The sequence below is a fragment of the Acartia tonsa genome, chromosome 9, assembly GCF_053477335.1.
Source record: "Acartia tonsa isolate MP-2025a chromosome 9, ASM5347733v1, whole genome shotgun sequence".
Taxonomy (NCBI): Eukaryota; Metazoa; Arthropoda; class Copepoda; order Calanoida; family Acartiidae; genus Acartia; species Acartia tonsa.
The window spans coordinates 31,220,568-31,292,656 of NC_137268.1; the positions used below are offsets into that span (position 1 = coordinate 31,220,568).

The 72,089-nt window shown below is 34.1% G+C and overlaps 2 protein-coding genes across 2 annotated transcripts in view; both read right to left on the bottom strand.

The window, feature by feature from the left end:
• Window positions 1–6,299, bottom strand: part of LOC145327825 (uncharacterized) — a 12,912-nt gene extending 6,613 nt beyond the window's left edge. Inside the window, exons 1-2 of the mRNA XM_080171371.1 lie at window positions 6,255–6,299; window positions 3,555–3,656 (exon numbers count right to left, since the gene is read on the bottom strand). Of these exons, the coding sequence (XP_080027497.1) occupies window positions 3,555–3,656; window positions 6,255–6,286 (134 nt within the window). The 5' untranslated portion in view covers window positions 6,287–6,299. The remainder of the gene's footprint in view (window positions 1–3,554; window positions 3,657–6,254) is intronic.
• A 7,606-nt stretch (window positions 6,300–13,905) lies between these two features.
• Window positions 13,906–50,530, bottom strand: LOC145328769 (uncharacterized). The gene is made up of 16 exons (XM_080172616.1): window positions 50,445–50,530; window positions 43,213–43,284; window positions 42,108–42,180; window positions 33,841–33,946; window positions 23,334–23,396; window positions 22,855–22,888; window positions 22,428–22,498; window positions 21,983–22,045; window positions 21,405–21,482; window positions 20,813–20,897; window positions 20,383–20,426; window positions 16,505–16,555; window positions 15,704–15,805; window positions 15,049–15,109; window positions 14,549–14,600; window positions 13,906–14,155 (listed from the first exon to the last, which is right to left on the bottom strand). The coding sequence occupies exons 1-16, from the start codon at window positions 50,469–50,471 to the stop codon at window positions 14,031–14,033; spliced, it is 1,107 nt and encodes a 368-aa protein (XP_080028742.1). The 5' UTR covers window positions 50,472–50,530; the 3' UTR covers window positions 13,906–14,030.
• Window positions 50,531–72,089: the final 21,559 nt, after the last annotated feature.

Below are 72,089 nucleotides of genomic sequence, written 5' to 3' on the forward strand. Positions count from 1 at the left end.
AGCATTTCCTTAACCTCAAATCACAACGAATAGGTTCCGTAGGAACCGACACACATACCCAAGTATAGAGTAGCTTGGCATAGTTTGTTTTTTATCCATTTTATCGTTTTTACATTTTTACCCTTAGTTTATTTCTTTTACATCATTTCTTTTATATTATTTTCTTAATCCAGCAGCTAACGAATCACGCAACCTCTATCTATCCAATAAAAATAACAAAGTTTTTGTTGAATTTTGGCCGAAAATTTATTTATTTATTTATTTAAATTTTGATATCGAAATTTATTATAATGACTATCGCAGACTGGTTAAGCTCTTGTACAGAGGGCATAGCCACCTAGGAGTCGTAGTCGCTGGAGTCGTCGACGCCGTCGGGTTCCTGATGGAGCAGCTCCTCCAGGCTGTCCTGCTGGACGGTGACCAGGCGGTCCATCGCGGCGATGGCGTCCATGTTGGCTTGGAAGGACCGGGCTAACGTGGGCAGTGCTGCTATTAATCGCACGACTAACCCATAGTTCCCATACATCATGCGGAGGACCTCCTCATCGATGGCATCGTTGCGGAACCTCCTCCACATCAGCATGTCGCCCTCGTACACGACGCCATTCAACCTGCGCTTGACCATAAACCAGAGGTCTAGACAGCGCCTGTCTACCCCCGGAAATGGGAGTAGATCAGGCACTGCCGCAAGGTTCAACAGCTGCTGGACGATGGGTACAGGATCATCTACTTCGTCGCTCGTGTCGAGCATGGCGACGAGCTCCTGCACCTGAGCATGGAGGGGAACATTTTCCTCACCTCCAGCCTCCTCCGGATTTTCCGGCGCTCCTCCTGGTATAGCACCTTGGCCTTGTCCTACTTCTTCTTCTTGATTTGACATCTTGGAAACAATTAAATCTTGACCTAACCCACCCCATATTTATACCCCTTTTGTGTTTTAACACCATACATTATGTAATCTTTAATATAATTTATTAATTAGTAATACACTTTCCCCACTTCCGTTTCCCGCGTATTTTCCCCTATGCTTCACAACCAATTGTTTCCCTCCCGCCCTTTTTTCACTCTTCTGTGCTATACCAGGAAACCATTCTTCCCCCCACCCTCTTTTTTCTTTTCCCCCTTCTGCCTATACCAAACAATAAGCGCCGCTCCGTCTGTCTGGTAGGTAGCCACGGCCGTGAACAAACCACTCACCACGCCCCATTTTCTCCCCTTCGTTTCCCCCCCCCCCCTCCCCCATACCTTTTCAATTCCCTGATTTTCCCCCCATACTTAACTAGTATCTACTTCATCAATTTATACTTTTTATCTTTATTTTTTTTGATGCTAATGCAATATTATTACTAAGCTTGACCCATAGCAACATATTAACAGACATCCTATTGCTTTATATACATCTTTTAAACAATATTAATGAAAGTTCATAGCAAGATATCTAGGATTTATTAATTAAACAAAATTGATGAATTTATGGTACATTTTAAAATTAAAATTAGCACACAAATTAGCTCTTTTTTACAGTACTATTTCTCACAAAACAATTTTTCTAATAGCCATATTTGACTTGTTGATTATTTGTCGATTTTTTGTGGATGTTTTGCGGATATTTTTGCGGATATCTTGTATATGAAGTCGTAGAGAATTTGACCATAACTAGTCTTGACCGGTAATGGCCACTTTCTGGAGCTAAAGTTGGAGACAAGCCCCCTCTTGAGCAGTTATCTGCTGTGCTATTTCACCCAATTTATTTTCATGATACTCCATGTCCTTGTTGGGGTTATACAGAGTGAGTGCCAACTCGGTTTCAAGATAACCCTGCTGGTATAGTAGACGGGCTACCTCACGACGCACTTCATCGCTGACATTGTCACCATTAACTATATTGAGAAGTCGTTGATATGTTATTGTCAATCGATTGCGTAGCGGCTGCCACATTTGTTGGTATTCTTCCTCTCCGAACATTTTCGTGTCTAAACAACAGTAAGATTAAAACTCCACTAAAAGCTAAGCTATGACCAAAAATTTAGCGCGCGACAGCACGCCACAGTTTTTTTTTTTAATCTTACCATGACCCACTTTCACCCTTCTCTTTAAAAATGGTGAGATTAATGTAAACATTTTTTGAGCACAAACAACTCTCCCCTCACCTCCCCTCTCCCACCCATCCCCCTCCCCCCCTCCCTTTTTTTCTTTCCCACTATTGATGCCCCATACACAGCTATGCTGTGACAAGTTCTCAAAACATAAAAATCAGATTCCGGAGGAATCGAACATTACACATTTAGGGATACTCTCCCACTGCCTCAAAATACCAAAATCAGATTCCGTAGGAATCGCATATGAACTATATTTTATTTTATTTTGTACATTAGTGGATTATTATATCCATTCTCAAGAAATAAAAATCAGATTCCGTAGGAATCGAAACCAACCATTACACCTTGTTCACTTAGGTACCTAAATACGTTATATAGGTACGGTTTATTATCTATGGACACATCATTGGAGTATCTTATCTTATCTTATTTTATTTTTGGATTGGACCAGCGTTGTCGCGATATTTATCGTTATCCTGTAATTATTGGTGTGGAGATGTCCTTATACACGGACAAAACTCCACTCTGTAATGAGAATAATTTGTTACAAAGGAAACTGTCTATGTAGAGCTGAAAAAGGATCACAACGGGAATAGCGACTTCTTTTGAAGGTTTTGGTTCCTTAATTGTTCCGAATTTATGCTTGGAGAAGTGGCAACTGATAGTAGGAGGATGTCTGAAATACACAGCAAGATATTGTATTTTATTATCATTATTGTTAAGATTATTTATTTGCACATATAACATTGTATCGGCTTGGCAAGCGTCAAAGTACACCAGTGGCTCCACAACCCTTAAAGGGTTATGCCAACTATCTGGTACAATGTTGCATGGAATTTTTCTTGTAAAATGTCATCTTTATTCTATTCGAACTGACCTGGTAACTAGGTGGAGACGAAGTTCGGTCAATTCCATGCTAGGTACTTAATAATAGTTATTATGTAAATTGTTCTCAAACCTGCATCAAACATAACAAACCAGAACAATCAAACCAACCAAAGCATAGTAACCTAATGTATGATATATATCTAATAAAATATGTTGTACCTTTGAGGAAAATAAATCTTATCTTATCTTATCTTACTATTACGTGAAATACAACACGTAAGCCAAACACGGTGAAATCTATCCCCATTTTGCTAGGGCACTATAGACATCAACTGATTGCAGTTCAAACAAAAATATAAAAATATTCCTCAAAATATAAATGTGTAAGGTCATCGTCCATTTGAACTGAACTTGTTGCTCTATCTCCCATGTATATTAGGTAAAGTAGCACGCAAAAGGCAACAAAACCATTAATCGCACGATCTTTTTCAGGAAGTTTTAACAATATATGGTAAAAACTTCCAACCAAGGCATCAGTACCACACAACAATATGACTCTTAGTGGTTCAGCATCGAACTCGAGACCTCCCATGTATGCTTATGCCGCGGGCTTAAATAATTTATTACCTTAATCTAGTTTTTACTTTTTTCATTTTCTCTTCGCCCTTCCGTTTATACTCTGCTGTCAAATCAGCTTTCAATTGTTTTCCTTTTTCTTCAAACTCTTTTCTAAAAAAAATAAAAGTAGTTCTTCGATAAAATAGCATTAAACCCTGTCATAACGGTTGACATTATATCGTCGAATTGCAATCTGTCTACTATATGGTTTTTTAAAGATATTTTTAGACAATATTTAGGAAGACTAAATAAATGGGATCTACTGCAGTTCCCGGTAAAATATTGCTGGTAAGCAATATTTCCAAAAATCTATGAATTTTAAAGGCTGCTAGCTGCCAAACGGCTGAACATACAGATCATGCCCGAATACTCTTTTAAGCGGCATAAAAAGGCAGGGAGTAAGGGAGGGGACAATGGATCGAATATTCAATTTTTAGGAGTCTCAGACTTTGGGGACTGGCTTAAAGGGAATGTGCAAGAATTTAGCAGTTTCTTACTGAGTTTGGGGACTTGCGCATAGAATGCCGCTACTCGTTATGTATGTTTTGAATATTGCAGACGGGGAGAAGGGATAAGGGAAGTGGGGGGAAGGGAAATAAACACTCGTTGTGTTAGTTTGGAATGTAGCAGACGGGGAGAAGGGAGGTGGGGGCAAGGGGGCAAGGGGCAAGGGAAATAAACAGAATAAAAAGGGGCAGTCATATTCTTGCTAGCAGCTGGCCGGGTCCAATAATCTTTTAATATAAAAATCACACCAAAAAACCTCAATATATTTCATCAAAAACAAGTTGTGATTTCACTTTACATGACGCTATGGAAATCTATTATTCAATTACCAATCCCTTTATAATTTCCTACAAATTTATTGGATTAAACTGGATTTCATGCCCTTTCTTTGATAACTCTTATATTGAATTAATTGCCCATTGTCCCCTCCCTTACTCCCTGATAAACAGGCCTACAAATAATCTGGAATAGCCATAAATCAATAATGCTTAAAGGGCGAATATAGGTTTGATATAATATGAGCTTATTTCAAAGGTGCCATTATATAGATTATAAATAACTTAAAGATATTGACATATCTAATTGTATAAGTCTGTTTATAGCTTAAAACCTGTCTAACTCAAGATAATATTATGTAATTAGTGTGGTTCCCTAAGAACTCAAACACCCTAGCATCACACAAGGCTTTGTAGCAAGGTTGAATTAAAAAGCTTTCGTGAAAGGATAGTCGTAATAACGTGGAAACCAATTAATCAGGGGTAAATATACCCATCTTCTACCTTCATACAAATTATATAAAGTAAAATATTTAAAAGTTTAAAAAAACATCAAATAATGTAAAAAGTAAAAAAAAAAATAATCGATAAAATTTTCTTGGAGGAAGAGAGATTTCAAATCCCTGTTTTTTTAAGGTTCGTGTGTGTGTGTGTTAAAATGGCGTACTTGAGGGTTTTTATATTTTCCAGAATTAACCAATGATCTTTGTACAGAAAATAAACTTTAAGACGTATTATTTACCCTAGTCAAAACTATTGGCGTACTTTTACGCAAATTAATTTTACTTTTTTTTTAAATTGAATTAAAGAGTATATAATCTAAAATAATAAACATTTAAATTATCATTTAAGATGCGTGCCATTGTAATAGTCAATCAAACTTAAGCAAAATAGTAAAAAAAAAGTCTTGTAAAGGGCTAAAATAAACCGTTTGTCGTCAATCTCATTTATCATATGTTCAATTGAAACAGAAAATTGCAAAATCTACTTAAGGATTTTTTTGAATTTTTAAATTTGGCATAAATATTCTAAAAGTATGAAATGGCACCTTTCATATAAGCTCATATCATATCGAACCTATATTCACCCTTTAACTATCTCGAAGTGCAGAGAAATGCGCGAAAAAGACCTATTTTACGCGTTTTTTCTGCAGTGAAGCTTTCCCTGTGCATCATTGGATCTTGGCTATTACAGATTATTTGTAGGCCTTCTAATGCCACTTAAAATGGTGTGCGGGTATGATCTGTACGTTCAGCCGTTTTTCAGCTAGCAGCCTTTAAAATTAATAGATTTTCGGAAATATTGCTTACCAGCAATATTTTCTGTGAACTGCAGTAGATCCAATAAATGTAATAAAAAGTTGTCATGACTGACACAATATCATCGACAGATAACACATGTTTGCTTATTAACACAATGTATTAACAGGAAAGATTGCATTTATAATTTATCTAATGTATTATTACACAAAGTACTCAGAAGTAGTAAGGTTTCTTATCTTTTAATATCTTAACCAATATGAGCCATCTTAAGGAAGCTTCAAAAAGATCTGGGAATATTATTGCTTTTACTTTTTTTGAAAATGAACATTGATGGGATAACCCCCCCCCCCCCCCCCGGCCCGCCTCCCCTCTCCTTTTTAAAGTCCGCTTTTGTTCATATAATAGACATTATTCTGAATATTGAAAAGAAGATTAAATTTATATTATTTACTTTGGATCATTATGGGCTTCGCCTGTTTATGACCCAAGGCATTCCACCTACTCTTACTATTGATATCATGCGCTTGACATAGTGAAAGTAGGTGCCATTTTAACGTCTCTAGTATAACGTGGTTTGGTCCAGACGCTAACCCAAATACTTTCTGACAGCAAGCTGCGCGTTACCAATTACGCTAATGCCGCGGGTTTTTATTAGTTACTCTTACCTTATATCTTGGGTGATATTAATAAACTTCATTGTGTTCTCCAATCTAATACTAAATTCAAAATAACATTAATATAACGGCTGTAATTTTGACCATATTGGATTTTTTTCCATTAGACATAAAATTATTGGACGTATAAATCCAGTGTTAGATGTATCTAAGTCAGATACTTTAAGTATGTTTGTATTTTATGTTTATTTATGTTGACAAAAGTATTCAGGTAAATTTCTGTCGGTTGTTAAAATAGCAGAGTCAATGTAATAGATTACCCCCCCCCCACAAAAAAAAATTTTGATTGAGGTAGTACTTTTAATTAAAGATGTTTTTTTTATTTTTTGTCCTATCCATTAGGAAAGCACTGATGTGGGCATATGAGCTGAATCATTCTTTAGATTTCTGTAAGATTACATTTAAGGTACAATTTTAAAACACTACATACAAACTTTATCAAAAATCCACAGTATTATGTTAAAGCTTAGTGATTTTAATACTTTATTTTGATGCTGTCATTCTTGTTATATAGTTCTTTAGCTTTCAAAATTTGCATCAATGCAAAAGGGATATTTTAACATTAAGGATGACAACATCAATAAAGGCAAAAACGATGATGCAATTCTAACATGCCTAAATAAGTGCTAACTGTTACAGTCGGACTGACTGACCGACACTAATTGCAAAAATGCTTCGCTTTAAAATGTTTATAGTGAATAAAAATATCAAAAAAATTGTGAAACTTACTTTGCTGCAGCCTCGTTGCCTAAGGAATTAAATTCCTTCTCTATCTAAATAAAATTAGTATTTATTGCATTATATAACACGGATGACAATATCCACGAAAGCAAAGCTCGACAAATCAGACAGTCAGACAAACGAACATTTGCAAATGCAGAGCAGCACCACATTTGATAAACATATTTAAATATGTATTCTTAAATACAGGATGCTACTTTAACTAGTAATGATTTACATACCAAAGCTTCAATATTGTGACCTCTGTTGGTAAATTCCTGAGTTATTCCATTGATGGCAGTAACATTTCTCTCTTCAAATTCAGCTCTAGGTATCACATAATAGTTATCTATCGCATCGTAAATATAGACTATTTTCCGCGGATAATAAAATGAAATATTGCGGATTTTATTTCTGCTTTGTTGGTTAAGAGTTAGTTTAACGCAAGTATAGGCCCCTCATTTTTTAAATCTCAACTGGAGTTGTAAAAAACAAAAACAAATAACTAGCCCCTTCCCTCCTCCCCTATTTTCAATTTATTAAAAATCAAAGGGTAGAGGTTGGACACATTGAAGGGAAAATACCAAAATGCTTATTTATTTTAAAACTTAAGAGGTTTTGTGAATTTTTTCTTAATATTATTAACCTGATTTTTAATTCTTCCTGCCTCCCAATTTCTGTATAGGATTCTAGTAAATTCTTATTTTCTTTATCACCAATTAGTCTAAAATAAAGATGCACAAAAATGTTAAAGATCGAAACACATACAGAAAAATTGATTTATAGAGTAGATACCCATTCATCATATGACGCTATTTGTCAATTATTTGGACATATATCTTTAATACTAGCCTCTAATCACTTATTACTAATTAATTTGCAACTCTATTACTGTTTGATGGACAGGCGGACAATGTAGGCGTTTTCTGAGATTTTTAGATGACCCTGTTACTCATACAGGAAACAATTTTTTTTGGAAACGCTTGGACTCTCAATTTAATGAACTACCCAATTACAATTCAATGAAAGTCTCCAAAGTTGTTGAGCCAACGAATAAGAAAATGTTTTTATAAAACTTTGGGGACTAGTGAAATAAACAGCCCAATGTCCCCTCCCTTCCTGGTTAAACTCATAATTGGGATCCATATCGGTTATAAGCACAAAATTAAAGTATATTTACAAAGTACCTTGCTCTTTTTACATTTCGAACATAACCTGTTTTATCCCATTATCCCACAGCAAGCAGTTGCTTATAGTTTCTGTTTTCAAACATATCATTAATGTTCAAGTTCATATTTTTATCTTACTTATATTTCTCTGTTTCTTGGTTTTCAACTATTTCAGCTAATTCTTTTAGTTCTTTTCTACATCTAAATTAAAACAGTTAAAATGTGAAGAAAAAAAACTCCTAAACGTTAATAACATGAAAAAGGCATAAAATGAGAAGCATTTAAATCATCCTCATATAAAAGTTACAGGATGTCTATCTGTTTGTTTGTGTGTTTGTACCGAAAAATCTCGCTAACTGCTGGACCGACATGGTTCTCCAATAATTATACAATGTGGATTCTAAAAGGTCCCAGGAAAGTTTAAAACTAAATATTTTGGTCAGGGTACCACAACCCTTCAAACTTTGACTTTTAAAACTATTGAAAATAGGGGGTATGACTTCACCCCCCCCCCCACAAACACACGCACATTCACTTTAAGTCCTCCCTAGAAGGCTCTAGGGGCGTAGGTAGTATCTAATATATAATCTTATTATTATTATTTCTAGAATTTGTGATTTTGACTAACATTTTTTTCATATTTATTAGGTCAAAATCAAATTATTTGAATATAAAAATGTTAATACGCTCAATAACTTACATATCTAACTTTGAATAAACAAGTTCTTTTCCTTGTTTTAACATTTGTGCTCCAACACTTTCAAGACGGGCCTAAAATAAATAGGACTTCAGTAATTGGGAGATGTAGAAAAGGTTAATGATAGCTACATTTTAGACTGTATTTCTTTAAATATCAAAAAGTTTGATTCCAAATGATTTAATAAATAGGTATTTACCCGACATTTGTTTCCACCATATTCTATATAACTCCTGAAAATAGTTAAATGTATTATATATGCCCCTAGAGGCCTAGGGACACTTAAGGTTGGAAGAGGAAAAGTCCCCCCCCCCCCTATTTTCAATTTGAGTTTTAAAAAAAAGGTAAAAAAATCGGGGAGTTTTTCTTTTATTTGGAGGGCCCCGCAAGGAAGGAGATATCAAAAAAATTATATCTCTCACTAAAAAGGAATAAATCCTAAAAATATCTGTGAACAAACTATAAAAATCCTCCTAGAAATATATATTCTTACCTACATCTTGCCTCCAGGTCAGTGCCAACCTTCATAAAAATGTACATAGCAGTTTCTTTTAATCTAAATCAGATTTCCAGTTGATTACAAACATATTTTTGTTTATTGGTAAATTATTGAGACAGCTATGTCAAATATTTGGTAAGCTGTTTAAAATTTTAAGCTAAGCCTATGTGAGCATTAAAGAATTTACTTTTCCAGAATAGAATATAAACATAAAATACGTTACGCGCATTTCTATATTAACTACTATCCCTCAGAACACTTGCAAATACCCATCTTAGTTATTCTAACATATCTATAGTATAGATGTATATACAGATAACTACCTCACTACCTCAATGACCTTTTTCGTCTGCTAGCAAATTGTTTTCTGATACTTGGCTGTGTTAATATAACCGACACGATAGGTTGATTTTCATTGACCAATTTAGAGTCGGCACAGGACATTGCGATGGGAACATACAGTTGTTTAACCCCTCCACCCTCTAGTTTTTTATTCTAATGTTACTCTTACCTTTGTAAATTTACCTCTACCTTCCTGCTAAACTGTTCTTCACACCTTTGGCCGGCAACATTGAAGGGTATCAAACTCTTGGCGTTACCCACTAGATCTGAAGAAGACAAATTAAAATAAAAAAGCGGTTGTATGTTTGACTATCAGGTCTGAAACAGATTGGCTGAAATTTTAAGGAAACTTTTGTAATGGTCTAGAGTATGTTTTGAGATATTTTGGTGGGTTGGTTTTACCAACAATGAGGTCGGATGTGTGACAATTGGTTCAATTAATTGATTGATCATTTAGACTTTATATATTTAATCCTGTTTCCTGCACTTTAACAAGTGATTGATAATTACTTTGATGTTGCATTAGATTCTTATGTACTTATGTAAAAAGTTACACATGCAGCTGGCTAAATAACGATACCACAATCCACACTATTCACCCCACCCCCTCCCTTCTTAATTGACGAACTGACCAATAATTGAGGTCTATATTAGAAACCCAAATTGACGACAAATTTCCCCCTGTCAATATATCCACTTATAATATATCCAGTACTTCTAGACGTCCAAGTGGGAGGGGGTAAAGGGGTGATTACCCCCCCCCCCCCCAATGAATTTTGGATTTTCAATTTTTTACCCCCCCCCCCAAATTAAAAAATGCCTCTATGAAATTAAGATTACCCCTCCCCCCAAAATGTTTATTTTCAAAATTTTACCCCCCCCCCCCCAAATAAAAAAGCTTGGACGCCCCTGTCCAGTACTTCTACCTACCTGTAATAGAATCAAATGCCAACCTTCTTTTAAAATTTTCTAGGCCAACTCTATTTACAAGCTTGTTGGTTATCTAAACAAACTTATTCATGACTCTGGAAGATTTTTATATTGTCTAGCCTGCCATTAGTAATTTAGTCTGTGTATTGGCCTACCATTGGTCATTTTGTATTACATGACGTAATTTTTATTGGCACTATTATTGGCTTCATGACTTTGATGTTTAGTATTGCATCTTCTATACAATTAGGGTACGTCCTATCTGAGAGTTAATTCATTATTATTGATATTCCATTAATTTAATTATGATTAATTTGATAAGATTCTATAACATTTATAATTACACCAAAAAACGTATGTTACATATAAAAGAATCTTTGTAGAACAACCTTTGCATGTTAATATGAACAAATAATTACAGTAAATGAAAAGACTTTTAAAATAAAAAGGAAATTTTGAAAATCATGTTCACTTATGTATAGAGTAGTTTCGCTACTAAAACTAACTTACTTGAACAAGGGATAGATTTGAAATCTGTCCATAAGATCGTGATGGAATTAATACCACAATCAATATAATAACCATTACCTGAATATACAAAAAAAAAACATTATCCTACATACTAAAGTAGCAAGATGTTAATCTGTATGAATGTATGTCTATTGGCTAAGTTGTTGTAAATTAAACTGGACAATTTTCAAAGTATGATATAGGGCTATAGTTTTACAAACCGTCCTATCCTAAAAAATACCATTTAGTTAATGTAAACTTACAATTTTAGATAACAGAGAATCAATACAATTCATTTTAAATTTTTTTGTGTGTTCGCTTTGAATATAATAACTAAACTAAGTGTGCCAAAAAATAATTCTTAAAATAATGACCAAGTTTGTATGTACATATGTATTAAGGGCGGTCTATTTTGGACATTTTTATCTGAGACCAAAGCGGGAATCTGCAAATAATTTTTATGAGTATAATACACCTCTGGATGATTTGAAATTTATCTAATTAAGTTTTAAAACCGCTGACGACCACACATACAATTGTATAGCTATCAGTAAATGAGAGTAAAAAAATTATTGAATCAGAACCATGGCTTCATAGTGCTCCCAGGAAAGGCCTTGATGGGTAAAATCAGTAACTTTTGTCCATTTCAAAATATCTCATTCCTAGCCTTAGAAATGACTAAAACACCATTTTTTACAGGTTTATTGAGAATTGTCCAATTTGTAGATTTTTTTTTGAGATTTTCTCAGGCCAGGAACGAGATACTCTGAAACGGACAAAAGTTCCTGATTCTACTCATCAATAACTTTCCTGGGATCACCATGAAGCCTTAGTTATGATAAAATAAATTTTTTACTCCTATTTACAAATAGCTTTACAATTTTATGTCTGTTAGTCAGCAGTTTTAAGACTTTAGTTAAACTTAAATCATCAGGAGGTGTATTATACTCATAAAAAGCGTTTGCAGATCCCCGCTTTGGTCTCAGATAAAAATGTCCAAAATCGACCCACCCTAGTATGTATGAAAGGATATAGAATATACGTGGAGATTATGACAGAGGAAAAATTATCGTCAATTTAGTTTGCCGACATAAAACTTATTTATTAGTCAGTTCGATGATCCAGTAGGAGGGGATGGGATGGGGTAAATGGGGTGGATTGGGGTATCGTTATTTAAGCTCGCTATGAGTCTCTTTTTATTAGAGAACATGTAAATCTGGTGTTACATCCAAGTAATAATAAATCCATTTATGTATAACATATATTCATAATTCTGGGATAAATAGCGCATAATAGTGCATGTCACATAAACATGCAGGGAAATAGTGATATGACAACGACAGAAAAAAGGATCAATGGATTCTCAAGGAAATCTTCATTTTTCTTAAAATTCTAAAGTCAATCTTAACTTTTGGCTGTCCAATCTAATTTCTATAATAGCGTTAAATAAAAATAATTTGACTTTTTTGGGTGTTAATAGCTATTTCTCGCATCGTATTATCGTAAACGGCTTTTCGCGGATATAGAATGTACAATAATAAGATTAAAACTATTTTTTTAGCCCCGAGGTGCCGAAGACACCGGCTAAAAAAACTGGTTTTAATCTTATGATTGTACATTTTCATATTCGTAGAAAGCTGGATATAATACGATGCTAGACATAGTTTTTTCGTATGGATGAGAACCGGTTCCTATCCACCGGATTCGAATAAATACGAGAATAGTTATTTCTCGCATCGTATTATAAACGGCTTTCCGCGGATATAAAATGTACAATTATAAGATTAAAACTAGTTTTTTTAGCCCCGAGGTGCCGAAGGCAACGGCTAAAAAAAACTAGTTTTAATCTCATGATTGTACATTTCTATATTCGTAGAAAGCTGGTTATAATACGATGCTAGACATAGTTTTTTCGTATGGATGAGAACCGGTTCCTATCCACCGGATTCGAATGAATACGAAAAAATATTTTATTATTTTTTTGTCTTATCTCTGCTTGAGGCCCTAACCATGTGGGGCGTATGCTTGAGCTGTCCTAACCCTGAGGTTTTATTTAAACTGTTTTATTTAAACTGTATAATAAATGTACATAACATAAAAAAAATCAACAAGAATAATATTAAATTAATATAAAAATAGTACAAGATTTAACAGAATAACAAAATGCCATAATTACAATAGATGCCCATATACCTTTTTTTAATTTCTGACCAATTTTTTTACAAAAAAACACAAAAAATAAAGATTTCTTTAGCTTGTTTTTAAATAATCTTATTCTATATCACATAGGAATAGTTATTTATAGCATGGAAATATAGACAGCTTTCCGTTGAAAGTAAATAAAAAAGATTGTTCAAGTTTTGTTAGCCAGAAATATCTAATGGCCCAGGCTAACAAAACTGGTATAAATATTTTGATATTCATTTTATTATTCGTAGAAAGTTGACCACAATACGATGCTATACAATATTTTTCAGTATGGTTCTAAACTTCTAAACCAGCGGAAATAAACTAGATTACTAACTAAATTATAAATTTTTGGCAAGTTTTTTCAACTTTACATAATATTCATTTTGCTATCCCAACCATTTCTTATTAAGTTTAATGTATGGCTTCGAAACCGTTAATATCCGCAGGATCAGAACTGGTTCTCAGCCATACTGCAAAATTTTGAGTAGTATCGTATTATAGACAATTTTCCACGAATTTAGAAAAACAATATAAAAAAGTTCAGTTTGTTAGCCCGTGCCTTCGGCCCCTCGTGGCTGACAAAATCTTTTAATTTATCATTTAATTTATCCGCAGAGAGCTGTCTATAATATGATGCGACAAATACCTAATATTGTACTAGAAAATACAGTTTTAGTTTTTGGCAGATAATGTCAACAAAATGTGTAGATTTACAGCAAGCTTTGCCTCCTTCTTCTAAGTCCATCATCAATATAATCATTGTTTGTATCCTCATCATTATCTTTTTTCTTGTTTAGGTTCTGACAATCAACACCCACTAATCTCTCAAATACACCTACAGGAAAAAAAGAACAGTAAAATGTGTAATTTAATTTTTAAATAAATATGTGTACTGTCAAAACTGAAAGCATTTTAATTGTCTCCTCCTCCATTCAAAATATTAAACTGTTTTTTGGTACCCTATAGGAGATATTGGATTGTAAATTATGATGGTACCCAAAGTTTTATAATATCATTCACAGGCTCAAAAACTTTTGGAACTGAATCTTGATTGGTTGGTGCAAACAAACATTTTTAAAATTTTTCAACAAATAGTTTTAATCTAAAGAAGGGGTTACTTAACTTGTCATATTGGAGTTTTACATACATATATATATATATCATCTCTTTTTCTCTCTAATGATATATGCCTCCCCCCCCCCCCCTCAATATTTTTTATGACTATTACCTCTGCAGATGTTGACATCAGCACTGCTCCCCTGCTTCACATTTTCACAGGCCTAGACAATTTTAAAAAAGAACTTAATTAATTCTGGGCAGGTTTTTAACTATTGTTGGACATAAAATAAGAATATTTATTCATCGCATCGTATTATAGACAGCTTAAAAATGAAAATTTATATGAATAATTCGAGCTTTGTTGTCTGAAACACGCGATGTGTTAAGTAATTTTTCAGTAAGGCTCAGAAGCGGTTTTAATTCAGTCGGATTTGAAGTCATACTGGAAATAATTTTAAACTATTTTTTCAGACACATTATTTTTATTTACTTCCAAACAATGAAAAAATTTAATCTAGTTCGTGCTTATGTAAAGAAAATATTTACTTGGATACACATGTAAAAATACCTTGCAGTTATTGAAAAATTTTTTCTGTCAGCCATTTTTCAAATATTTTCTTTATTTTTTTACCATTACATACGCAAGAACTGGATGATGTTACAACTTACATTCATAAGCATACAATCACAGGTTACTTCTCCATTCTTCTGTTCCTCATCACCCAGCGATCTAAATACAAATTGATTTGAAAAAAAATCACTAAACCTTTACATGATTTGTTTTGGAAAAAATTGTGAGTGCAAAGTTTAATAGTAATCATGATTTTTTATCTGCCCCCTTAATATTAATTTAGATTTATTTTGCTTGGCTATCCTATTATATAAAGTAGTAAGTTTTTTTGTCTGTAGCGAAGGATCTCGCTAACCGCTGAACCGATTGGGTTCTCTTTTTTAGACAAGCTTCACATAGGTCCTGTGATGGTTTTAGACTATTTTTATATCTCCTAGATGCTAGGGACGAAACCGCAAGTTATTTATAAGCCACAGCCGCAAAAGTATAAATAATGGTTATTGGTAGCTACAAGTCGCGCAATTTTCAAGATTTTCAATAGTAAGGACAGACTTCTTTAATTTTGAGCCTTTTTATGGTTGTCAGGGGGTTATTGCTCCACACCCCCTGAGCTTCGTGTTAGTTCACCTACGCTTTAGGTTGACAAGTAAGTCATAAATTTGCAGCCGCCACCAAGCCGTCGTTTTTTTCAATATTTTCCGACCTACGTCTGCAGCCGCCGAAACGGACTGATACAGTCATAATTTAGTGTACCTATATCTGTCTTCAATTTCTTTTCTTGCCTCTTCTCCCCTGCGTTCAAACTCTGCCCTCAAATCAGCCTCAAATTTATCTCCCCGGGCCTCAAATTCTTTCCTTCGAATTAACATTTGATTATATAATATTATAGTCTATTTCTATAATTTGTGTAACGTCAAATATATATCAACTGACAAATAACCTATTTGATTGCGAAAGCTTGGACTAAAAGGTTATAACTGTGCATGGTAATTTGTTGCCTCTGTTTTTTAACCAAGACCCCACCCCTCCCCTCCTCTTCTTAACATTCATGACACAGTCCAATACGTCATTCGGTTGCCCGACACCAGCCATCCGCCGCGAAGAACTCGTTAACCCGCAGCTCGGGTTACCACAATTCCATTATTAAGGATTGTTTTTCTAAACATTAAATATCTGCATCTTGTAGATTAGATTGGTTGGAATGGTACAATAGGACGCGATTTATATCCTCTACATATTCCAAATCTATCAAAGGAGGAATTTTGTATAGCATGATTGATAGGAAGACAAATTATTATCCATTGTTCTATCTCTCTATCCCTTTTTGTTTACCATAAGGATCATATGAGATAAGACAATGGATGTACATCCTCAATTAAAAAGAAAAATACCCTTTCTGTAGGTGGAAATTGTTGACACTTCTAATTTATGCCAGCCAAACAAGATTTTATAGAAGTCCTCAAAGTTCTTACTAACTATTAAGAGAACACGTTTATAAAACTTTGCATACAAAGTATAATTTATAGTCCAGAGTCCATTCCCTGGTGGTAGTACCTGATTTCTTCGCTCCTATTAAATCCTCTAGTAGACACGTCCAATGTTATGCTAAAATCAAAACAACATTAATTTTTAAACAAGGACAATTAAGTTCATAAGTAGCTCAGAAGCGCGATATAACGTACAAATCTAATACAGTAATACAACTTAATTATTACACATTTTTTTCTGGGGAGTGTTTGTTGGTTAAAATAAAGAAAAAACACATAGAAAACTGACGCGACGTACAGACAGTCGGACAGGCGTATGTAAATAATCTAATAAATAGATAGCTGTGCTATGAAATATAGCAAAAGAACAATACTTATTTTTTTTTGCTTAAGATAGAAAGAGTTAAAAAAATGCTGAGATATGTAAAATTAGATTTGAAATGTATTGCTATATTATCATAATGAAACATTTCGCTATATGACGATTGATATATATGATTTTGAGTTTTGACCTCTCCCCCTCCCCCCCCCCCCCCCCCCAAGAAATAACAAAAACATATGGTAATAGATAAAAGTTCCCCTTCTAACTAAGCGAAGCTTTTCTATAATTTGTATAAAAGGGTAAACCGTAAATGGATTAATTAAAATAAAAGATATATGTTGGCGTCGGCTATGAAGGCTTTTGGCCCGTGTTTTACAGACGGACAGAATACTTACTTATAATTTTGATTATACTAAATATACTTATACGTTTATGTTAATGTTTTGCATTAATGGATATTGTCATCCTTGTTAAAAATTTTCCACTCCACACATCCCAAATAACAAGCCGGAAGGTGATAATAGAAAGTTATAGTTATTAAGGAAGATTAATAATTTTAGCAAAAAAATAACACAAGTTCCCAAAGTTTTATAATAGCGTTTTCTTATTCGTTGGCTTAACAACTTTAGAGTTTTATTGAATTTTGATTAGTTGTTTCATTAAATTGAGTGTCCAAACGTTTCAACCGCTAAATCTAATCTACAGAAGGGGTAATTTTGTGTATCATCATTGGGGATAGACATCAATTTATCGCTCATTGTCTTATACCTTTAGCTCCTTGAACTATATCTGTTATCACCCTAGTAAAGCTATTAATCAAGATAATAAAACAAAATAATAATAGCAAATTTAGGATTATGTAATTGTAAATTCAATTGTTTAAGTTTTAACGTTTTTCTATTAGCTTAATGCTTCAAAAGACAACCATACATTGTTCCAAATGGTCTATTTATTATTCATAATTTTAGAGCTTCGCTACTTCGCCACGGATAAAAATCAAAATGTTTAAAATGGACTCACGGACATTCTGGTAATGGTTATAGAGTTGCTAAGCTTTCTGAATTGTACCTAACTACTACAGAAATCATAATGGAAAGTTTAAAATCGATAGGACAATTCTTCTTCATTAATATTCTGCTTATATCAACAAGGATGACAATTATTTCCTAATTTCCATATGTCTTGTCACCTTGTGTTGTTATTCTTGGGGGGGGGGGGGGGGGTCATAAATCAAGTTCATATATCGGTGACCGGTCAACCTTTCTTAAATATAGAATTTCATATCGGTCAACCCTTCTTAAATAGGGGAGGGGGGGAGTATATTGTCCAAGCTAAAAGAATTTCCATTGTGTTCACTTCACTATTTTTCATTTAAAACTTCTTAAATCTTAATGAATATTACGTAAATTTACGAGATCTTACTGGACAGACATACTTACAAAGCTATGTTCATATATATTTAAGATTTTAGATTTGTTTCCCTTCGCCTTCAGTATTTTATTTTTTTTGGAGCGAAGCTATTTCATAATTAAGTTTTTTTTATAGCATTTTAAATTTGTTTCAATTTTCCCATAATTACTAAAATAAAAGAATAATGTCAGTTGTCTATAATATGATAGGAATAGGATAAATATTTATTCCAATATGGCTTCTAAATTACATATACGGCACAATGCGATAAATATCTATTTCAAACCGTTGGGTCAGTAATTATATAAAAATAAAAACTTGACTTAAAAGTACTCGTTAATAAATAGGATAAATATTTATTCCAATATGGCTTCTAAATTACATATACGGCACAATGCGATAAATATCTATTTCAAACCGTTGGGTCAGTAATTATATAAAAATAAAAACTTGACTTAAAAGTACTCGTTAATAAATAGGATAAATATCTATTCCAATATGGCTTCTAAATTACATTTCATTTCGCTTTTATGGATGTTGTGATCCTTGTTGATATGGGTATGACTATGAATCATAGATTATTTGTGTGTGTGTCCATTCCATTTTAGAGGCGCTACTACAACGGAAATATTATTACTTGGATGCTGCATCATATTTTCATGTATTCTGATAAAGTGAAACTCATAGCTGGCTAAAATAACCATACCCCCCACCCCCCAATCTACCCACTCCCCTTCTACTAGATGAACTAATGAACAATAAACGAGTTCTGTGTTAGCAAGCTAAATTAACTACAAATTTTCTTTCTCAGTATATCCATGTATATATTTCATATTATTTCATTGTTTGTCCATTTTTAAAAACCCGGAAGGCAAGTAGGGATTGAATGGACTGTAAAGTGTAAATTATACTGGTACCCAACGTTTTATAATCACGTTTTCTCATTCGTTTGCTTGGACTTATAAATGTATTATTTTTGACAAAATCATACGTCATTTTTTTTGTAAAATTGTTAAATACAGAATACTGTTTAAAGGACATACCTAACCGTAATTGACGGACATACCGACTCTAATCATAGAAAAGCTCTGCTTTATTAAAAGTAAGGTTTCAAGTTCGACCCCTTGCTCAAATCAAAACCTCAACCTCAACCACGGATAAAAAACAAATATATAATATCGTAACCAACCTGGTAATGGTATGGTAATAATTGGGGGGGGGGAGAAACAAGATTAAATTTGGATTTAATACGATGAAATTATAGTAAATAAATTAGCCGTTAGAGGGTAAATATTTCAAATTGTTCTTAAATTTATACTTTCATCATTCATTGGTAAAAAAAGTTAAAAATTATATTTCAAGTTTTAGAAACCTATTTTTAAGAAAAGTTACATTTGAGACGAATTGATTTCACAAAGTATTCGGTAATGTAGAAAACAAACAAAATTGCTTCAAAGTTACATATTGAAAGTTGGAATATATGAATCTTCAGTGATACTATATTCTCTTTATAACACTTTATGAAGGCTTTTTGGCCAATTATATTATAGATAATAAAACAAAATAATATCAATCATATTTATTTTATATAAAAAAGAAGTATTAAAACAATTTTTATCAGAAGCAGTTTTGGGAAATTCGCATATTTTGCAAATGGAGTATTAGTAGAAAATTAGGATCATGGAAAGAAAAACGAAGTTGCGGGCTTCATCGTACGTTCACAGTAGCTTATGAAGATTAGGTTAGGTTAGGTAAAGTAAATTTTAATGATTACCCGACAGGGTTAGAAAATATGCACCGCTTTTTGCTTCTTATAATTTCGGTATTTTTTAATTAACGTTAAGCTACAAAAAAAGCCAAGAAAGTTCTAGAAAATATGCCAAGGTTCCGTGATTCCTAATCATGCAAATCACATGATATTTAGCTAAAAAATATTTTATATTCTGTCCAGAAGGGTAGTGAGATATTACAGAATTTTAATATTTTATATCCCCTATATTTTGGACTATTTCACACCTCTCGGACAAGGGTCAGTATATACTCGTATATGGAAATATAATAATAAACCCCTTACACCCGATATTATCAGACTTTTTCCCACGGACCCCAAATAAAACGAAAATTAGCCGTTTATTGCCCTAACTTGAACATTTACAGAGTCAAAATAATATTTGAAACTTCACATATGACTGATTTCGAGAAAAAAAACTTACTTTGCTCTGGCCGCTTCGCCCAAAGCTTCAAATTCTCTAATAATCTAACAAAAAAAATTAAATTTTAACAGTTTTCTCAGTTAGTATCTGAGTCTAAATTGCATTACACAGAAGGATAATAGTTCCTTATTTCTAATTTCGATGCTTGCCTATCGAACTTTGAACCCCAGACCCTTTAAAGGTTGTATGTTTTTTTTCCTTCGCCTAGCCCATGCAGGGAGCCCTAACTCTGCAGGGCTTCCCAGTAAAACATTACCTAACTTGACCTAAAGTAACAAAGAAAAAAAAAGGAACCCCTGGGCCCTCACCCTTATTTAATATTTATGTCAAGACAAGGGGGCTCTGTGTTTTAAGAGGTACTATGAGGGATACTGCCCTTAATTACATCAATTAATATCCATAATGTTTTAAACTATTTAGTTTCACTTACCCTATCCCTTTCAGTGAGACCTCTGTTGGTTAATTCCTCAGTTAATTGTTCTGTAACATTCAGTTGTCTTTCTTCAAACTCAGCTCTGAATATTAGAAAACAAAAATTATAAAGCAATTTTAGAATTAAGCATATTTTTATCCTCAAATCAGTGAAAATAAAAACAAAACTGAAAGATTTGAGATAATACCTAGTCCCAATTTGGCAATGGAGTGAGATCTTATATGCGTTTAAAAGACAATAGTTTGAGCAATGGTTCAAAAAAGCATGTTTTATTGACTTGAAATAATTTCTTATATCTTTTATCTGCCATTATCATATTAATTTATTTATTTCTTTTTTAAAACTACATGCTACGCCTCTAGAGGCTTCTAGGGCCACTTCAGGGAAGGGTTCAAGTTGACCCTCCATTTTCTATTTAGGTTGAAGGTGAGGATTATTTCATCGGATGCGATTTTCTTGGTTAAGTTAAAAACCCTACAAGAACCTTGACTAAAAAGAATAATTTTGATCCGGCAGTAAGCGAGATCATTCACTACGGACAGACTGAATCCTGTTACTTTAAATAGGTATTAATATATTAACTCTAAACCTAATTTTTCTTTCTTCTTGTCTTCCCAATTCTGTATAAAATTCTGTTAAATTTTGAGTTTCTGCGTCACCAATTAATCTAAAATAGGGACAAAATTATGAAATCATAAAATCTGATGCATTTTTGAAACAATTATGACAACATCAATATGTAGCGGAGCACTAAAAATCTATGGTAGGACAATTAGACAAAATTGATTATGTCGAAGATTCCATTTGATAAATATGCAATAATTCATTGAAATCACGAAACCTTTCTGAAATGAAAAAAAAAATTTGTATAGTCTTTTTATGCATGACCGACTGACAGACGGACAATGTAAATTCTTTACTTGATGATCATTGATACAGAAAATCTTCACCGCAAATTAGATGTACTACCTTTCATTATCCTACTATATAAGTAGTAACAATTTTTTATCTAAAGCTTAAGATTCAGTAACTACTAAAATGATGAAGCTCTTCACTTTGGGAACGCATAACATAAGTCCTAGGATGGTTTTATGCTTTATTTCAGCCCCTTCCCTAACCTACAAACACAAACCACCGAAATGCTAGGGGCGCAGCGGCTAGTTATACCTATATCGTTCTTCTTCTTCTTTCTGAACTCTAGCTGATAATTCTTCAATTTCTGCTCTACATCTAAAATTATATAAAAGTTGATCAACCAACAAGGATGATTACTTCCATGTGTAGCGCAGCAACATACTTTATCCATTCATAGAAGTTCTTCTTGAAGAGATATATAATAGATAGATAGATAGATATGAGAGTAACAATGCAGGGAGGGGCGTGTCACAGGAAGAGAGAGAAAGAAAGAGATAGATAGATAGATAGAGAAAGAGAGAGAGAGAGAAAGAGAGAAAGAGAGAGAAAGAGAAAGAGAGAGAGAGAAAGAGAGAGAGAAAGAGAGAGAGAGAGAGAGAGAGAGAGAGAGAGAGATAAAGAGAGAAAAAGATAGTTATGAATAAATCAACTGCAGTGTCAGGTGCATGAGTTTTATATGTTTTCTTTATTTTTTTACCTATCATTCTCTGAATTAACCAGCTGTCTACCAGATTCTAATAGTTCCTCTCCTACACTTTCAAGACGAGCCTAAAAAACGACATAACTTTATAACCACTTTATCTTATTCGTTGGTTTAACAACTTCATGTAATTTAATTGAATTTTGATGGGTTAATTTCAATCTAGTTGTGTCCAAACGTTTCAACCAATAATATTAATTTATAGAATGGGTAATTCGTGTATATCGTCATAAGAGACGTATATAAATTTAACGTCCATTGTCTTATCTCTTAAGATCCCTTCACTATTCTTCTCTGTATTACAGTTCAACGTTCTTTTTTGTAAAAATAACACAAGCAATATTATTGACAATGCAATACCTACTTTTTAAAATAATTGTTTTTATTATTTTTAAACTGAACTGATTTGTAAAAAAATATTTACCCGACAATCATTGCCCGCGTACTCAATATAACTCCTGAAACATAATTGTATTATGAATTTAAGTATTTTATAAAATTTTAAGATTAGAAGTAAGATCTTCTGAAAAGCAAAACCTAATCGGTCCCGTGGTTTTAATTTATTTTAAACAGACAGACAGACATCGAAATGTACTCTTTATCATAAATTGGTAAATATTGAAAATATATATCTCATTTCTAAAAATCACGAAACCTTTTGCTAACATATATTTTTTTGTAAAACCTTGGAAAGCTGTCCAAGGAGTGGGGTAAAGGCCCAAAGGGGATATTGATTTGGGCAAATTACAAAAAATATCTGAAAACGTTCCAAAAAGTATTTTCCATTATTTTTGTATTCTCACACCAAAACTGTGGGTTTTTAACCACTTCCCCAGAAAAAAAAATTATTAGGGGCGGTGTGCGGGGGGGGGGTTGAATTGCATCCACAGTGGCATTACTTACCTACATCTTGCCTCTAGGTCAGTACCAACTCTCATAAAAATCTGCAAGGCTTCTCTTTGTAATCTGAAATAGTTTTTAAGTTTTTAATTAACAAGGATGACAACATCCATAAAAGCGAAGCACTGAAACGGTAGGACAAACGGACATTAACACTTGTATAGTGTCAGAACTAAATAATCAGAATATAAATGTATACGAGTCTATATTAATTGTAAGTAAATTTGTTGAAAAATTGCTTGATTAAGGACATACTTACATTGTTAGGACTTGATTATAGAGTTGCTTCGCTTATAATACTGTACTTTGTTGTCCCAGGAATCAGTATACCAAAAATCAGATCAATCGGATAATTAGATCATATAAAAATTTGTTGTTAAAAAAAGTGGTAAAAAATCAACATGTTGAAAATGGACGTACGGACATTCTGGTAACGATTTTAGAGTTGCTACGCTTTCTAAATTGTACCTAACTACTACAGGGATCACCATACAAAATTTGAAATCGATACGACAATTCTAACATGCCTAAATTAACGAAAAAAGCTATCCGTTACGGACGGACGTACGGACGGACCAACCCTAATTATAGAAAAGCTTCGCTTTTAAAAATAACAACAGAGTAAGAAAAGACTCTTATTTTCAGATATTGCTATTTAGCAAAGTAATAAAGATATTAAACAATATAATTTGTTTTTAGTTTTGTAGCATCTCTACAGCATGACCCTCGAAAAAGTATTTTTAAGCATCTGCAGCCCATATTTCTCAATGAATTGTCAAAAAATGTATATGTCCTTGTTCTCTGTAGATTTCCACATAAGTAATATAAAAATATTTTTTTACATCAATTAACAGCTGAGATTTTTTGAGCCAAAGTTTTGAGAAAGTGGCTGAAGAAAAAGTAACTTTTCAAGAAAAATGTTTTTTTTAAAGTAAAATGACGTGTTTTCCTCATAATTTCAATACTTTTTATAAAACTTATATAAAGATGTTTCCAAGAAATTTATTTCATGCTGAAAGCACTTTTTTCACTTGCTCTAAAAGGCATTTTTAGATTAGTGTAAATTGCAAAAACACCCTTACAAAAAGAAATCCTATAAAAAATAGTAGCAAATTGAAAGTTTACATAAACAGAAATCAAACACTTTTTATTTTATCAAAATAAGTTTAAAAACCAAAAAGTTACAGCTACAAACTTTTATTAAACATTTAACAATTTAAATGATTTTTATGTGTCTTAGATTAATTTGATGAGTGGGCGTGAATTTATTGGTAAAGGTGGCGCTAATCCTTCGGTAATGAGCATAAATTGGGGAGGGGTTTATTTAAGGTCATATTAATAAGTGGGAGATATTATAAGATTTGAGGGAAAATGGTTATAAGAAAAATTTATTCAGTAAAATTTGAAAAGTAGTTTTTTATATGTAAAAGTAACGTTTTTTAATGCAATAAAAAATGTATCAATTGTAAACTTGCTCTTCTTTCTTATTTGTTTTTTAAGTGGTTGATAAAAAGTAATATACTAATAAAAAACTAAGAAATATTTAGCAATATCCAGTTTCTCAAGCACTTTTTCCAAACTTTGGCTTTAAAAATCTCGGCTGTTAATTGATGTGAAAAAAATATTTTGATATCCTTTGATGTAGAAAATTATAGAGAACAAGTATATATGAATCTTTTAATATTTTATTGAGAAATATAAGCTGCAGATGCTTAAAAATACTTTTTCGAGGGTCATGCATATATGTAGGTATATCCGTTTTCCTCACTGACAGACTGACTCAATCTTTTCTTCTTACATAAAAGTTGTATTCCACATTAGGGTATATGCTGTCATAGTACCCTTTCATAGAAGATATTACAGTATATTTGTGTTATGCAAACCTTAATTTGCTAATTTAGATTTTTTAATATTCAATGTTTCCTTTATGGGGTTTTTGTCTTGTTTAATTTCTATGCAATAGAGACTTCACCCTAATTTAAGTGACCTTTTGAGGAAAAACAGTAGATTTTAAACAGTAGTTGAAATAGAAAATAAATCCTAAAAATTTTGTTTTGAATAATTTTATAGGTTTTATTCAACAAATTTTCCAACTAAATTAATGTTTGTTTTTATTCTGATAGGTATGAAACCAATTTTTAGAATTTTGCAAAATAAATCATTTGACTATTTTTTTATTCTAAGATAAAATTTTGATTTTTATCTTTTTTATGCGGGAAATCTTTTACTTCATAGTTAGTTTCAAGTCTACCGTGTGGAAGAATTTTGTTGGGTACTTATAATGGATATAGAATAAGTGGATATTGTCACAGGGTAATTTTTATTATTTCTTATCGTCAAAATAAGTTGCTAATATAGTCCTCAGATATCGGGCAATACGTTTCTCCATGTTCAGGGTAGGGTAGTGAGGGGTATCGTTAAACTAGCCAGCTAAGAGAAACATTTTATTAGTGTATTCGACAATTTTTCACTATATACACTTTTACTATATCCATTGAACTTAAAAATATTGTGGTATCCGCCGAGGATAAATGGCAGACACCGGAGTTCAATTAGATTATGGCAGTGTGAACAGACGTGGACACCTTACTATAGAGAAGCTACGCTTCTCTAGCATTCACTAAATAATAATCAACATCTATTTCAGTTGTCACTTTATTGAAGGTCTAAAGAGTACTAAAGCTATATACAACAAACAATAGTTACACAGATAGGAATAAATAATCATAACATAAAAGCATTATAATACATACACAATAGTCAGTTTGGGCAATAATGATCCCCCATCCCTGGAAAGGGTGGGGGGAATTAACAATGCAGCTTAACCATAATAAAGCTTGTCAGATTCAATCATTAATTTTAGGCATAGGGAGGGGGTCGGCAGACCCCTTCCCCAGGACCCGGGGGAGGGCCTGTGGCCCTTCCCCGAACCCCGGTCAGGGGTGCCATAGGCATGGCTCACGGTTGCCGAATACCACAACTCTCCCCTTGGAAGGCTGGGAGAGGGTTTCCCTACCAGACTTCCGACAGTGGTTGAGGCCTTCGGCCCGCTCCTTAGGGCTAAGATATATACAAATGATAATGATTCAATGGAATCCTAGTGGTGAGTCTTTTCAGGGCTGATGGGCTCCCAACGTGGGATAGAAGGCAGAGGCTGGCTTTGGTTGGACACGTAGCTCGGCGCCGGCAGGTGTCAGGTTGGCGTGGGGCACAGCTGTTGCTGGGCCGGTCAGCAGCGGGGCATTCTGGTTGTTGTTGGCAGCGGCTGGGGCACTGGCTGCCAAGTTGACCGTCTGGGCGGCAGCCTGACCTCCCGAGGGGCCGCGGGGTCTTCCAGAGGGCGGTCCTGGCCTGCCTGGGCGGTCATGCCCGCTATCGGCTGATTGCATGGACACCATTTCCTCGGCTGCTTCCCGGCCGATGGGAATGGCATCCCAGTCTACTGAAAAGTCCCGAGACTTGGCATGGGTGAGCCGGGCTCTGGCCAAGGCCTTCCTGTACAAAGTTGGATGGTACAGGAACACTTGTGACATCGCATTCATGGCGGCCCGTACACCTCCTTGTGCGGCTGCCAGGGAAATGATGGTCAGGTCCCCCAGCAGTTTGAGGATTAACAACAGCAAGCACAGTATGGCTGCGCCATCTCCCCACTCGTGGATGGCTTGTCTGAACCCAGCCCAGACATCCAGGGCGGCCTCTCCTTCCTCCGCCAGTCGGTCGATATTGTAGGACACTATCCCATGGTCCCCGGTGGCCGAACAGCTACCTTGCTGAACGCATGAGCCATAGGACAGGCCGGTCAGCATGGTGCTTTTATACGCTGGGAACGCCAGCAGTTGCTGCCAGTCGTTCAACTCAGCCTGCGAATACAAGCCCCCTGAACTGAAGTCATCCAAGGGTTCTGTCAGCAGCTGCTTGGGCGTATCCAGTGGGGGTGGCCTCTTCTTAGGTGCGGGGGTTAACTCTATCCAGCCTTCCTCCGCGTGCACAGTCAGGGGGTATGTGGAGGAGCAGGGAATCTTGGTGGCGTGGCCGCTATACACTCGTGTCACGGCGTCTACAAATCCTGTGGGTTCCACTGGTACTTTGTCCCAACATTCCTTGCTTTCACGGACAACGTATTTGTTGCGTTGGCAGGTAAGCTGGAGCAGGACATCTCCCCTCAGCACTGAGAACGTGCTCCCCTGGACACGCACCGGGTGGGCCGGGTCTAGTTGCTGGAGCTTCCAGCAGTTGGCCGCTACTTCTTCTGCTGCTGTGCTTTTCATGCATGTCTCCAGAGTAAATCCAATATAACCTGCATGTATCTGGGCCTGCAGGGGGACATCAACATCCCTGGCCGATACTCTGGGCAGCGCTGCCGCGGCTGCCACGAACAATGCTGGGTGGTTGGTGGCATGGGCCTCAAAGTCGCAGTTCACTATTGAGGTGGGGTCGGTCATGTTGATGAAAAACTGGGCTTGATGGTCAACCAGGAACGCATCCATCACTAAGCTAGGCTGGAGGCTGCGGATCAGCCTCAAGGGGCAATCTCTCCCCAGGTGGTCCCACACGTAGGTTGCTTCCCCAGTGATGCAAGACAGCTCAGAATGGGGACATTCTAAGGCCAGGTGGTCAGATTGGGACTCCACCTGTCCATCCTCTACTACGTAGGTCTCTTCCTTGACCAGCAGCCGTCGTTCCTGGAGCACTAATTCATTGCGGTACAGCTGGCCCTCGAAGTGGACGTCCTCCCCTTCACAACCCACCCCCTCGGGGCTGTTGACAAGGGCGCCCACCATATCGAGGGTGAAGAACAGGGGATGGTTCAGCTGGAACGTCAGTGGCTGGGTCTTGCCTGGCAGCGTGTAGACTCGGTTCCTGGCCAGGTCTCGGCACGTTTCTGGATCGATCTTGGTTGGCCTCATGAGGGTGGGGACCGAGGTCACCTTGAGGTGACCCCATACCCCACACCTGAATGTCCACTGGGACACAGTGAGCTGACAACTGTATCCTGTTGTTTCCCTAATCTTGACTTGCTGCAGGACGTGTACTTCATGGCCCAGGGGCACCTCCTGGTGTAGCGGTTCCGTGCTACACATCTTTTCTTTATTGTAGGCTGTGACGTGGGTGGGGTTGGCGCAGTCCCACCCCACCAGGACGTAGCTGGTTGTAGGCCACACGGCTGCCAGCAGTAGTCCCCACAGGACCATCCACCAGTGTGAGAAGCTACCAGACAGCCATCTACCTCGCACACGCGGCTGGGGATCTTCGGCTCGGGTCACGGCTGCTTCTCGGGGCTGGACACGGCTGGGCTGCTCCTGGCTAGATACAAATTTCCATTGAGCGTTATCTTTGTGTGGCCGATACCCTCCCCAATGACAGACTGGCAGGCGACTGGCGCTTGCCTGGGTGTCGGCTCCCCTAGCACCAAGGGGTCCCTTCCCTTGTCCATGGCATGCCCAGTGGCATGGGGCTGAAGTGCGTGTGGCACAGGCTCGCCCTGACTCACGTCCCTCCCCTGCCCTAGGAACTCAGGTGCATGTGGCACAGGCAAGTCCTTATATCCCCAAATTTCAATCTCCCCAGCCTCTGGTGCAGGGGGCACAGGCAAGGTTGGGGTTTTACAATAGTTTGGATACAACACATTTGTTAAATTTAACTTATCCTGGCTCGACTGGAAGTGCTGGGTAGCTGGGTTCCTTCGGCTGGCAGGGGGCGCTGGATGGTGTATAGTTGGGCTTTCCCTACAGGCTGGTGGCGCTGGCTGACTGGGGGTGACGGGTGTCACCCCTTCCTCTGGGACTGCTGGCTCGTTCCAGGATCCAGGTATCTCGGTGGCGGCGACGGTTGTCGCCCCAGGCACCAGGTTGGAGGCTGGCTCGTTCCAGGATCCAGGTATCTCGGTGGCGGCGACGGTTGTCGCCCCAGGCACCAGGTTGGAGGCGCTGGATAGCACCCCCCAGTCATCGCAGGTGGCGGCGCCGGGTGGCGCCCCATACATCGACTCTGATGCGCTGGCTAGCGCCTCCTGCCTCTCTCGTTCAGCGGCCGCCAGGGCCTCCCCGTACACCGCCTCAGTGACGCTGGGTAGCGCCCCTCCACTCTTGCTGGGTAGGCTCGGTCGAGCAGGCTCCATCATGTTTAGGCTAAAAGGCTGGGGCCTCAGAACTTCTGGCTCGGCGATGTTGTTGGGTTGCACAAACTCCGGCCCCAGGTGGTTGAGACTGAAGCCCAGGCCAACCCGGTTGGGTTCAGCCGCGCCTCCCAGTACGTTGATCCTAGCTGGAACGGTCCCAAACTGCGGCATTCCGTCGGCTCGGCCCGCTGCGTTGGGGGCGGCTGCTTGCTGCGGTGGTGCTGGGGGCGCGCTCCCTTCCATGTGGGCTACTCTGCTGGGCTTTCCTGGGGGAGCACCCTTGTCTGCGGTGCGCCTACGGCCGGCTACCTGGTCCCAGTCGGCTCTGCATTCGGCCGCCGTATGGCCGGCATAGTGGCAACGCTCGCACTTGGCAGGACGGTCACGGCGTGGCTGGGTGCGTCTCTCCTCTAGGCTGACTTCCATAGGCGTCGGGCAGTCTCGAGCTCGGTGGCCTTTCCCTTGGCAGCGGAAACAGCGGCCTGGAATCTTGTCATCTGGAGCGACCTTCCCCATCTGATGGAGACCCGGAGCCAAGGCGCCAATCTCCATTGGCTCCGACTCGTCGTAATGGGGCAACTGGACGCTGGCTGATCCCGTGAGCCCGTCGGTGGCGTCCACTAGGCACACACCCTCCTTCAGCTGCTTGGTAATCATTGTGACGGTGAACATGGCTCGCCTCGTGTACTCAGGTACAGAGGCGATCTCATGACTCATCATTTCACGTTTCACATTAGCGTTACGAATGCCACGATTTAATTCGTTGACTAATAATTCGAGATCCTCATGGCTGTAGGCGTCCCTATACAAGGCACACTTTGTAGATATGTATGCTTGTATAGGTTCTGTCGAGTGTTGCCTGTAATCCCTGAACGCTTGTTTCAGCGTCTGGGATTCAAAGGCGGGACGAAATAACATTTCACACTCGGCCTTGACTTGTTCGTATGTCAAGGCTTGGCCTGCCTCGCCAAACAGATGGGAAGCCATTTCCGCCGCTTGCCCTACCAGTGACAGTAAAAGGGCGTTGCGGCGGTTGAGGGAGTCATGGGGCGGCACGCGGTAAGCCGCCCATGACATCTCGAGTCTGCGGATGTGGGAACTCCAGGATTGCTTGGGCGGTCCTCTATACTCCGGCAGGTTACTCAGCATCAGCTTGCGGTACTCGGCTGGAGCCGGCTGAGGGTCATCCTGGAGCCATCCTGGGGCTTGGTCGCCTCCTGGCGCTTGCGGCTGCTCCATCGGGTCAACGGTTCAACGGCGGGACACAAAGTTATAAGGCAATATTATAAATGTCACTTGAGGCTTTCTAGCCTAACAGCCAACACTGTTTTATCACTAGGTTGGTAGTTTAGTTACAAAGATATAACTTAGCTGTACTTATCACTAGTTTTATTCTGAGGTTGTAGAGTAGGCTGGTAGGGGTAGATAGCTGTTGAGGGTCTGAACTGCTGTCAGGAACTGATTTGGTTTTCCTTTATCACACTATAGATAGGAGGAAGAAGCTTGTAATTCTTTATTTTCTAAAAATACCTCTGTTAGATGCTATGGAATAGCTCCGCTCCTGTGTGTGTGTGTGTGCGTGAAATCTCCTGTCCTTGCAGCGCGCTTACGCACCGTCAAATCCGCGCACACAGGTAAAACGCGCACTTATCCCTCAACTCGCTCTCTCATTGGTCCGCTTTGTCCGTTGAATTTTATGATATTTCCGAACTCCGTTGCGCGACCCGTAAATGGCGCTCTGTGTTCCCGGTCGCTAGCTCCACACCGTGGGCGGACTTAGTCAAGTGTGGGTAGGAGGGGGGAAGCGCGTGAGGGGACGGGGTAAATCCGTCCGTTCCCCCTGTGAGGGAGGGGGAGTGCTGTGGGTTTGAGGTAACTGTGTGATGAGGTAATGGTGCCCTTTCTCCTTAATCCTAGGCTTATCTGTTATGTCACCTTGATTGTATTTCCTTCAATGGAGAGTGGGCCCCTCCCTTTCCGCTGGAATAAGGGGTGTATTTTTGTTGTGCTGTAGGCTTGGGTGGTTAGATTGTTTATCAGGGCATTGTTATATTACATCTAGATTCTATTTTTGGCCTTATCACAATACATAACAGATTTGCTTACCAAACCTGTTCTATTTTTAGTTGTTATCACAATACACAACAAATCCAAGCCTGTTCTATTTTTAGTTTTATCACAATACACAACAAATTGTTTGCCAATCCTTGCTCATAAATCTATTGTTTAACCATCACACTAGGGTGGTAATCCCTACAATGTGATATAATATCTGCTTTTCTAGATGGGTGGCTGCGCTGTAGCCTCTCAGGATACTTGGAGTTGATGTAGTTTTCTCTGCTTTGGTAGACTACACTCGTATGTTGGCTCGCAGCTCGCAGCTATGTGGCGTGTTTCAGCCTATAGGCGGCAGGGAATGTCCCGTCCTGCTAGCGCCGCTGGTTCGGATCCTGCTATCTCTTGCAGTAAAGGTTGGCCTATTTTCAGCCGTTTGCACTTATTTGGCCTGTTTCAGCCAGTCCGCAGGCCTGTTTCAGCCCTTTGAGCGCTCAATTCTCCGTTAGATGTCGGCGCTTCTCGCGGTTCTCCGTCAAGTTTCGCTGTTTCACTTCCACAACTGCCGGATGCAGAGTTAGACCTTGCTATCCAGGGTGGGTAATTCAGATTGCTTGTGTCAGTTTTGCCAGTTTCACTGCTGGGAGTACCTTAGCCTCAGCTGCGCGTCTGCTCTACACTTGTGGTTTGCCGTAATCTCACACAGCTGTCACCAAAAGTTGTGGTATCCGCCGAGGATAAATGGCAGACACCGGAGTTCAATTAGATTACGGCAGTGTGAACAGACGTGGACACCTTACTATAGAGAAGCTACGCTTCTCTAGCATTCACTAAATAATAATCAACATCTATTTCAGTTGTCACTTTATTGAAGGTCTAAAGAGTACTAAAGCTATATACAACAAACAATAGTTACACAGATAGGAATAAATAATCATAACATAAAAGCATTATAATACATACACAATAGTCAGTTTGGGCAATAATGATCCCCCATCCCTGGAAAGGGTGGGGGGAATTAACAATGCAGCTTAACCATAATAAAGCTTGTCAGATTCAATCATTAATTTTAGGCATAGGGAGGGGGTCGGCAGACCCCTTCCCCAGGACCCGGGGGAGGGCCTGTGGCCCTTCCCCGAACCCCGGTCAGGGGTGCCATAGGCATGGCTCACGGTTGCCGAATACCACAATATCTTAATCTGAATACTATCTAACATTTCAATCAAGTTCTTCAAGTCAGGAAGGGAGGGGACATTAGGCTGTTATTACACTGGTCCCCAAAGTTTTATAATATCGTTTTTTCTTATTCGTTGACTTAACACCTTTTGGAATTTTGATTGGTCGGTTGAGTGTCCAAATGGTTCAACCATTAATTGTAATATACAGAAGGGGTAATTAAGTGTTTTATCATTGGGAATGTAAATCAATTTATCAGCCATTGTCTTATACCTTTAGATCCCTGGCTTTAAGTACATCAGCACTAACATTTATTAAAAGAAAAATATTTTTATAACAGTCAATTTTAGAGTCTTATTTTGTTGAGTACATGTAAGTTTTTCTCAGAATTACAATTATCAAAGGTTAATTTACTAAAATATAAAAAGAAAGATATTTTTTAAGCAAAAAAATCGGGTATAGTCCCCTTATCATTTGAAAGCAATACTTAGTCGTTATATTCGCTTACACTTTTAAACTCACTTTTATTCTCAGTCTATTTGGTATCTGTCACGGTTCCAGGACAAACGCAGGAGTCCCAAACGTCGGAGTGGACAAACGCAGGAGTGTTAAAATATTAATTTAATTAGGTATTTCTATACAGGTTAGGTTAGGTTAAGATATGAATATACAAATAAGCTCCCCGCAGGGGTTAGGCAATTAAAAAACCCAAAAAATGGTTTAAAATAGGTTAGGTTAGGTTAAGTATCCACTTTTGCGTTTGTCCACTCCGACGTTTGGGACTCCTGCGTTTGTCGTAAGACCTCTGTCGACTTTTTTCTAGGGAAAAAGTTTAAGAAAATGTTAACTCTGCTTAAGTAGTGGAGAAGGTGCGCTAAACATATGGTAATAACATAAATCCATAAACCCTTAAAGATTACCCCCAACCGTGGCTTTTAACACGTAGCGCATCCACTCGTGATCTAGAAGGGCGATTTCGGTAAATGCCTTGGCCCAAAAGAGATGCAACTGAGTAACATGCACAATTTATTACTTCCAGACAAAGATCGTACAATACAAGAGTTGGTTGTCTATTGGGTGATGTGTCATGAACACCACTTTTGCCAAACCCTTAAAGATGGTCAGTCACTCAATTACAGAATTAGGTACCAAAGGCCTTACCTCTGTAGAGTTCTCTCTACCTGTCCCCTGGCCCCTGCCTCGCACCGTCTGGCAGCATCATCAAAGGTTATGTAACCAGCGGAATCGAACTTGTTACCCACAAGATCTAAAACAAAAAGTAGGATTAAAAAAGATAAAAAGGAACTATATATTATTAATTTATACAATAATACCCCCCAAGAAAATGGCTTAAAATCACCGCAGGACCGGTAGATATATTCCCTGAAGAGCAGTTCCCAATCGGTTCAGTGGTTACCGAGATCAGACAGACATACATCGTTCTACTTTGTGTTATAGTAGTTTTTACATATATACTTTGGCCTTAATAGAGCTAAATACGTCCAGTGAATAACAATATCTTTAGATTAATAGATACATTTAAAATCCTTAAAAAGAACCCTTTTTGACCATTTATTTTAAAAGGACATTTCGTAAAGAATAGATTAACTTAGATAAATTGCACATAACAAGAAAAGTGACCTCGTGTTAGAGATTAAAGGATAGGTAAATTGGATAAAATATTTTTTTTTTTTGTAAATATTAAGGGGAGAGGGCGCAATTATACTTCTCTTCAAAAAAAACCATATACTCCATCTTCTATTCGTTAGCTAAAAAACTTGGGGGTATTTTTTATCTTAGTGTGTCTAAACTTTTCCATCTATAATTTCAATCTTTTTACAATGTATATAGTTTGTAACTAAGACAAGGATGAAAAAATTCATAAAAGTGAAGATCTAGAAAAAAAACTTTGTGGTTAAAAAGTTCCCTATTACCCACTATTCCTAATCCCGATAAATTCTTTCTCTACTTAGAGAGAAGCAAAGAACATGTAAAAAGCTACCCCAAATTTCCATGAAAAAAATGTTTTAATTTTTATTTTTTAACTTACTTATCCATTTAACTAGTAGATTGTTAGTTCTTTTTATTACTTGGAAAAATGTAGCATGATTGAAATATAAATAACTTCTTCTTATGTATATTCAGAGAGGGAGGGGACTTTGGCTGTTTTTTTTACACTAGTCCCCAAAGTGTTATTATAACGTTTTCTTATTTGTTGAATTAACAACTTTGGGGACTTAATGAATTTTGGTTGGTTCTTTAAGTTAGATGTCCAAACGTTTCAAACACTGATTGTAATCTAGAGAAGTGGTAATTTGGTGTATAATCATTGGGGATGTACATCAATTTATCGGCCATTGTTTAATCCCTTTAGATCCCTGGGAGGAAAATTTTCATCAATTTAGCTTGCAGATATGAATCTCGTTTATTGGTCAATTCGTTCATCTCGTATGAGGGAAGGGGATGCGGTAAAGGGGGTGGAAGAGGGGAATCGTTATTTTAGCCCGCTGTAAGATTCACTTTTTTTGAGAACATGAAAATCTGGTGTGGGATCCAAGTATAATGTATCCATTACTATCAAAAATATTTGATAGTTTCTGTTATTATTTTCCATGGTTTATTTCACTATACACTGCCATTTTTAGTGTTATTACCGTAAGTAGCCTTGCTTTAAATATGACTTAATAATTATTTAAATATTTTTAAAAGCGAAGCTTTTCTATAATTAGGGTCGGTCCGTCCGTACGTCCGTCCGTCCTTAACGGATAGCTTTTTTCGTTAATTTAGGCATGTTAGAATTGTCCTATCGATTTCAAATTTTGCATGGTGATTCATTTAATAGTTAGGTACGATTTAGAAAGCGTAGCAACTCTATAATCATCACCAAAATGTCCGTACGTCCATTTTAAACATGTTGAATTTTTTTACTTTTTTATATTTTATTGATTCCTGGGACAACAAAGTATAATGTAATCAGCGAAGCAACTCTATAATCAAGTCCTAAAAATGTTAGTATGTATAAACATTAACCTGAATCACGCAGTTTTTCAACAAATTTACTTACAATTTTGCTTTGACTCTTATACATTTATATTCTGATTATTCAGATCTGACACTGTACAAGTGTTAATGTCCGTTTGTCCTACCGTTTCAGTGCTTCGCTTTTATGGATGTTGTCATCCTTGTTTTGGTGATATTCTAACTGTTTAAGCATCATACATATATGATCATCAGAGAGAGAGAGGGGACATTGGTCACCAAAGTTTTTATAATAATCATATTCGTTCTTGACAACTTTGAGAACTTTTATTGAATTTTTTGGTTGTTTAGTCTTTATCACCACTAATTTTAATCTATAAAATAGGTAATTTTGTGTATCATCATTGGGGATGTGCATCAATTTATCGGCACCTTGTCTTAACCCTTTAGATCCTGTATAATCATAACAGTAAACGAAAAATCTAATGATTTAGAATATTCTTAGAAACATCCTATGGAGTTCTCACAGGACAGAAAATAAATCAGCTGAATTAGCAGCCATTTTCTTACAATTAAAAAACCGCGGGAATATCAACAAACTTCAGCTGATACGTCATTTTACTTATATTCCCCTTCGTATATAATTCATGGGCAATCTCTTCAAAATCTTTTTAAAATTATTTTTGTGGTTTTAGCTTTTTAAACCAACATGATATTTTACTAGCCTTGGGCTTTTATCTTTGGAGATGCTGCCGTGCCCTTCCTTCCTCTAAGGACCTTTACATAATAGCAAAAGTGACAATTTTGGACGAAAGCTAAGAGAACTCTAGTTCATTTTTCATATTTTTTAATTGTAGGTTATTAGAGCATTAATTTGTGTAAACTTTATTTTACAAAAATTCAAAACAATAAATGGAGACTCATTGGTAACATTCCTCAGGGTGCCTTGTTAAGCACTGAACCCCCTAGCCCCCATTCTCTTGTCTTTAAAAAATTTAAATTTAGAGAAGGGTTAGAATTTTTAGTTAGGTCAGATTAGGTAAGGATATATTTCGCACTACGTAGCCCCCTAGGGTTGGGACACCGCATTCCCAGCATGATTACCCTGTTAAAAATAAAATAAAATTTTAGCATCAGATAATACTATTTATTCATTTCACTACTGTATAGCATCATCCCATACGTTCTAGCAAAAAAACCTCATTACAATATAAGGAAGATTCCAATACTGTATTGAGTATTACTTAGTGTTCCATTGAGTAATATGTATTACTAAATAAAGAATGTGCATTTTATAGTATTATCTAATACTCTCTATGGAATAAAATTCAATACGCTAGAAGGAAGTTTTTAATACTCTGGTTCGTAATTTTTGTTACTCTGTAGGGTAAGAATTGATACTGTAAACGAAATATCTCTGTATAGTAATAGTTATTACAATATATAGTACTACATGGTGTTATATATTCATTTAGTTAATTCAGCACACTTACGGGTCCAGGTCTAATACAACCCCAGCGTATCAATTGATACTTAATGAAAAAAATATTTTTTACAGTGTAGGCCCCCCGCAGGGGTATTTTATAGAACCTTCCTCAAACCCAAGAGTTTAAGGGGTTTTAGTTTTCGATAAGCACATTTTGGAAAAGCATCAACTTATTCATAAACACAAACAAATAATGTTATACTTTAAATCTTGTCTATAGTTTACTGCTTTCATTAATATATTATTGCTGCGCTACTTATGAAATAATTTTTCTTTGTATGTAAATTTGGTCTAAGTTTAAAATAGCACCTCTTTGTTTGTTAGGGTCCGTCTTTAAGGGATGATTTGGTAAAACTGCTTAGTCATCCTAAGGATAATCTTAGAACAAAAGTGTTTCATGAAAACAGCTGAATTATTACTTTAAATAAAAAAATCTACCAAGAGTAGTTTTATAATTTTCGGACTTTAGTTATAAGGATCTGTAAAAATGAAATAAATAATCTCCAAGGGGCTTTTTTAACTCTAAGCTAATATAACATAAATAAGAAAGAAAAATAACTTTTTTTTCAACGAAATAATTATGTGTTTTGTATGAATACTGATGATAATGTGAGTAATAATTCACGATTTTTTTAACTGCACACAACTTGCCCATCTTTTCCTAGGATTGTTTACATACGGTTGATATCATGGAGGGAGGAGACATTTGGCGGGTTTTTTTACACTAGTCCCAAAAGTTTTATAATAACGTTTTCTCATTCGTTGGCTTAAAAACTTTGGGGACTGTTGTTGAATTTTCATTGGTTGATGTCCGTCCTCACGTTCCATCCATCCTACTAATTGTAATCTACAGGTAATTTTGTGTATCATTATTGGGGATGTACATTAATTTACCGGCCATTGTCCCATCAGAGATAACTAGATGTACAGCTCTAATTATGATAAACAAACCTACCCTTCCTGTAGAATGATATGATTGGTGTATAAGTTAGAAATCTGCTTATTTATGTATAATTAAGAATTGATAAAAAAGTTTTTAGCCAACGAAGGAGATATTGTGACAATACAACTTTGAAGTCCTCTATAATTTACAGCCCAATGTTCCATTCCCCCTACTTAATCAAATATAATGATATGTTGACATATAGCCGAAGATGATTAAAGTCACTCCACAGATTTTGACGACCATACGACCAATGGTAAAGTCTATTCTGGCCTCTCATTGGTTATTCTATCGTATGACGTCATAATCTGTAGAGGGACTTTAATAATCTTCCATATAGTCCTTTAATATATTTCAATATTCAAAATTTTGTGAACATTTTTGCTAGCTATTTATTTATTTTCATAAAGCTCCCATTATCCTAACTTTTTACGTATATGCCTTGATTATCACTTATGGACTTTTTTAACACGAAATATACAAATAGCATACTAATTCACTTTAGGTGCAGCCCAATTATAATTTGCTAGAAATGTCTGTATGTCCCTCTTATTCTAATGATATAAAACCCCGCGAGTATAGATCTGAGATTTTGAAAAATATGGGGGGGGGGAAGTATTGAAATTTAATGTAGACTGATGTTTTAATAAATTAGTTAAGTTATTTCTCGCATTGTATTATAAACGGCTTTCCGCGGATATAGAATGTACAATTATGAGATTAAAACTAGTTTTTTAGCCCCGGGGCCTAAAAAAACAGGTTTTTATCTTATGATTGTACATTTTTATATTTGTAGAAAGCTGGATATAATTCGATGCTAGACATAGTTTTTTCGTATGGATGAGAACCGGTTCCTATCCACCGGATTTGAATGAATACGAGAATAGTTATTTCTCGCATCGTATTATAAACGGCTTTCCGCGGATATAGAAATGTAAATATAAAAAAATTGGTTTTAATCTTATGATTGTACATTTCTATATTCGTAAAAAGCTGGATATAATACGATGCTAGACATAGTTTTTTCGTATGGATGAGAACCGGTTCCTATCCACCAGATTTGAATGAATACAAGAAAAAAAATAATTTTTCTTTGGTGATTTCTCTGCTTGATTAACCAATAATATCAAAGCAAAAGCCTTAAACCTAACTTGGACCAATATGAAACACTTCTTATCTGCTTAGGTACTTCTGAGATTTTAATGAACACATAGCCACACAGATAAATAGACCGGTTACTACATTGTCATATCACTAGCGTTCTCGCCCTTAGCATCTAGAAGTGAAGGGTAGAAAAATTACCATCAAATCAATTCAAGACTTGAATCTGAATTAGCCTTTAACCAACCAAGAACCTATGTGAAGCTTACCTAAGATGAAAAACCTACTCAGTTCATTAGTTATAGAACTCTTAAGCTACAGACACAAAATTCTTACTACTTTATACTATAGGATATAGGATTAAACTATAAAAGTTCCACAAAGTCACTAATGATATTTGTTGTAAACAATTACAATGGGACAAAAAGTATAATTTTGGCAGATGCATTTGCCAAATTGACCATGATTTACACATCTTGTACACACACACACTCATAAACATACACACACAAACACATACACACACAAACACTCAACCATACCAACATAATTACACATATATACGCAAATTGTACGCACAAACTCATACACTCCTTTTTAAAAGCGAAGCTTTTCTATAATTAGAGTAGGTCCGTCCGTCCGTCCGTCCGAGATAGATAGCTTTTATTCGTTAATTTAGGCATGTTAGAACTGTCCTATCGATTTCAAACATTGCATGATAATTCCTGTAGCAGTTAGGTACGATTTAGAAAGCGTAGCAGCTCTATAATCATTACCATAATGTCCGTATGTCCATTTTAAACATTTTGATTTTTCTACTTTTTTAACAACAAATTTTTATGTGATCTAATCATCCGATTGATCTGATTTTTGGTATATTGATCCTGGGACAACAAAGAACAACATTGTAAGCGAAGCAACTCTATAATTAAGTCCTAAAAATGTAAGTATGTCCATAAACATTATCCTGTATCAAGCAGTTTTTCAACAAATTTACTTACAATTTTGCTTCAACTCTTTTATATTCTGATTATTCAGTTTAGACACTATACAAGTATTAATGTCCGTTTGTCCTACCGTTTCAGTGTTTCGCTTTTATAGATGTTGTCATCCTTTATGTAGAAACAGTTCTGCTAATATTTAAAAAAAAACATAAAAATACATTTACAGTATGGCTTTTATATCTACGGACATCTGTATATAATACGATGCGATGAATAACTTTACCTAGCTCTTTAATTTTAACCAAGCTAAAACAGTTTTAAAAATTTAAATGATTGGTTTGTTATGTAGGAAAATTTTGGAAACACATAATTATGGATTTACAATATGATAAAAAAATTAAAAACAAAAACTCGTAAGCTCTTTCTTCAAATCTAAGCACTATAGAAAAAAAACTATTGCTGAAGATTATAAAAAATGTTCTGAAGTAAATTAAGGTTTTGTTTCACATTTTAAATACTTGACTAAAATTGAAATACAAAAAAAAAGTTAGTAGAATTTTATATCGAAAACAATAAATTTTGTCTTGTTATTAACATTATTTCAAACTGTTTGTAAATACTATTTTGTAGTACTAGCGGCTGCTTCCCTAGAGGCCTCTAGGGGCACTTAAGGAAAGGATGGGTTTGTCGACTCTCCACCAATTAGTTCTAAGGGATTATTTTTCCAGGAGCGAGATTTATCCCGGGAGGGTGGAGGCACCCTCTCTTAAAATAGTATTAAACATTTCCTGGACCTTAATGAAGATTTGCTGTGAAGTAGAAACATGTCGATCATGCGGTTAACGAGATCTTGAGATACGCCCCGACAGACTGAAAGACGGACAAACAGACAAACATCATGTTACTTTTATTTAAGAAAAAATGTCCCTCGCCCCGACGCAAGCTTGCACAAATGACAAATGATGACAAATAGTGTGTGCAGTCAGGGAGGCAGGGGACATTGGGATGATTATTACACTAGTCCTTAAAGTCCTATATTAAGGTTTTCTTATTCGTTGGCTTAATAACTTTGGGGACTTTATTGAATTTTGATAATTTGGATCATTTAACCAAGTGTTAAATTATTTCAACCACTAATTGTAATCTACAGACGGGATAATTTTGTGTATCATCATTAGGGATTTACACCAATTTATTAGCCATTGGCTTATCCCTTTAGATCCCTGGTGTGCAGTGCAAAAATGTACATTTCAAATTTTCAACATCTTTCAAGACTCTTAAGAATGCACTTTTGTTGTTTAAAACATTAATTTTAGCTTTTTTTATTTCCTACTTTAGTATCATTTTTAGCAGCTATGTGACTTTAAAGTAATAAACAAACGAAAAACTAAACACACTTCCCCCCACCGCCAATTCTAATTTATTTCAAAAATAAAATTATGTACTAGACAAGGAAAAATCAGTTTTAAACTATTATTATCTATCAATATGTAGTTGAAACCATCAAATGCTGCACCGTCTACTATTTAAGAACTAACCTAATGTTAGATATTTTTCTTTAATCACTGAATTTTTATTATCTAAATTGATAAAGTACACCCAAGACAAATTTTTACATAAATCTGGCTTTGAGGACTCTTAAGTTAGAACTTTAACATGGAATTAATTGCCCATTGTGCTATCCCAATGTCCCTGGTTTTAGCCAGGGGTATAAAGGGATAAGACAATGGCCGATAAATTGATGTACATATCCAATTATGATGCACAAAATAATCCCTTCTTTAGATTAAAATTAGTGGTTTAAAGTTTGGACACCTAACTAAATGAACCAACTATTCAAAATTCAAAATAAGTTTCCAAGGTTGTTAATCCAACAAATCAGAAAATGTTATTTCAATATTTATTACTAGTTTAATAAACAGCCCAATGTCCCCTCAATCCCTGTGTTTTAACGCTATCCGTATCCACAGCCTACCTGTGATAGAATCAAAGGAAAGTCTTCTTTGAAATTTATCTATTCCCAGACGGTTTACAAGTTTGTGGGATATCTGGAAATTAATACAATTTATTCTTTAAATTATTTACTTTGTCTGTTATTCAAAACAGATCCCCCCCCCCCCCCTCCTGGCAAAACGGAGGGAGTTACCCCCATAGGTACCAACTCCCCTTCACCCCACTTGACAAATATCTACACCGCCTTAAAACAGACATATTGGGTACCACAGAAAAAGTCACTCAATCCCCTCAATCTCTAATTAACAATTTTATATGACCTCTGAATTTCTGCACATCGTTCTTCATTTCCAATAAATTAAACCTAATATTCAAAGTATTCATGAATTGACCATAAGACATAATAATATTTTCAAAAATGCAAAATTGTATCTTTATAAAAGTATGTTCAATTATAAATGCCATAACAGTAAGGATAATTGTATACTTTTTTTATTTATTTGGTTGTTATCAATTATTTTCAATTTATTACACTCAGGAATTTTAAGGAAAGGCAATGGATGATAAAGTGATGCGTTTTCGAAATGCAGGTGGTAGTTATTTTACCCAAAATAGTTATAAACCTTCTCAGGACCTATGAGAAGCTACACTGTAAAGTAAAGTTGGGCCGGATATCCGGCCATGTTCAATATCTGGCCGGATACCGGATATTGAAACTATCTGGCCGGATATCCGGCAATATAATTCATTTATATTTTAAAACAAAAATCTCTGCTATTTTAAATTTTAAATGGTAATGGTTAAATTTTGTAAATTAAATTTGTAGTTATTGAAGCTAAAAGAATTATTTTTCTGAATATTTTTATCTTTATGTAAATTTTATATTAAAAATCTCAAGTACTTGGCAGCTGCCAGAAGCAAACCAGCCAACGCCGGATATCCGGCAAATCACCGGATATCCGGCAATTGAAATCAGTTGGATATCCTGTATCCGGACAAAAAAAGTGACCGGCCCAACCCTACTGTAAAGGCGAACCAAATCAGTTTATCAGTTCGCAAGATCCTTCAGTACATACAGACACAGATTCTGTTACTTTCGTAAAAGGAGTATTAAAAAGATGACTTACAAAATCTGGAGAAATATCAGAAAGTTGGAAAGACCAGGATGGAGATAATAATGCAAATCCTGCCACAGTTACCTGAAATATAGATAAATAAATAAAAATAATCCAATGTTTTTTGTCTTTCATGTTAGGGGTTGGGGTAAAATGTTTGCCCCTGAAAAAATTCTTTAGGGGGGGGGGGCATTATTACTTACAATTTTTATTGAAACCCCCTGTACTACCCTGCCCTCCCCCCCCCCCCCGAAAAAAAATATGTTGATATTTAACCTCTAGGAATTATTACAAAATATAATATTCTATGTATGTCTTAAAAGTTGAGGAATAGTCCCTTTCGTGGCAACGCACCTTAAGGGGGGATTCGTCGTATTTTTAAAATGGCTTTTAATAGGTTATTTTAGGTTAGGTTATATTGGGTTAGGTGATTGCCCTTACAGGGTTAGGCAATTGGCCCCGCAAGGTTAGAGCCTCCCCGTAGGGGCTAGAAATAGATGAAAAGCTACTGTGAAAAAAAATGAAGGATCGCTCCTTACGGTGCGTTGCCACAAAAGGGACTATACCCAAAAGTTGTCTAGTGTCCATATTTATCACAGGTTTTAAAGCTAAAACTAACTAGTTAACTTATCATTTTTTATAGAAAAAAATACATTTAAATTTTATGACCAAAATCCAACCCTCAACTCTGAAGAATCACTTTCTATGTGGTCAAAAATGCATATATCATTTGTCTCTTTTCGTTATAGCTAATGAGTTGCCATAGTACTTGATAATTTTCCTAGTTTAATAAATATAAGACAGTTCTTTCGCGACTAAATGCAAAAATATTGAATGGACAGGTTTAACATACTGATGTACAAGCCCTAATAGCAGAATACAATTCTTTAGATTAAACTTAATGGTTGAAAAGTTTAGAGTCTACTTTTTTGGAACCAATCAATCAAAATTAATTAAATTACCCAATTTTTTTAGATAACGTGGTTATAAAACTCCGGGTACTATTGAAATTTAGAACCCACTGTCTCCTCCCTCCATGAAATTTCCTTGATCAAATTATACACATATGCACTTTTCCAATAATACAATTATATTCTCATTAAAATTGCACAAAATTCACAAATTGCAAATTGGCTTTGAAATTAGCAAGTCTACAGAAGTGTTTTTGCAATGAAAAATTTTAAGTATACATTCGTGTAAGTATATATGTATGTGTGTCCAGTAAGAGTTAGCAACCGGCTGCAGAGAATCATTCAAATTTTCAGAATTTATGGATCTTAAAGAACATGTACACCCCCAATAATGATAGACAAAAATAAAAATTTGTTGATAAAAGTTATTAGTAAAAAAGTTTGAAAATACTAGTGTAAAAAGCAACATTCAAGATTTGAGAAAGGCACCCAAAGTTTTTAAGCTAACGAATAAGAAAACTTTGAGTTGTTTTGTCAGAAACAATAAAGGGTCCAATAGGTTAATCAACAAAGGCAGAGGTTGTAATACTGGATGCAATTTATATAGTAGTTTATAACAAACAAAAAATTAACTTTTTTAATGAAAGCATATATATATTATATACTGTCGGTTGTGCTCCTATAATCTAGGAGCTATGTATTCGAAGGAACAAGGAAAGTAGGAAAAAAGACCAAAAAAAACTTTGACATGAGAATTGAATAGCCTGAAACTATACAGGGAGCTATAAGAAGCTTTCATGAAAAGGAGAACTTAATCTGTTCAGTAGTTATCGATATATGCAGACAAAAAAACCTTACTACTTTACATAATTGGATTGTTTTAGTTAATTAGACAAAAATAGACTCTACAAGATTAATTATTCTTGACTTACTCTATTCTCTAAAAACAGAAATCGATATTGTCTGATTAAATTCAAGTTTGCAAGTCTAAATGCAACTAGGGGCGTGCAGGAGAGAAGGAGTGGATAACCATTTACCAAGATATAAACTTTATGTTTAACGCTTTTACTTATGTATCTCATTTACATCTCCCTAAAAATTTGTTATTCACATCCTCTGTACAGCCATCTCCCCCCCCCCCCCATAAAAAAATATGAACTAATTCGGTTGTGGTCTCCAAAGTTTTAAATCCCTTTCTCTCATTATTTGGCTTTTAAAAATTGGGGAATTTCAATTACTCCATATTGGGTATTACAGACTGGCAGTGTTCAAACTTTTCCACAATTCATAATAAACCACAGATAGGAATTCGCGGTTTCCATAATATCAATAATAAGGGGGGGGGGGGGGATTTTAGTGCTCTAGAGGTATTTAAGGGAAAGCACCAGCTAATCTTGTTAATCATAATTGGGAGTTTACCTCAATTCATTGTACAATGTCTTATCAATTAAGATCCATAAACATTATTATATGTTCAGGGAAAACAAATTTATTAAGACGTGCATAAAATGTTATTCTTTCTAATAGAACTTGTGCACTGCACGCGCCTAGATGCAACTTTTTGTAATGTGCAAAGTCATTGCCCCACTTCTCAAGTATTTTATTATTATCTTATGAGGAAACAATAAATTTGCAGTGTCTTAGCAGTGCAAATGCACTTGTCAAGGACAAGGGGATAAGGGTTCTAGATTTTTGCTATGGTAATGGCTATTAAAACTGGAAGATTTAGTATTTAATAACTTATTACATTTTTTAAAAAGTGTCCCGTAATGGCATTGCGGACGCGTGTCTTTTGTAATATAATTTTAATTATATTATTAAATATATAAATATCTATATAACATTAGACCTTTTGTAGCATTAGATCTTTTGTAAAATAGACATTATTTTTATGAAGTTTTAGACCTTTGTAAATTAGACCTTATGTAACTAGACCTTTTATAACACCGCCCTTTGTCGGTATGTCATTGTCCATTGATGTTGTTTTTGTACATCATTACTTGTCAAGAAAGTTAACTAATGTCTTGATAATGCAGGTTACACTGAGTGGCTAAATATTATTAAGAAAAAAGAGAAAAAATAATGTACCAGCAGCCATAGCTGCATTTGTTCGCCCTTTTTATTAAAAGCGAATTTCTACCTTTAAAAATATATTTACATTTAGAATCGCGGACGGCAATGATTAAAAAAAGCTGTTTTCAACTATTGATAACTCCTTTTGTAGGTTGAATTTATTGGTGACATGTTTGAATACTAACGATTTTTTCTACTTAATACAAGCTGCATCAAAATCAAATGTGCGGATGCCGAAACTCAAGGAAGCAATATTTATTCTAAACCAAGAGTAACTCAAAGAGATGCAAGGGACACTGCCCCCTTGACCCTTACTTGCATAAAAAGTGAACTTTTGATGAAAATTCTCAGTATATTTTTCTACAAAACAGCAAAGGATTATAAGAAATTGAACAGGAAATACAGAAAGTGAAAGTAATGAAGTGAATTAAACTTGAAATATTAATACTTTTCTAACTTCAATATTATAAAAATAAAACCAGTTTTGTTAATAAAGCTGGTATTGATTTTATGATTTTTATTTTAATACTAGTGGAAAATTGTCTGTAATACGATGCTATACATGATTTTTCAGTATTGCTAAAAATCAGTTCCAATTCAGCGGATATTAATCGGTTTCGAAGCCAAACTGAAAGAAAAAAAATTTTAAAATTATGATAAAGCTATACATTAATGTCAATTTTATAAAATAAAGTTGCAATCAAAGTCTTTTCTTACTTTGTAAAGTTTTTATCTCGCTTTTTTTTCAAATTTAAAAATTGTTTTATTGGATAAACTTATGAGTCGCATCTGCAAATACAAAATTTGCATGGATGAACCAAAATTATGAATGTTGCAAATCTCAAATTTACCCAAACATGAGATTGCAAAATTAGTGAATATTTCTTAAAATGCGCAAAAATAAAAAAGAGCTAAAAGAAACAAGAATTTTAAATTTAACCATAGAGATACCTCTCTATTTAAAAAAAAAACATACTCTCAATTTTAGTTTTAGGCTAATTTCTTGCCCGCTTTAAAAATCCCTATAAGCTAAAGGCTCAGATGAAGAAAATATGAAATATTTAATATTTATATATATACTACTCAATACCTATAATAATTGCCATATACATATATAATTGTAAAAAAAAAGTTGCAATGGTTTTTCTACTGACGGTCAGACGGTCAGTCTGACAAAGCAGGGATCTAATGGGATACGACAGTGGCAGGTAAATTGATGATAATAACCTTACATTAGAATACAATTAGTGGTTTAAACGTTTTGACACGCAACTTAATAAACCAATATCAAAATTCAACAAAAGTTGTTAAGTCAACTTTGGGGGCTAGAGTAATATACAGGCCAATGTCCCCTCCCCCCCTACTGACAAAGACTAGTTGTAGCAAAGCTGCAATGCTAATAAATATATAACATGCATGAGCCCTGCATGTTACCATGTTGAATGTGTGAAACATGTAAAAATTTAATTGACCTATCATGCATTTAATTTACACAGAGGTGTTAGTGTTACAGTGTGGTTAATAAACCATGTTATTTATCCCAGGCAGGAGAAATTTAAAAAAAAATTTATGAAGTAACAGATTTTTTGCTGATTTCTTTCAAAGTTCCCAGCAAGCACAGAACTCCCCCTGTCTTATTTTTTAAACAAATTCTAAATTTTCTTATCAATTACTAACCCTATGGCCCTATATACCTGGAGTGTCCTAATCATGTGCCCATTAAAACAAAACCTAACCTTACATAAAGTAAATCACAAACACACGATTAACCACTCCCTCCCGCTCTTTTTTTTATTCATTCATTATAAACTCCCTCCCGCTCTTTTTTTTATTCATTCATTATAAAATAGGGGATGTTTCATATTATATACAAAATGGAAGAAAATTCTTTGTTTGATTAAAACTTATTTTTAAAACATTCATAAAAGCAAGTTGATTATAAATCTAGAATGTTGTCTTTTAGAATATGTGTAAAAAATTACATGAATAATGTGTGTTTGTCTTGTTAAATTTAATCTCTCCCTTTTTGGTGTGGGTTCAACTCCGCTTAAAGATAATTAGCCAAAATTTATTACTTGGCATTAAATATCAAAATATCGGAAACCAAACCACATTTAATATGTGTTTGAAAATTTGGTAAATATCAATTAATAGCTTCTGCTGAAATAAAGACACACCGTCTCTCTGTTTTAATTGTTAATGAATTTGCTGAAGCATATTTTAATTTGAAATGTCAAGTAAATAATTATACATATGTACATTTACACGTATGTTTTATTGGCCATTGTAATGGATGCGGAATATACGTGAATATTATGACATGGGAAAAATTGTCTTACATTTAGCTTGCTAACATGGAACTTGTTTATTGGCCACTTCGTTCATCCAGTAGGAGAAGCGGAATGGGGTAAAGGGGGAATCGTTTTTAGCCCGCTGCAAGTTTCACTTAATTGGAGAACATGGAAATATGTTGTAAGATCCAGGTAATGATATATCCTTTGCCATTGTTTTTGTAATTATTTTTAGAAGCGCAGCTACAATATTGATAAGTTCTAGTCGTTTGTCCCCCGATCTTTGAGTTAAGCTATGGCGATTAATCAATAATCATGTTCTTCTATTAAGATTAACATTAAGTTTTTAAATTGCAATTCGCGTTTTAAATTCTAATTTTTATTTATTATGCTTAATTGCTATTATATATCAAAGTTTGGCGAAGTAATTAACAACGGAGTTTGTCGCTTTTTGAGACACCCTGTACATTAACATGTAAGTAAAATGTTTAAATTTGTGATAATAGTTATTTCTCGCATCGTATTATAAACGGCTTTCCGCGGATATAGAATGTACAATTATAAGATTAAAACTAGTTTTTTTTAGCCCCGTGGTGCCGAAGGCACCGGCTAAAAAAACTGGTTTTAATATTATAATTGTACATTTTTATATTCGTAGAAAGCTGGATATAATTCGGTGCTAGACATAGTTTTTTCGTATGGATGAGAACCGGTTCCTATCCACCGGATTCGAATGAATACGAGAAAATATATTCTGGTATTGTCTCACGGTTCTTATTTTATTTACTCAATTTTTTCAATTACTCTTAGATCTTAGTGTAAATTGAAACAAGGATGACAACATCCATAAATAGCAAAGCACAAAAAAATCATGATTGGACAAACGGACAAAGTGAAGTTGTGTATGATGGCATATGTTCAGTTGCCATAAAAATTCATCCCAACAGGGAATCATCTCCAAAAATATCAGCTGTCTATCTTAATTAGCAGCCAAGAAAATTGCTTTTTCTCCATAGCATTACAGATGGACTAACGGACAGACAAAGTAAATTTTAAAGCAGCTATGCTACTGAAAAAAGATTTTAGCTAAATATTAAAAGCTAAACTTGTAAGTATGTGAATGCATTCACTAAAACTTCCTTTTTTATTGGTACTAACATTATATCTTTATTCTTTGGTTGAAACAAGCAGTATTCAAACATTATAACCAATAATTTAGTGTACAATTTGCAAAAAATAAATGTAAATATTTACGATTAATGTATCTTTTTGGGGGTTTTAAACTTAAGCCATGTAATTGCTGAGTCATGATCATCACTTTTGCAGGGATACAGGGATATGTCTTTCTATAGTAGATTAATTTAATCCCCAATTTATGCTGTAAAAATTTATTGAATTGTGATCGATCTAACGACAACCTACGGCATTGTCGATCGATATGGTCTCGGGTTCGAGTCTGGGATATGTTAAAAATACTCTGTTCTTAAGCAAAGATTTTCCTAATTCTGTTTTTAGTTCCAATAGTCTAGTTATAAAGGTCATACTTTATAATAAGAAATTTGCAATTTATAAAACTCTTTCTTGCTATTTTTTTGCTAAATTAATTTCACGAATTACCTTGGTATATATGATTAGTATTCTATTTAAATTGAGTTATATTCAAGAAATACTAAAAATAATGTTTTATTTGATTTTTACATTATCTTATAGAGTGTTAATGTAAAAATGTACATTCTACGCCCCTAGCATATAGGAGCTTTGTATTTGAAAGGGCAGAGAAAGGCTAGTAAAATAGCTTTGAACCTTCCCAAAACATGACTTTAAAAACAAATCAGTCTAAAACCATCACAGGACCTAAGGGAAGCTTTCTCAAAATAGAGAATCCATCGGTTCAGTAGTAATTGAGATCTTAAGCTACATACAAAAAAACTACTCTATTTAATAGGATATACTAAAATAAAAAGCTTACCTGTAGGATAACTGTAGAATATGGCATCTTTGTTCCAAGAGTTTCTCAACAACTTCAAAGCTCATTTATAAATGCCATCTTTTTTATGAAATAAATTTAATTTTACATAATTTATTGTACCTTATGCTTCAATTAACCAATCCAAAAATGCTTTTTTGACTTTTGTGTATATTGATTATGTGAGGGTTGGACATCTTGAGGGTGATAACGTTCTCCCCCCCCCCCCAAAAAAAAAGAAGCTCACTTCCATATTTAACCCCCTAAAGGAGTGTCTAAAATTGTGCAAACTTGATAAGGATACAAAATAATGTTACTTTTTTGCATATAATATCAATATGATGTCTGTAGTTTGTAAATGGATGTATTATATTTATTTATTATAACAAATAATTAAGTTATGTCTATGTTAGCAGCCTAAATTTAAGACAATTTTTCCCCTGCCATAATATCCACGTATGTTCTATATCCATTAGTTTGTACTTAATTGTAATTCTAGATTGAAATCTATGTAATGTATAGTATACTAGCGGCTTCGCCCCAAGAGGTTTGATCAACCTAATTTTTGGTAATTTTGGATTTAAAAAGAAAAAGTAAAAAAAAATTTTGGGGGGGGGGCGGTTTCATTTTTGGGGGGGGTTGGGGGTGTCCCAGCCCCCAAGAAAATAGCTTAAAACCATCACAGGACCAGTAGGTATATTCCCTGAAGAGTAGAGCCCAATTGGTTCAGTGGTTACTGAGATCTTAAGCTTCAGACGGACAGACAGACGGACAGACGGACAGACAGACAGACAGACATCGTTCTACTTTGTATTATAGATATGTATAGTAAGATATATAAGTTGGAAGGAATATAAATGTTAGAGGGAGATTTGAAATCTGCATCAAATTTTAAGGTTTTTTTTATAAAATTCGTTTTTTGTATAATTATTTATCTAAAAGCTAAAATACAATTTAAGTTCATAAATTTTGACTAATAGGATAGGTGGATTGGAAACTACCTACGCTCTAATTGGTTGAATGATGTGCGACACTTAAGCTTCTCCAATCAGAGCGAAGATAATTTTCAATCCACCAATCGCAGATGTCAAAATTTATGAACTTAAATTGTATTTCCACTTTTAGATAAAGAATTATACAAAAAACAAATTTTATTTTAAAAAATCCTTAAAATTTGATGCAGATTTCAAATCTCCCTCTAACATTAAAATTCTTTCCAACTTATATATCTTAATGTATAGTATTTCGGACAGATACTCCACTATCTAATTTCAATCAAATCATTCATATAAAACTAAACTTTATAATAATTATTTATAGCATCGCATTATAGACAGCTTTCCGCGAATATTAAAATGTAAAAACATAAGATTTACAACTAGTTTTGGTAGCCCAAAGAGGAAAATTGTTTGTATTTAGATGCTATACATGATTTTTCAGTATGACTAAAAACCGGATCTAATCCACCGGATATTAATCCGTTTCAAAGCTATACTGGAAAAAGTATTAACTGCTGTTAAGTGAGACGAGTTATAATAATAGAAAAGGTTGGGGAAATGCCTTGGCCCATAAAAATTCAAATCTTATTTTCTTATACATCTATGACGTCCAGGCAAATGTCGTGTAATTAAAGAGTTTGTTGTCTGTTGGGTGTTACTCTATCAAGTTAACATATGGTCCTTTGACGAATACAGTTAAAGAGGTTGTAATCTACAGATACACACATTACATTAGTCCCCAAAGTTTTATAATAACGTTTTCTTATTCGTTGACTTAACAACCTTGGGGACTTTTATTGAATTTTGATAGGTTGGTTCATTTAGTTGTTTGTCCAAACGTTTCAACCACTAATTGTAATCCACAAAAGGGGTAATTTTGTGTATCATTATTGGACAGATACAACAATTTATCGGCTATTGTCTTATCCCCTTAGATCCCTGCATGCAATGATATAAATAAAATGAAATTGTTGAATATTTGTTCATGTCTCTGAGTACATGTTTTTAACATTTTCTAGACACGGAAAAACATTTTTAACATTGCGAACAACTAATGCATGCAGAGGTAGAGGGATATGTTAATACAAGATAATTATTACATTACTGCGAATCTTTTATATCTTTGAAGCTGGATATGATTATTATATTACTAATTGACTGATTCATCACAAAGATTATTAATATCACCTTCCAATTTTACATAAACAGTATGTGTAGAAAATCCATCATGAACATTGATAGTTAGAACATCAAGACAAAGGTCCAATGATATCGGAAAGTTGTTTATATTTGGTGTAAAATTAAGTAATATTACTAGTATACACCTGTATAACTATAACTTTAAGATACAAAACAAAAATTATAAATTATGAAACTTTCAAGCAGTTTGAGCATAAAATATTTGTATACTTTAGCCCTGCACCGGAAGCTGCCCAAATCTGCCCAAAAATTGTTTGGTAGGGTCAGAAAAAAAAGTGTAAACTCACATCGTGACTTTTTTCGCCATTGAAAAGGAACTTTTTCTGCCTGTGTCATGTTACAAATTTTTTGTTGTTAGCGGAAATTTGGGGGTCTTTATTGTGCACTATTTTGTAGCTTTTTATAGTTAGGTTGTGTTCGCCCGACTGTCTGTAACGTATAGCTCTTATCATTAATTTATGTATGTTAAAATTTACCTTTGACAGTAAGGTACAATTTTAAATTTATGGTTAACTTTATGGATAAAACTTAAATAGCAGTGCAGTTTTACGAAGTGTATTTTAAAAAGTCACATTTTATCTTACTAAAAAGTACCATACAAGAAAATGTAACATAAAAATCTAAATTTTTGAGATGTGATTAAAAAATTCGATTTATATGTATCTTTCGTATAAAAACGGAAAGACATTTTTTAAGACGGCTATAATTTAAAAGTCAGAGATCCAATTTATTAGATTTACAGAAATATTTGTCGGTACTTGATCAAATAATACCCTTTTATCATACAAATGAAATTATATGCTTTAAGAAGTCCGTCTTTAGATGTAAAAAAATGCCTAATAATAAAACAAGAATGATTACTTCAATAAATAGCGCATGCAATTGCAGTTTGTCGACAATTTAGCTTGCTAATATGAACCAAATCTATTGTTCAGATCGTTCATCTAATACAAGATGAGGGGGTGGGGTGAATAGGGTGAATGGGGTATTAATTATTTTAGCCATCACTTTATTATAGTACATAGAGTTACTAATGGTCAATTACAATGCATACTGGCCTATCATTGGTCATTTGTATTGTATAACGTCATTTTTCTTAGACACTATAAGCTGCTTTGATTATATTTCGATTCTTATAGACATCCCAACAATGCACAAGACTTGCAGATAACCTTCGCTTCTAATATATTAATCTAATTTACAGAACATATGTGGAGTTAAATGGATATGTAGTTGTGTTACATCAATGGATGTATAATATTTGTGGATATTATGACAGGGGGGAAAATGTCATCAATTTAGGTTGCCTTTAACCCTATCATTTATTGGTCAGTTCGTTCATCCAGTAGGGGGAGAGGGAATGAGGTAAAGGGAGAAATGGAGGAGTTGTTATTAAAGCCCGCTGCGTGTTTTACTTTATTGGAGAACATTAAAATCTGGTGTAAGATCCAAGTTATAATAAATCCATTTGTAGTTGTGTTACATCTTTTTATTATAGTTTTATTGCAGTGTTTGATCACTTCTGCATTATCAAGTTCGCAGTGTTTCATATCCGCGAAAAAAATACAAAAAAAAACACGTATATATAATAGGTGGTGTTATATAATTGAAGCAAAGGGGAAGAGACCAATGATGATACACAAAATTACCTCTTCTGTAGCGTAAAATTAGTGGTTGAAACATTTGAAAACCCAACTTAATAAACCAACTCATCAAAAATCACTGAAGTCCACAAAGTTGTTAAGCCAACGAATAAGAAAAGTTATTTAAAAACTTTGGGGACTAGTGTAATAAACAGTCCATTGTCCATTCTCTCTCGGGGAAGGGCTAAATTGTGCTGTTGTAATAACTTTTCTTATGATATTTGTGTGTAAGTGGATGCATATCTTTTAGAGCATATGTCTTATTAAACGAAGCTACTCCGATATTGTTCTCCTTTACAATGTAGATTCTCAATTGTCCTGGGAAGGTTCATAACTATTTTTGAGGAGAATACCACCATCCCCCCCAAAAGAAAAATTACCATCCCCAAAAAAATTTGAGTTTTATTTTAAAACTTCAATTAAAAATTGGTCGATTTTCCCCTCTATCTCACAAAAAAAAACAGTTTCTTTTTAACTTTTTCATTTGAAACTAAAATGAAAATTTGGGGGTCAAATTCAACCCCAACCACTGCAAGTGCCCCTAGAGGCCTCTAGGGTAGTAGTCGATAGTGTTAAGTTATGTAAGTATTTACATAATTAATTAAAGAAAATAAAAACTTAAATTCTATATATTTTTATTAATTTCAATTCTCTTTATTCTTTACTTTATTGCATTGCAATATAAACAGTTGGCAAAAAATTACACATTTGCTAATTTCATTTTTCTAAGACTCCATACAAAACGACAAATAAAATAAAATTAGAAAATTTTAGATTAATATGGACATATAAAAAGCTTCTATAAAAGTACAACCTAAACAGACTAGCAATTTCTGAGACTTCTTTAAAATTATCTTACTACTTACATTATATATTACGTATTTACAAATGTGCGGTCGAATTCTAGATATATCCTTATAATAAAGTAACAGGATGTTTGTGTGTTTGTGTTTTTGTGTGTTTGTATGTTTGTACCGAAAGATCTCGCTAACCGCTGAACCAATCGGGTTCTCCTTAACAAGGTAGATTCTCATATGTCCCAGGAAGGTTTATAACTATTTTGGGGGAGGGTACCACCACTCTCCCTAGAGAAATTAATTTATTTTTTTATTTCTCGATTTTAGAAAGAGAGTTCAACGAAAAATAGACGTCAAACGCAAAATAGCCATATTTTAAATATAAAAAAAAACATTTAAAGTGCCACTAGAGGCCTCTAGGGGCGTAGCCGCTAGTGGTAGATAAAATTTCAAACAATTTTGCTTTAGAAAAAAAAGAATAAATCTTATTTCTAGGAAACCATAAATCTAATCAATTTGAGACATACAATTATTCACAAAATATAATTAAAGTGATATTAATTATACAACAATTTAAAATGATTTACACTATTAAGCTTTTGTATCTTCCTATGGCTATAACTAATTAGGAAAAATGCTAAAGAATTTAATTGTTGTAAAATAAATATTTTATGTTGTTTAAGTTGTTTATGATGTGAATTAGTAGTCTTTAATTCAAAATTAGAATAGTATAAAAACTCCTCTAGAAATATGAGAAGAATAACTAAAATTGAAAATTCAGGACAAATGGCTTAGGGGTTAGCGAGTTCTTAACAAACAGACAAACATCTTTCCTACTTTATAATAAAGCCAAGCTAACGAGAGTACAATAATGTTTTGATTAAATAGGTGATGTAGGTTGCCTTAGGGCGCCCATTAATAAAACATGCTTGGATTGATAATTTAAGTGTTTATTAGCATTTTGGATTGTCATGGTGTTCTTTAATATCAGCTATATAATATCCTTTAAAGTATACAAACGGCTGCGCCCAAAACATTAAGAGCCCCCTCTAAAGAGAAGGAAGGTATCAGAACAATAGCCCAAACCTATCGCAAGCCTCTAATTCGAAAATAAACAAGTCAACAACATCCTGGGACCTACGTGACGCTTCCCAAAAGTGGAAAACTTGACCGTTTAAGTGGTCAGCGAGATCTTAATAGACAAAAAACCCATACTTCTTTATATTATAGGACAATGTGGTGAATATTAATTTTCTAGGGACATTAAAATTTGAGATTATATCTAAATAAAGAATATGCATAAATTTTGATGATTTTATCATTTCAGCGCCTTGTCAAAAGTGCATCTTTGAATAAAGTTCAATAAATAAATTTTTTTTCTTTTTTTTGGGTATAATGTTTCTTTTTAATATTTCTCTTGCATATCTCAAATATTTAACACTAGCGGCTACGCCCCTGGAGGCCTCTACAGTGACTTGATGAAAGGGGTATGGGAAAGACAAGCATTCACTTTTAATTTTATTTAGTGGGGAGTATTTTTTCTTGCGATGGTGGTGGTATGCTCTCAAAAAATAAACCTTCCCTCGGCCTAAAAAAAAGCTTTACTGTAAATAAGAACCTTGTAGGTCCAGTAATTAGAGAGATTGTAGCTACAAATAGACATCCTGTTATTTTTATGTGAATATAGAATGATTATTTATTTACATGTGATTTATATTGAAATGTTTAACATAATTAAGTTTTAGCCGTTGTCGTTTAAATGTTTTCATTAAAGACTTGAACAATTGAACAAATGGCAATTATATTACATTTTAGGCTTTTTATGTTTATACAATAAAGCAAGAATTAGATAAAACTTATATAAAAGGAACATGATGTCCATCTGTCCAATCTAAAGGATCTCGATAATGGATTAACCGATATGGTTTTCCTTTAAAGTGTAGCTTCTCATATGTCCTGGGAAGGTTTACTACTTTTTAGGGGGGAGGGTGCTTTTTTTCTTTTTCGAACTGTTCTTTTTCCTTAAAATTTCATAAAGTTCTACTTTTCCTTTCATTTTCATATCTATTAATTGTTGAGTAAACTTATATCACTATATTAACAAGGATGACAACATCCATAAAAGCAAAGCTCTGAAACGGTAGGACAAAGGGAATTGAAACTTGTAGAGTGTCAGAACTGAATAAATGTATAAGAGTCGAAGCAAAATTGTAAGTAAATTTGTTGAAAAAATGCTTGATGCAAGATAATGTTTAAGGACATACTTACATTTTTAGGACTTGATTATAGAGTTGCATGTTGAAAATGGACGTACGGACATTCTGGTAACATTTATAGAGTTACTAAGCTTTCTAAATTGTACCTATCTACTATAGTTATCACCATGCAAAATTTGACGGACGGGCCGACCCTAATTGTAGAAAAGCTTCGCTTTTAAAAAATCTAATTTGCCTTATTTTGATGTTTTCATTAAGCATTTCATTCATATACACCCTATGTTTTACTTATTTGTTTGAGCTTTTGTATCATATAATATTGTCTGTATTGTGAAAACACCGGATTAATTTCAAGTAACAGGAAGACTAATAGTAGTTTAGGGTTTCGGGATTTGTGGGTATGCTGGTGTCCACATCAAGCTACTAAAATATAAAAATTAAAAAATAGCCGTGTTTTAATTTAAATTTAAAAAAAGTTCTGTCTTTAGTTATAAAATATCCATTACGAGATCTTTCTATCTTTCGTTAAAACCATCGATTTTATATGTTTTTAAAGGGGTAGTTTCACGAAATGCATTTGAACTTAATTTAGTGAACAGCATATTTTTTGCTAGTTAATGGGTTAAACTATATTTATATGGCATATATTAGAAAAAAATTCAATTTTCTACCATGTAGTTTTTAAAATATCAAGACTTGAAAATCGTCTTTTTAGATTGCATATATCACAAAAAGACGATTTTCAAGTATGCGGTTCACTAAATTAAGTTCAAATGCATTTCGTGAAACTACCCTTTTATGTATATCATATTTTTTCGCCAACTAATTAATTATTTAATTAATTATTCAACAAGGGCACCTTTGTACATAGGTAAATTAACATTAGTAAGCTAATAATATAAGTCAGAGGGCGGACATTTGACAGTAAATTATGCTTGACTCCAAAGTTTTACAAATACGTTTTCGTTGGTTAAAAACTTTGAGGACTTTTATTAAAATGTAATGGATAGGTAAAAACTAGAGTGGGCCGGCTAATTTATAATTCGGTAATTTGCCGGATATCCGGCGTTGGCCAGATGTCTGGCAGTATACCAGATATCCGGCATTAAAAATCAGCCGGATATCCGGTATCCGGACAAAAAAATATCAAGCCCAAACCTAATAAAAACCCACCGTATACAAACTTTTCCATCAATCTGTAATTTTAGATGTTTTATGGATCAATTTATTGTCCATTGTCTTATCCTTTAAGATCCTTAAGAAGAAAGTACAGAGTTAATTTATTTATCTAAAATATTAGGATAATGCTATATCTATATATTTTTGTTAAATCTGACTGTACACTTTCTTAAAACATTATGGATTCTTAACTTATGTAACACATATCATTACTGGGGAAGTAAAACCCCATTAACAATCAAAATAACGTATTTTTAAAAGCGAAGCTTTTCTATAATTAGGGTAAGTCCGTCCGTCCGTCGGTCCGTCACGGATAGCTTTTTTCGTTAATTTAGACATGTTAGAATTGTCCTATCGATTTCAAATTTTGCATGGTGATTCCTTTAGTAGTTAGGTACGATTTAGAAAGCGTAGCAACTCTTTAATCATTACCAAAATGTCCGTACGTCCATTTTAAACATGTTGATTTTTTTACTTTTTTAAATAACTTTTTTCGTTAATTTAGGCATGTTAGAATTGTCCTATCAATTTCAAATTTTGCATTGTGATTTCTGTAATAGTTAGGTACGACAACAAGGTACAATATTATAAGCGAAGCAACTCTATAATCAAGTCCTAAAAATGTAAGTATGTCCATAATCATTATCCTGTATCAAGCAGTTTTTAACAAATTTACTTACAATTTTGCTTTGACTCTTATACATTCGCATTCTGATTATTCAGTTCTGACATTATACAAGTGTTAATGTCCGTTTGTCCTACCGCTTCAGAGCTTCGCTTTTATTGATGTTGTCATTCTTCTTCCCCCAAAAATTGGGGAAAAGTATCTTATGTATGGAAATATGCATTTTAAAAGCGTATCTTATACAAAACAAGAGCATTCGTATTTTTTTCCCTAACTTCGTAAATAAAAGCTTAGTTTTTGGTGCTTTTCCGATCAGGCATCCAAAGGGATAAGACAAATTTATGTACATCTTATTCTCCAAAGATGATATACACAATTTCTTCTTCTGTAGATTAAAATTAATGGTTGAAACGGTTAAACACTCAACTTAATGAAACAATTAATAAATACGTCCCTAAAGTTGTTAAGTCAACGAATTAGAAAACGTTATTATATAACTTTAAGATCTAATGTAATAAACAGCCAATTGTCCCCCCCCCCTCTCTCTCTTTCTCTCTCTCTCTGATTTGTCCTTGTTTGAATAATTTTGAAAATCAAACAAAAGTAGCACGAAAATTGAACATACAGATGAAATTAAAGCAGTAACTTTTAGGGTGGGAGGGGACATTGGGCTGTTTATTACACTAGTCCCCAAAGCTTTTTTTAAAACGTTTCCTTATTTGTGAGCTTTGGGGACTTTCATGAATTTTGATTGGTTGGTTTATTAAGTTGATTGTCCAAATGTTTCAACCACTAATTGTAATCTACATAAGGTATAATTTTGTGTATAATCATTGGAGATATACAATATAGATCAATTTATCGGCTATTGTCTTATCCCTTTAGAACCCTTCGTAACTTTTATTGACATTAAAAACAAAGCCTGAGAAATAACGGATGTGCACTAAATCCAGCAGATTTTTTAATTATTTTTTTCGACGATTTTTTAAGGGTTCAATATTTTTTGATAACGAAAAAAAGTATCAATGACTTTTCGAAAATTAATTAGAATACAAAAATAATAATTTACAAAAATAAAATAAGCAACTAAGCAAGCAATATCTTTAATAAAAACAGTAGTAAAGTATTATCCAGTAAAAAAAGAACATTGTTATTTAATAATAATAATCATGAAAGGGTGAAATGAGAAATAGAATTGTGGTAGGTAATATCAATAAATCACTTAATATAATCTATTTATACGATATAGAAGCTATGAATATGTTTAAATAAATTTACAAATATTATAAAAACATCTGGCTACGTAATTGTCATTAGACAGACAGATAATCTGATAATAGAGGAAATAAATAATATATCCTTATAAAAAAAATTAACAGGATCTCTGTATGTTCGTAACGAAGGATCCCACTAACCGCTAAACCGATTTGGTTCTCCTTTACATCGTAGCCTGTTATAGGTCCTAGGAAGGTTATAGCTATTTTGGGGGACGGTACCAAGTCCACTACCCTCCCAAGAGAAATTGCCAAAAACTACCAAAATATATTTACTATTTTTGAGCGTCTTTTAATTTCTTATTTCCTAATTTTTTTGCCTGAAGTTTAAGGTCTCTATAACTGAAATGCTTTAATACTCTGTATTAGGAAATCTTCATATAAGTCCCGTAATGATTTTAGGCCATTTCTTTTCCAGTTTTAGGTCTTGGGATAGTTTCAGGCTATTTTTCTAGCCTCTTTCTGCCCCCTTGAATACATAGCCCCTAAATGCAAAGGGCGCAGCCGCTAGTTAAAATTTAAAATAAAAATCGGCTATAATAAACTTTTTTTTCTTATATACAGTAGTATTTCTCTAATTTTACATATAACCTCTGAACATAATGTCACATATGTTTAATACTTTTGCTAAATTATTGGAAAAAACAAGTATGACAACATCTGTAAACGCGAAGCTCAACTAATCATACAATATGGATAAAACAAAATTAACAAATGTAGAATAATAGAAGCTTTTTTGTGTGCCTATAAAAAATGACGTCATACTAGCCTACCATTGGTTAATTAAAATGTATACTGGCCTGTCATTGTTAATATAATCTACATGTATTGGCTTATCATTGGTCATTCAACTTCAGATTCATAGACTTTAAATATCAAAGAATTAAATGTCTGAACATAAGATCTCGTTAATTTGTCAAACTAAGCTAAAATTTTGTATGGTAGTGGGCGTACTGACACTTTTCGAGCAATAATGTAGATTTTCCGTTTATGTTATTCAGCCTTGTCGTTATAGGAATCTTCGACAATTGTGTCATATATAACGCTAAAAAATCTTATTTATGAAATAAAATTTCTATCAATTCAACTTGCAAAGTTTTAAATCAATAAGACGATTTTGATTTGTCAAATTTTTTAAATCAGATCTAACGGTTTCGGACGTACCTGATACACCCCCTTGTGTAGAAAAGCTTCGCTCCTAAAAACACAGTTATACAATTATTTCATGCTTACATTATGATGGTTAAATATCTTAATGTTAAAGACCAAAGAAAAGGACAATCTATAATACAAAGTAGAACGATGTCTGTCTGTCTGTTTGTTTGTCTGTCTGTTTGTCTGTTTGTTTGTAGCGAAGGATCTCGCTAACCGCTGAACTGATCGGGTTCTCCTTTACAGGGTAGCTTCTCATAGGTCCCGGGAAGGTTTATAACTATTTTGGGGGAGGGTACCACCACCCTCTCAGGAGAAATCGCCCCTGGAAAAAAATTACCTCTCCCGAAAAAGAGACTTCAACGAAACATAAACCAACTATTTCTGTAATTAGATATTTTAAATAAAAAAAAACATTCAAAGTGCCACTAGAGGCCTCTAGGGGCGTATCCGCTAGTCTATAATACAAAGTAGTACGATGTCTGTCTGTCTGTCTGTCTGTTTGTCTGTTTGTTTGTAGCGAAGGATCTCGCTAACCGCTGAACCGATCGGGTTCTCTTTTACAGGGTAGCTTCTCATGGGTCCCGGGAGGTTTATAACTATTTTCTTGGGGAGTGGGACACCCCCAACCCACCCCCCCCCAATTTTTCAATTATATGTTTCGTCTGCTTTCTGCTACTTGGCTATGTTAATATCCATCGTTACCATTTGTTTTTAAAGAACCAATTGAGAGTCGGCACAAGGTCATTGCGATAGGGAAATGCTGTTATTTAACCATTTCTCCCTCTAGTGTTTCACTCTAATTTATTAAGTAATTGATTTATATGAGTATGTTAATGTCGAATAAGATTTTATGAAGATCAAAAATAATAATTCTAATTTTTCAGTGAAGATTCGTATTGGTCCTTTAACATAGGCTACTAGACCCCCAGACATAAAAAAATCCAGCATGGCTTCGAAACCGATTATTATACGCTGGATGAGAACTGGTTCATACTTACATTTTTGGGACTTGTTTATAGAGATGCTTCGCTTATAACATTGTACCTTGTTGTAATAGGAATCAGTTTTCAAAAAATCAGAAGAATCGGATAATTTTATCATACAAAAATTTGTTGTCAAAAAAGTTAAAAATCGACATGTTTAAAATGGACGTACGGACATTCTGGTATTGTTTATAGAGTTGCTACTCTTTTCAAATTGTACTTAACTACTATAGGAATCATCGTGCAAAGTTTGGAATCGATAGGACAATTCCAACCTGTTTAAATTAACGAAAAGAGCTAACTCTATGTGACGGACGGACGGACGGACCGAACCTAATTATAGAAAAGCTTCGCTTTTAACAATTATCCTACAGCTTATTATATTCAGTAAATTCCAAATAAGTACATACATATTATAAACTTCAGATAACTTGAATTTTACATAATTTTAAACTTTAAAGGAAATAATAGATTTAATTGACATGTTACTCGGATTATCTAGGAAATAGATTTAATAATATGTAGATGTAGTGTTTTTACTAATGTTAGCTCATATTTATTGGGGGGAGAAAGATCTGTAGATTAATTCAACTCTCATTGTGCCTTTACTACTTAGTAAGAGAGAAGAAAGATTGGCATTAAAGATTAATTAAAAATATGTGACTAAAAATGCTTTATTTTGTTGTAAAATTCACACATCTCTTATACCTAATCGTCAGTGTCTTAAATTATACAATATTTTTGATTTGTATTTCTCAAAATGAATTAATATTACTTCCATAGATCTTAAACTAGATTTTCATGTAATCTAATACAGTTAAACTTGAAGCGGGCTGAAATAACGTTCGCCCCCATACTTATCTATACCCCATACCCTACCTTTATACTGGATGAACGAACTGACTCTGTCATAATATCCACGTATATTCTACATCCATTATTATCACATGAGACATGATGTCTAAGTTTTTAATTATCTAATCTTAAATGATTTGCCACTAAAATCCATAAATTCAACTCTTGGATAATCACACCCCTCCCCCCCCCCCTCTGCTCTACGACTCAATTTATCAAACTATGAATGAAGATTCCTGTAAAAGTTTGGTATAATCTTAAAAGCAATTCTAAACTAAGTAGCAGAAAGTCTGTCCTTTCGCATTATAGAGTTATTTATGTTTCTTCACAATTATCATATTTTAAATATATAAGGGGGGGGGGGTTGTTTAACTAACAATAGATAGGATTTTATCAATTTGTTTAATGTACTACACATAGCAGAGATCGTAGGGGATTATGAATAGACGATAAATTTATATACATCCCAAATGATAATATACAAAATTACCCCTTTTGTGGAAGAGTTTTGAACACTATTTGCTAGAATTTACCATCAAGATTTAATATACCTACCAAACAATGAAAGAGAGTGTTTATAAAATCTACATTAAAATTTAAAGTCCACTGTCCCCTCCCTCCATGACACGGACTCTTGACTAGCCCATTAAACAAATATCAAAATTGGTATTGAATCGAGACAAAAAAATCACATTTCTTATTAAGGATTATTATTAGGTATTGATAAAGACAAATTATTAACAGTTATTATCGCAACGTATTATAGACAGCTTTCCTCGGATATTAAAATTAAAAATTATAATATTAAAACTAGTTTTGATACCCACCAAACCCTCCGGGGCTAACAAGACTGATATCAACATGATTTTTATTTTAATATTCGTAGAAAACTGGTTATTATAAATACAATATATGATTTTTCAGTATGGCTTAGAACCAGTTCTAATCGAATTTTGAAGCTATTCTGGAAATACTTTTAAAATTCAAATAATTTTGAGTTTAAGAGAAGTTTGCCTTCAACAAGGATGACATCATCCATAACAACTAGGCTAAACAAATTTTAAAGAAAGAATTATAGAATGTGAAACTACAAAAAAAGTGTCAATCCTATTATATACAGTAGTAAGCTTTTTTGTCTGTAGCGATGGATCTCGATAGCTGCTAAACCGATATGGTTCTTCTTTACAATGATGCTTCTTATAGGTCCAGGGAAGGTTTTAAACTGTTTAAGGGGAGGAGATTTCCACCCTCCCAATAAAAAATGACCCCCATTACTTTGTTACTTTTTATTTTTAAAACTCAATTTAAAAATGGGGGCGAGTGGGTAGTTTTCACCCCTTCACCAATAATTGCCCCTAGGCTTCTAGGGGCGTAGCCGATAGTATATGTAAAAATTATCATTATGTTTATCATGCACGTAAATCATTATGCAAGATTTGAATACAATACAGGAATATTCCAGGGAGTAAGGGAGGGGACAATGGATCGAATATTCAATTTTTAGGAGTCTTAGACTTTGGGGACTGGCTTAAAGGGAACATGCAAGAATTTAGCAGTTTCTAACCAATCTTGGGGACCAATTATGAATGACGTCACGCAAAATCATGCATAATCTCGCGGCAAACTAGCGCGTCAACAAAAAGATAAACAATAACAAGCAGACAGAATATTTTGATTTTGAAAATTATTTTGTAAATTGAATCATTACATTTTTTATATCTAATTCTTGTTTAATGTTAATTCATTCCGATTAGTTCGTTGTAGAAAGAAATTATATTAAGATTATTAGTTATTATGAGCAAAGCCTTCCTATAATTAGGTCCCGCACATTTGTACGTCCGTAACGATTAGCTCTTTTCGTTACTTTAGACATGTTAGATGTTTCTTATTGATTTAATGTAAAGGCAAAAGTTTTTTGTCTTTAGCTTAATATTTCTGTAATTAATGATCCGATTAATATCAAAATTTTAGGGAAAATTTACGAAGTCCTGAGTTGTTCAAGGTTTGTTTATCATTAAAATCTCAAGATGGTGTTATTTTATTTTTCTGTCCTGGATGCTAGGAGCGCAGCTACCAGTTATCCTAAGATATGTTACTTAAACCTAAAGATCTTTAAAATTAAGATGTACTTATGTTCTCAACTATTTTATTTATGTAGTATGAAATTTTGACGCAAGTTATCTCATTTTTATTTCGTTAAATGAAATAACTTGAGTTAAAAGTTCTGTAGGAAGGTAATTGTTTTAGTAAGTTTTGTAATATAATTATTTAAAGGCTTTTTCATGTCTAAGCTTTTTAATAAATACAATAAAAAAATTTGGGTAAAAGAAGTTGTAAAAGTAAAATGGTCTGTTTCCTTAATTTTCCGAAGTCTAAATGATAACATTTATGGAAATGAATTGTAAACAAGGGTTTTGATCTCTAGAATTAAAGGCTTGTGGTATAGCATCAGTTTAAGGATGATGCATTTCGAATTAAAAACAATTCAAAAAGTCAAAAATTTCCACTAAAGGTTGCTATATTGCAAATACTTGTTTTATCTGGAAATATCTGGGTTTTCAACCTTAAAGGGTCACAACTATAAAATTGAATTAACTGCCCATTGTCCCCTCCCTTACTCCCTGGGAATATTCAAAGATGTCTAAATTTACATCATAACTATCCTTTACTGAATGACCTATTAATATTAAAGTAAAACAATAAGGGGGAAGGGGTTAAATAACTATATGTCAATACCCCGTGGACCCTGTGCCGACTTTCAATTGGGTCTTTAAATATCATCCAATAGTGTCGAAAAAATTAACACAGCAAAGTCGCTACAAAAGAGCAGAAAGCAATTTGCTAGCAGACGAAAAGGGTCTAAAAAATGGAACCAGGTATTCGTCTGAGTTATACATCTATACTTATACATTTATTCTATGAACTGACTTAAAAGGTAGAAAAACCTCCATCTCTAATAGTAGTTAAAATCCTATATTATTTTTTAGATAAATCTATAATAAAAACACCAATTTGTACAAAAATTTGATGTTTCAATATTTAATTGGGATAATTTTGGGGTTTTAAAATTACTGTGTTAGATTGATCAAAATAGTCAGGGATCTTAAGGGATAAGAAAATGAACGATAAATTGATGTACATCGTATATTACAATTATGCTTGGACAATGCTAGAGTTTACCAACCAATCAAAGTATCAGTTTCAAGCCAGCGAATGAGAGAATGTGTTTGTGATATTTCCAGTTCAATATATCCTCCCTCTCCTTTCTGTCAAAATTATAATAACAGAATGTCTGTCGATAAATATCTCACAAACGGCTGAGAAAAAAAACATATTTATTGACATAATTTTTTAATATCAACATTAGCCTGTCCCGGATTTGAAAAAGTTTGTTAAAATTTTTGCCCCCAGCCATAATATAATTGATTTATGCAAAATATTGACCCATGCAAAATATTTTTTCTGTAATGCAAAAATTGCGATGGTACAAGCACTGCAAAGTTTTTAAAATTTGCAAAAAAGACCTGTTTTTAAAGCTCTTGTACCATCTCAATTTTAAAGATTTTTACAAAATTTCAATTCTAGTGTGTCTATATAAACCTGAAATTTACCAAAAAAAATGGGGGCAGTCTCAATTCTAACATATAATGGAAGAAGGTGTAGCAAGTAATTTTCCAAAGTAAAAATTGCCAGATTTCATACATAAATAATGGGGTTGGGCTGGAATCGATAGATACAGATATCCGGCTGATTCATAATTCTGGATATCAAGTATTTAGGGTTATATTGACACACTAGAATTGAAATTTTGTAAAAATCTTTAAAATTGAGATGGTACAAACTTTTTAAAATCTGCAAAAAGACCGTTTTTAAAGCTTTTGTTTCATCTCAATTTTAAAGATTTTTATGAAATTTCAATTCTAGTGTGTCAATATAAACCTAAATACTTGATATCCAGAATTATAGATCAGCCGGATATCTGTATCCATCCAATCCGGCCTAACCCTATTATTTATGTATGAAATCTGGCAATTTTTACTTTGAAAGATTACTTGCTACACCTTTGTCCTTCATATGTTAGAATTGAGACTGCCCCCATTTTTTTTGGTAAATTTCAGGTTTATTTTGACACACTAGAATTGAATTTTTAAAAAATCTTTAAAATTGAGATGGTACAAGAGCTTTAAAAACAGGTCTTTTTGCAAATTTTAAAAATTTTGCAGTGCTTGTACCATCGCAATTATTGCATTACAGAAAAAATATTTTGTATGGGTCATTTTTTTGCATAAATCAACCATATTATGGCTGGGGGCAAAAATTTTTCTAAAACGGGACAGGGTAATCAACATATACTAGTTATAAAAAGATTTTTTAGTATCGAAATTTATTTCAATTGTGTTTTTGAAGTTAATTATATATGTATAAAATCTTTTCATATCATATTTGATATTTCAATTCTTGTTTACATTGAATTTTTAATTTATCATAAAACAAAATACAATAAAAAGAAAACGGTATAGCATATTTTATAACAAAAAAGATGAGAAAATTATTGATTTATTTAACATTTTTTGATTTATTTATTTTTATGTAATTGCATTAAATCAAAACTAGTATGATAGCATCTAAAAAAACAATGCTCAACAAATCAGACAGATGGACAAACGGTTTGTTTAAAGTAACAGTGCTTTTAATGTCAGAGAAATTAATAGTTATTTCTCGCATCGTATTTTAAACAGCTTTCCGCGGATATAGAATGTACAATTATAAGATTAAAACCAGTTTTTTTGCCCCGAGGTACCGAAGGCACAGGCTAAAAAACTGGTTTTAATCTTATAATTGTACATTTTTATATTTGTAGAAAGCTGGATATAATACGATGCTAGACATAGTTTTTTCGTATGGACAAGGACCAGTTCCTATCCACCGGATTCGAATGAATACGAGAAATACTTTTTTTCTGTCCGGAATTAGAATTTAAATTGTGATAAAAAGTATAGCAAAAATTAACAGATGAAAATCGTTCAAGACTAGAACCAGCTATAACAGGAATCCTTAAGCAATTTTTAAAATATTAATTCAAACATCATACATGATTTTTCAGTATGACTGGGAACCGGTTCCAATCCAGCGAATATTAATCGGCTTCATAGCCATACAGGAAAATGAAATCACTTTTGTAAAACACAAAAAACATCCCATTAGATCTTTGCTAAGACGTCTAGGATATGTTTATAGGCCATACCAGAGATAGGGGGGGATTATTGGTCTGCAAATTATTATTGTACACGCATTCATAGTCTTGAAACTTTGGGTACTTTTATTAAACCCCGATTGGTTGGCTCAAACTAGCAGTGTCCAATCTTTGAAAAAAAAAATTTTATTCTACTACAGAAGGTTTAATTTTGAAGTTCACCAATACAATGGTGTGGTGATGTACATCAATTTAGCGTCCAATGTCTTATCCCTAAAGAGCCCTGAGACAAAATATAATCTAGAAATTACGCAAAAACTAATTTTAGTCTAGTCTTGGCAATAAAAAGCACAACATAGAATAATATGGTGTATGTTTGTCTGTCTGTTTTTACTCAAATTATTTTTTTTAAAGTCTTTGATCCTTTTAAGGAAACTTTATATATAAGTAACCTTTCGTTTCTTTAGCCTATGAATGGAAGAGTTTTTTTGAGGTAATAGAATTCACCCCTCCATCTTTATTGGACAAAAATTCATAATAATTTGGAAATTATAATTTTATTTTGGGATAAAATTCTTTTATGAGGAGGTTAACATATCCTTCCAATAGAATAAATAATATAAAAATGTCAAGGAAAAAATAAGAAATTTAACTTTCTAATCGTTTCTGGGATCTTAAGTAATAAAAAAGAGGTACATGGCCCATCTTTCTTTTTATTGAACTAGTTCTTTCGTCTCTATCTTTTAAGGGACGGCAAAGGAAGACAGTAAAAAAGCCTAAAACCAACCAAAGATATCTATAAATCTTCCTTGTAAAGATATCTTAAGCTTTATTGTGACAAAAAAAAACACTACTAATTATAGGATTATTAGGATATACGTAGACATATGATTTTTAATAATAAAAAAAGACATACAAAAGTACAATTTTATTGTATTTTAGGTTCACTTGAAAAAAAAATTATAATGCACTTTATTATAACTGTTTAAACAAATTTTAACACAAATTTTCCACAAGATTACGCACAACATCATAACGTGAATCATGTTACGCGCGTAAGCAGTGTGTTATACGCACAGAGGCGGTTAGATGAAAACTAACAACGCTCACATACGCACACTTCAGAGAAACAGATTTTTGGTTTATCCAAGAGGTTTTTACATGGACTTACAAAACAGCCAATACAAAAGACTATATTGTTATAATACATTAAAAGTTAAAATTGGTTGGTAAATTTTATGCAATTTATGTTTTAATTCTCATAAAAATTGTCCATTAATAAGCAACAAGAAAAGACCTAAATAATAATTCATTAAAAACTATTTCCATAACCGGAGCTTTGGAATTTCTTTTAAAAGGATTATGTGGTGTTGTGTACTAAATTTGATACTCTAACACCTAAGACTTTACTAAAGAATTTTTTTTTTGGTAGGCTTGTGTGAAAACCAAAGAGGATATTTATATATACTTTTATGGTATGTATTTAGAGAGGAAGGGGGCATTAGCTATTTTATCACACTAGTCCCCAAAGTTTTTTTAATAACGTTTTCTTACGTTGGCTCAACATTTTTGGGGACTTTTATTGAATTTTAATTCATTAAGTTGAGCGTCTACACGTTTCAACTACTAATTGTAATCTAAAGAAGGGGTAATTTTGTGTATCATCATTAGTTATGTTCATGAATTTATTGACCATTGTCTTATCCATTTGTATCCGTGGTATGTACTTGTACTATACAGAGGTGGATTCTTTAAAAAAATGTTTGGCTCACTGCCTCACTAAAAGTAGTTAAGCTAACTAAAAAATTTTGTGAAAAATCCTCCAAAATCGCATTAAAAATCTACAAAAATTAAACAAAATCTCATGTTAATATCCCTTTTATGATTTTATTTCATTTTTGTAGATTTTACACAAACTTTTTTGCGAGCCTAACTTAGTTTAGTGAGGCAATAAGCAAAAAAATTTTAAGAATCCACCTCAGATTAATGCTATCTTAATTTATAAAACTAGTATGATTAACCTATATATAAATGATATAACTCTTGTATTATTTCATTTCTTGGCCTTGAAACTATATTTGATTGGTTTGTACAAATTAGCAGTGTCAAAACTTTACCACCAATAATTTTGAGCCGCGGAAGGGGTAATTTTATTTATCATATCGGGGGTTTTCTTGATGTATTGTCCATTGTCATATCCCTATACAGATTACATTTACTCTTAATATGTAAAACTAGTATGATAAATATATCCTTATACTAAAGTAACAGGATGTTTGTCTGTGTGTACCGAAGAATCTCGCTAACCGCTGAAACGATCGGGTTCTCCTTAACAGGGTATATTCTCATATGTCCCGGGAAGGTTTTTAACTATTTTGGGGGAGGGTACCACCACCCTCCCAAGAAAAATCACAAAAAATCTAAAAAAGATTTACGTTCTCGATTTTAAAAGAGAGTTCAACGCTAACATAAACGTCAAACGCAACATAGACATATTTCAAATATAAAAAAAAAATTAAAGTGCCACTAGAGGCCTCTAGGGGCGTAGACGCTAGTATATAAATAATTTGATACTTATCTATCGCATCGTAATATCGACAGTTTTCAGAAGATACCTAGTAAAATGATAAATTATAGCATCAATTTCTGTTTATTAAACCCTCAGGTACTGAAGGATTGAGCCAATAAAGCAGGGAACAAGTCCGCCATTTTTAGTAGCGAAGCTACTCGATAATTCACTTTGTCTGTCCGTCGGTCCGTCCGTAAGTCCGTCCGTCAGTCCGTCCGTAAAGCCATGGGGGAAATGGGATACACTCAGCTCCTATAAAAGAGAGTTGTTAAAATGATTTATTTTTTTTAAAAAATCATACATAATGAAATAAGTAAAATACGAAATAAAAATTAGATATGTGTTAGCAGGTTAAGGGTTAGCTGTTATACATACACACCCTGCCTTAACCATTTAAAGGATAAAAAAATTTACCATGAAAACGGACAATGCAGCGTTCAAATAGGACCAAGAGACCAAGAGAATCCAATGAGAACGAAATCCTAGCTGCTCCTTCTTGGCAGATATTTCATTTTTAAGATTTTAGGTGAAAACATCAAATTCAATGAATATACTAGGCAATTCTACCTTGAATACATGAAGATAAGATGTGTTTTTGTAAATTGTGCTCAATAGGATACTTTTGTAACACAAATAAAATCTTATTAATGTGAAATCAATGCTGCAGTTGTGATTTGACTCTAATTTGGTTAACTTGTCTTAGTGTTTTAATTGTTTTCTTTTTGATATCAAACATTAAGGTATAGAATTCTTTACTTATTAAGAATAGAGAAAATTTAGAGACACCATCTCTAAATCAGTCAATAGAATAACTGTGGAAGAACAGTCTGGCTAAGTTATTGGTAGGAATGGATATAAATTTTGACAGGAAAGAGATAATTTTGCATTTCTAACAACAAAGTTAGCTTTCTAGAAATCATATGGTTGAAAAATTCCTTTGCTGTATTACTGGAATGGATC

Excerpts from the sequence above, each read along its gene's own strand:
- LOC145328769 (XM_080172616.1), bottom strand. The coding sequence starts at position 50,471 with ATGCCATATTCTACAGTTATCCTACAG. Across the intron at positions 33,947-42,107 it reads TTCCTTTGATTCTATCACAG|ATCTTGTGGGTAACAAGTTC; the intron begins GTAGGCTGTGGA and ends TTTTTGTTTTAG. Across the intron at positions 22,889-23,333 it reads GACCTAGAGGCAAGATGTAG|GAGTTATATTGAGTACGCGG; the intron begins GTAAGTAATGCC and ends ATTATGTTTCAG.